The 62,653-nt window shown below is 35.0% G+C and overlaps 4 protein-coding genes and 2 long non-coding RNA genes across 6 annotated transcripts in view; 4 read left to right on the top strand and 2 right to left on the bottom strand.

Moving 5' to 3' along the window:
• The first annotated feature begins 6 nt into the window (after nucleotides 1-6).
• LOC113470189 lies at nucleotides 7-1,749 on the top strand. Its single transcript, XR_003393336.1, has 2 exons — nucleotides 7-1,153; nucleotides 1,374-1,749. It is a non-coding gene; the product is annotated as an uncharacterized LOC113470189 (long non-coding RNA).
• A 4,842-nt stretch (nucleotides 1,750-6,591) lies between these two features.
• LOC103515859 lies at nucleotides 6,592-12,079 on the top strand. The gene is made up of 4 exons (XM_017446839.2): nucleotides 6,592-6,645; nucleotides 7,016-8,198; nucleotides 10,613-11,053; nucleotides 11,200-12,079. Exons 1-4 carry the CDS (start codon nucleotides 6,592-6,594, stop codon nucleotides 11,814-11,816), a joined length of 2,295 nt encoding a protein of 764 aa, XP_017302328.1. The 3' UTR covers nucleotides 11,817-12,079.
• Nucleotides 12,080-13,671: 1,592 nt separating this feature from the next.
• LOC103515854 lies at nucleotides 13,672-15,293 on the top strand. Its single transcript, XR_541735.3, has 2 exons — nucleotides 13,672-14,756; nucleotides 14,906-15,293. It is a non-coding gene; the product is annotated as an uncharacterized LOC103515854 (long non-coding RNA).
• A 4,475-nt stretch (nucleotides 15,294-19,768) lies between these two features.
• Nucleotides 19,769-21,456, top strand: LOC113470191. The gene is made up of 3 exons (XM_026828435.1): nucleotides 19,769-19,930; nucleotides 20,388-21,169; nucleotides 21,440-21,456. The coding sequence occupies exons 2-3, from the start codon at nucleotides 20,518-20,520 to the stop codon at nucleotides 21,454-21,456; spliced, it is 669 nt and encodes a 222-aa protein (XP_026684236.1). The 5' UTR covers nucleotides 19,769-19,930; nucleotides 20,388-20,517.
• An 883-nt stretch (nucleotides 21,457-22,339) lies between these two features.
• On the bottom strand, nucleotides 22,340-28,375 carry LOC103515857 (5-aminolevulinate synthase, erythroid-specific, mitochondrial). Its single transcript, XM_026828434.1, has 8 exons — nucleotides 28,365-28,375; nucleotides 27,825-28,009; nucleotides 27,333-27,445; nucleotides 26,807-27,038; nucleotides 25,114-25,382; nucleotides 24,495-24,719; nucleotides 24,035-24,077; nucleotides 22,340-22,811 (listed from the first exon to the last, which is right to left on the bottom strand). Exons 1-8 carry the CDS (start codon nucleotides 28,373-28,375, stop codon nucleotides 22,717-22,719), a joined length of 1,173 nt encoding a protein of 390 aa, XP_026684235.1. The 3' UTR covers nucleotides 22,340-22,716.
• Nucleotides 28,376-51,207: 22,832 nt separating this feature from the next.
• Nucleotides 51,208-62,653, bottom strand: part of LOC113470190 (Krueppel-like factor 6) — a 15,473-nt gene continuing 4,027 nt past the window's right edge. Inside the window, exons 2-3 of the mRNA XM_026828433.1 lie at nucleotides 57,085-58,021; nucleotides 51,208-51,296 (exon numbers count right to left, since the gene is read on the bottom strand). Of these exons, the coding sequence (XP_026684234.1) occupies nucleotides 51,208-51,296; nucleotides 57,085-58,021 (1,026 nt within the window). The remainder of the gene's footprint in view (nucleotides 51,297-57,084; nucleotides 58,022-62,653) is intronic.

Raw genomic sequence — 62,653 nt, 5'->3', positions numbered from 1 at the left:
AACACATTTCTAGCTCTTGTTTGAAAACTGATTAATGTTTTCGTTTTGAGGCTCTCGTTTATCTTTTGTTTATCCTATCTTCAAAGAACACTTACTATGTATGCTTTTTCTTGCCAAATGAATCATCATCAACTTCAATTAACTCATGAAAATGTAGATGCTTATACTCGGCTCAAACGAATCACGAGAAACGAGTTGTACAAACGATTCTCTTTCGAAATATTATAGGCACGTACATATCTGCTTATGTTGCTATAGATTTAGCTTTGCAGCCGTCATCAAGAGAACTGATGCATTTATTGTGGTCGGTCAAAGTTTTATGAGTTCTCATTTCAAAGCAATTAAAAAATAAGGGGGGATACAGAAATTAATGCTGGGAAACGGTTAGAAAAAAAATCTTTGTAAAAACTTCTACCTCCCATGAGGAGTATGGGAGTATCATCTGTGTTGATGAGTTTCTTGTGAAACCTCTCTGTAGACTATCGTAATCTGTAATCAACCAATCACAGACTTGATACGGATATTTCATTTTCTTTTGTTCCATCCTGTCTTCACCCAAAGGGGTGTCCTCAAACTCAAAGTCAGTATCTTCAAAACAGGGAGCTCTTGAACTAGGGTCCGTATTTATGTATTAAAGAACCAAGAGATCAAATTTTATTATTTTACTGTTCGATACTTTCCTTGTTCCCGTTAACTTCAAATTCTCTCCTTCTTATTGATGCTCTCTAATCAAAGTCTACAAATATCACAAGAAGAGTTTTGATTTATTTGAAATAGTTGCAAAACGCGGTCGTGGTAAAATAGAGAATTATATTCGTGTCGTTTGCCCAAGGTTTACTACACAATTGCATTACCAGTAAATTGAAAAGTAATGTTAAAGCAGATGAAAAGATAATGCAATTTCAATTATTATTGATTCAGCAAGTCATCGGTTATTATGGGAGTTCTGTATTGAAATTTCCTCTATTGGCTAAAAATGAGGTGAGGTTCAATAATTTCCGTTTCAACATTTAGGGTGAACGTTGAAAGGTAAATTTGATTACTAGGTACTCTTTTTTCTTTCTACTTTGAATACTTTTATACATCCATTTACCTATAACAAAACTGAACATTACCTATACCTACCGTCTTGACCACTACACCGCCGAGGCAGGTTATTGGGAGTTCTGTATTGAAATTTCCTCTATTGGCTAAAAATGAGGTGAGGTTCAATAATTTCCGTTTCAACATTTAGGGTGAACGTTGAAAAGTAAATTTGATTACTAGGTACTCTTTTTTCTTTCTACTTTGAATACTTTTATACACCCATTTACCTATAACAAAACTGAACATTACCTATACCTACCGTCTTGACCACTACACCGCCGAGGCAGGTTATTAGGCCAACATTATTATATTTATAATATTATTACTGTATTATTTATGAATCACAAGATATAGATACATGATTGGTAACCTTACGTCTAGTATGTGTGCATAGAATGTTCTTGTTCAGATAAAAGAAAATAATAAATTTTACCGATACCCAGGTATCTAACATTTTCGAGACATTTATAACAAGCTACAATATTTACAAGAAAATGATATTCTTTAATTTAGTGCCAATTTATTCATTTTGATATTTATTGGGCTTGAAAAGAGAATTCGTGTTTTTTGAAATTTGATTCTGGAGTCGACTACAGTAGACGAGTATTTATCTATCTAGGGTCATCTACATCAGTTGTAACTAGTGGATAACCAATAACCAACCATAGATTTGCACACAACAGAATTGATTTCATAGGAAAGAACAGATATGTGAAGCTATGAAATGATATGCCAAACAATGCGTTGACCTATCAGTTGTAACTAGTGGATAACCAATAACCAACCATAGATTTGCACACAACAGAATTGATTTCATAGGAAAGAACAGATATGTGAAGGTATGAAATGATATGCCAAACAATGCGTTGACCCATAGGTTTTAGTACCCACTATCCATAATAAACCATTAAATTACAAGTCCACTGAAGATCTATCACGACAATACGAGAATTTGGCAAAGAATTCACCTGTCCAACGGTATTCAGACATAAAATTTTGCCAAGTATCAATCCATAAATAATATAAATGCGCCTATTTCATTTAGATAATATGTGTATACAAAAATCCTAGACTCCTATGTAACACGGAAGAATGTGATTAACAAACCAGAATATGAATTAAATGTGGACTGAGTCTGAGTATTGTGTTTTATGAAATTTCCCATGTAAGGTCAATTGTTCTCAGACGTGAAGATGCAATACTGACCTCAGTGTTGGAATAATTATGTTTTGAGTGAAGTAAGGTCACAGCAATTTTCTTAACATCTAAGGTAATTATAATTGTTTTTAAGGAACATCCTGAAATAACCAGTACCATTTTAATTCTTCCTGCAGTAACTTCATCGTTTGAGAGGGTTCTTATGGCTTTATCCTAAGTGTTTCGTGCTAAAGAACCTTTGGCGAATTTACTCTTCTTGGAAGATTAGTCGAATGTTTTCGACACACCAAGAATTGAACCCGGATTTGCCTCTAGTTTTCTTTCCTTTGCAAGACCTCACCTCACTGCCTCCACCATAATATTAAATTTCCTCTTCGATTTTTGCGATAGTTCTGGGGAAATGGTTCTATTTTTTCAACTGAAATTCTATTCGTCCAACATCAACCATTTTACCTTGACCCGAAGTTAACCTTTAGTTTTTATACATTAGCTCTAAGCATGTCAATCAAGTGCAATACAAAATTTCAAGCAATACAGAAATTCTTTTCACTCTTTGAGTTGAAGATTCCTCCTATTTAATTTCTAACCAGACATTTGTTTTGCAATTTAAAATACCTATTTCGTCAATCTATTTTTAACTCTTATCCTGTTCCCGAAGTGTTTGAACGCAAGATAACATGTAATACCAACGTACCTAAATTTTAGGTAATGTATAAAAATACCTAGTAGAGCTACATAAAGTTAAGATATATATAGCCTATCACGTCTGGAATTTAAATGATTTGTTTAGGCGCCGTTGCTTTATCATCATTCATTCTAGGTTTCGAAATACATACATGTACAAATATCTTAGTTGTAATAATTCATATAAGTACATATTATTACCTACTTGATTCTCATAAATAATAATAATATTAGGTAGGATTACTCGTACCTTTATGTATAGAAAGGAAAATGATAATATACTATTGAAACCTTGGAACTCCAAATTTACAATGCAAAGTATTAACATTTTACTGTTATTTTGTGATTACAAAACTGGAACTTTACCTTCTTTTTAGTAGGTTCCGGAAACCGAAGATCAAACATGAAAAAAATGAACAAATTTTGCGATTTCGTTGGAATTTTTATCCGAGATTCCTAGGAGTGTTTCACACTTGATTTGAACATTTGACCTAGGAGACTTACAATCTATTTTTGTGATAATTTATATTAAATAATGTTAAATAACTTTTGAGATGTATTTTCTTTTGAACAAAATAATATATAAGAACATACAATCTATCTAGACCTTGAAAACTAAGGGATTAGCGACCATTAAGTAAGTATTTAATTTGCTTTATACATTCCCAATATTGTTATCATCCCTTTATTTTTGACGTAGAGATAAAAGTCCTTTTATAATGTACTTTTCTATCGATAAGTATAGTTACTTGTATTGTTTCTACAGAATTATACACATACACCGTACATAATTATTATAATTAATAATTTATGTAAAAAAATATCTAATAGGTACACAGTAAAAAAAAGGAAACCTATTTTTTTCTATGTTTCTGTTATCTTACTTTTTCTCTCTGTCAGTTTATTAATTTCTTTTATATTTTCATTATTTACTTTTTCATTTTTTTCTATGTTTCTGTTATCTTACTTTTTCTCTCTGTCAGTTTATTAATTTCTTTTATATTTTCATTATTTACTTTTTCTTTTCAAAGAAGTAGAATATTATGTTAAATGGTACGTAGGTAAGTCGAGATTGTTCGAGCAATAATCTCGCTCCTGGATTATAATTTTTCGCATGTTGTTGAAGTTTTTTAATAGTCAATGTAATAAAACTGTAGAAATGCTTTTTTGCTGTCCATTAGACAATTTCAATGTGCCAATATACTATAGAACGGAATGAAACGAAAAATGTTTTGTCCTTTTTACTTTCCTTATTTCAAAGCCTGTGAAAGCCTCGATATAGGGTCCTTATTCCATGAAGGTACTGTACACTTTACAACTGCAATGAGAGAAGGGAAAAAGCGAAGTGCAAAGTAGATTTGTGGAGGACTATAAAGATTGTCTAAGGAAATTCATTGATCCTTTTAGTCTAGAATTGATTTATCTCTGCAACTATTTAATTTATTTAAATTATTCTCCCTCTCCCTCTGTATTTATTTAATTAAATGTAAATTGAGTATACCTACTCTGCCTTCGGGTATAACCGTATAACCTACCTATTTTTTATTTCCTGTTTCTTTCTTTATATGTATAGTATGTATACCTACCTTAGTAAGTAATTTTTTATCATACCGACCCTTTTATAGATCAAAAATATTAAGTGCAAAGTAGATTTGTGGAGGACTATAAAGATTGTCTAAGGAAATTCATTGATCCTTTTAGTCTAGAATTGATTTATCTCTGCAAATATTTAATTTATTTAAATTATTCTCCCTCTCCCTCCGTATTTATTTAATTAAATGTAAATTGAGTATACCTACTCTGCCTTCGGGTATAACCGTCTAACCTACCTATTTTTTATTTCCTGTTTCTTTCTTTATATGTATACCTACCTTAGTAAGTAACTTTTTATCATAGCGACCCTTTTATAGATCAAAAATATTTTCATGTGGTAGCCGTACCTAAAGGTTTCTATTTTGAAATGTCCAAATTATTTTTCAAATGATAGGAAAAAAAAAAAAAACATTTTTATCTGCTTATTGGGGGTGTTTGTTTTCATGTAATTATGTGTATCATAAAATATGTATTTCAAAAAATTATATTTTCCATATTAGGTACTTTGGAATACCTAGGTATTATAAATATTTTCAAATACATGAAAAAAACATTTTTATCTGCTTATTGGGGGTGTTTGTTTTCATGTAATTATGTGTATCATAAAATATGTATTTCAAAAAATTATATTTTTCATATTACTTTGGAATACCTAGGTATTATAAATATTTTCAAATACATGAGTAGGTATTTGAATTTGTTTTCAAATACTTTCTGAAGAATATGACATGGATCATGAATGTTTTGATTTGCCCTTACAACATTTCAGCCTAAGGTACCTACTCCCTGCTCTAGGGTAATATAACCGGGTAGCACAATCTAATCGTTTACCCCTATGGAAGTGCTAGTAGAAATCCAAACTTGATTATATACCGGATACAAAGGAATCCATCGTAAGAAGGCTTAACCATAAACCCATTTTATGATCATCCCAGGCAATAATCGTTTACCCCTATGGAAGTGCTAGTAGAAATCCAAACTTGATTATATACCGGATACAAAGGAATCCATCGTAAGAAGGCTTAACTATAAACCCATTTTATGATCATCCCAGGCAGAATTGCGGTTTCGTAGTAGATTTTGGAACCATTCGCAATATTGTCGTGAAGTGCTTTTGCAGCAGATAATTATTTAAATAGACGAAGATTTCGTTAAATAGGTAATTTCCAGTAGTGCCTCATGAACTCATTTGAAGAAGTATGAGATTCAAAATTTAATCTTATGGAACAGGGCCCAAGTGCATACAGTAAAAAATCCCACAAGCAAGAAATTTCCCCACTGGTCCCAAAAATTCCCTTATTCAAAAATTGAAAGTCACCCATCAAAAATGGAGGACTGTCGTTTCGATTAATCGGTTTGCGTGGCGCTAAAATTTGAAATTGAAATTTCATTATCAAGTTCATCATCATCATTGCTGACTGCTGGGAATCTAGGATTCTTGGATTTCTTGGCCCCTTATTCAAAAATTGAAAGTCACCCATCAAAAATGGAGGACTGTCGTTTCGATTAATCGGTTTGCGTGGCGCTAAAATTTGAAATTTCATTATCAAACACAAAACGCAATCACATTGCTGATTGCTGACTGCTGGAATTCTTGGATTTCTTGGCTCTTCTTCAAACTTCTAACTTCAAGGGAACTTTGATTTCTCAACTTCTAGTGTCCTCCTTTGACTAGAAAATGTAGAAATCAAAGGAAAGAAGGAAGCAGTCCCAGTTATTCATTACATTCACCCAGTTCCAGACTTCAACAATGTCAATACCTAATCATCTTCTGTGGTAAGTGAATTTGTATTTTCAGGCAAATTTTGTAGAAAAGTAGAACTTCCATGGCATAGAAATAAGTTAGACAATAGACCATTGGCTTCTTTTCATCACTCTATGCGCCATCACTGAAATGGTTAACCATGCAATGGAACAAGTGAAATAACATGAATAATGGACTAATGAAATGACAGTTAGTCAACTGCTCACATTGTTTACAGTGAGAATTGAAACTCCGTTCTTACATATGGCATATAGGTAATATCACTTGGTAGCTTGCTTATGTTGATCACTCACACTTTAGAAACCATGATGCGTAAGTCAGAAGCTTTTTCTGCCACACATGTTCCAGCAATCACAAGTGTGAGTGGCCAGCATTATACTTTGAATCGGCAGATTGAAACTCTACCAAATTATTATTATTTTCAACCTCATCTTGTGGTGAGATACAAGTTGTATAAGTAGGTATGCTTGCATGCGCAAGTGCTTATGAAACTTGTGTTTGATCTCTTTATTAGCTCTGTGTGTGTTTTTTTTTTTACTTTCTTTTTCCAAGTAGACAAGACAGTATTTTTTACTTATAGATGGGTTTATTTTCCATTTTTGGACCATTTTTGGATTTAAATCTCATTGGTATGTGCACAGGATTAGTTAATTTGCTGAATAATGATTTTCAACCCAGAAACATCCCATAATTAGGGTGTGTTTATGTACTGGGCTGAGATGAGCTCAGGATTTATTGGAAGAGGACGCTATTAGTAGTGACATGAACATCCCCTCTCTTGAAAATTTACAATATCTACTTGATACTCACTCGGACAATTTAGAAGAGAAATTTTATGGATACAAAGGAAAAGCTTTCAGATCAATGCAAGTATTCAAGGAAGACTTACTCATGGCATCCAAGTATCGTAATGTACGATGTATAGGCACATACAACTTTGCACCTGTAAATATGGATAACAACCATTCAACTTTCCCCTGTAGCATTGCATTCAACAAGAGTAACACTGACTTATCCGTCTCAGGAACCGACAATTGTATTAATTTATTCAAATACAATATCGATGTAGAATCAGATGTCCCGTCATTATTATCGAGACCCTACCTGGTGGCCAAACACAATGACCACGTGTCATGTACGAGCTGGAATCAATTCCATGAAAATATTTTAGCCTACTCTACTCTGGGAGGTGTAGTATTCGTCTGGGACTTGGAGCATTCTGTAAACAAATTTTTTACCTGGTTTCGGGAGAACAACATACCATGCCGAAGTGTAGCATTCAGTCCATTTGATCCAAACGTGTTTTGTTCAAGCTTTGATGATGGCACTATAAAATTTTGGGATCAAAGGTCGAAAAAAATGATAGGAGCCTACAAACTTGAAAGCAAAATAACTGAAGTCAATTTTAATCCATGGCTTCCCTATAACCTACTTTTTACGACTGAGAACGTTGTCATGCGCTGTGATTTGAGATACCCCCTAAACACACTAACATGCTTCAAAGGTCATACTAGCTCCGTCGAATCAGTCAAACTCGTCAGCAAATATGAGAATATATCTTCTGCTATTGGCAATGAAGTAATGTTATGGAACATCCACAGTAAGGGGAAGCCCTTATTGACATACAGAGTAGACGCCTGTGAAAACAACACTCACGCCGTTACAATCGCAACAAATGGTGACTTGGTTGCTATTGGCTCAGTGAATAACTACTTGAAAATTTTCCACAAGAAATTATCCAGACACTTATTTAGCTACACATTCTACGCTCCAAATGCTGCCGAAGATCATATTTCAGCTCTATGCTTTCACCCTCAAAGACAAGAGCTTGTTGCTGCCGACAATAGGGGAATCATCAAAATCATACGTTTGGAAGAAAAATCAATTTCGAAAGTAGAGAGACGTAGAAGAGGTAATGTAATAAATTATTCAACTTAAATACTAAGTACTTCTTCAACGTTTATAGGTACGATATTAATATATTAATAATATTTTGATCTTTTCTTGGTCCTCTAGCTTTTATTATCATTTTTCTCTAGGAGAAATATCTGCTAGCCATGGAAAATCACTAAGTACTTCTTCAACGTTTATAGGTACGATATTAATATATTAATAATATTTTGATCTTTTCTTGGTCCTCTAGCTTTTATTATCACTTTTCTCTAGGAGAAATATCTGCTAGCCATGGAAAATTGTTAAACTTTTAGGAGACAAAATTAAAATGCAAAAGAAACACATTGCACATTCTTGTTTCAGGAACTCCGAAAAACAACCGCAACAATGTTTGATTCACTGGCATGGTAAGAACAATGATTATATTTTTCACCGTTAAGATGCTGTCAATGGAACATTGGACCAGCCTAAATAATAGCTGTGAGTCGGTATTGTAGGCTTGAAGCTTTGGTTTTCCTTAATTTCTTGCATGTCCCCAATGTAGTGTTGTGCTGCCTGCTAAGAATGCCGTAGATATGAATATTTCGGACGTAAACATGAGTATTCCAGACATAAGTATCTAACATTTTCGAGACATTTATAACAAGCTACAATATTTACAAGAAAATGATATTCTTTAATTTAGTGCCAATTTATTCATTTTAATATTTGTATTGGGCTTGAAAACAGAATTCGTGTTTTTTGAAATTTGATTCTGGAGTCGACTACAGTAGACGAGTATTTATCTATCTAGGGTCATCCAAAAAGTAAAAAATGAATTCAGATTGTACAAGTTGCGGAAAAAAAATCAAAATTTCGAATTTCCCGCCAACTTTACACGCTCAAAGGCTGAGAATGGCCTAGCTCAGCCCAGTACATAAACACAGCCTCAAGTAACAAATTTTGTAAAAAGTTAACATGAAGAAAGCCTGTAATATTGGAGTTCTAGGTACCTACAAGTCATATTGTGTTGGATAGAATGAAGAGGAAGTGCCAGAAATTTGCTGGTAATCATTTGAAGTCACCAGGAGCTGAACTTATAAACTTGTTCAGAATTCATTAGGTAAATAATCTTGGACGGTTAAATGTTGGTAATCACTTTGTTGGTAAAACGATCATCCACAAGAGTAAGTAATGTTTCTGTTGTTTTTGTGTATAATAAAAGTGTAAACCTCGTCAGTTTGGATTTTGGAATGGCCTTCAAAATTCTGCTTTTCATCACCATTGAGACAGTTTATCAAAGAAAATCAGTCTCATTACACTCTTATTGGATGATTATGTTGGTAACTTTATTGTTGGTATCAGTAAGTTGGGAATCACTCAAGTCTTGAAAAGTAATTGTGTACATCATGTAGCAGAACGTAGAGTTTTGAAACCAATCTAATACTTCTATACGTTATGGATAACGTGTAGAATAACCATGATGTTTGCCAACCTCCGGAACGGAGACGGCACCTCAAGAAGAAAGAAGAAGAAGAAGAAGAAGAAGAAGAAGAAGAAGAAGAAGAAGAAGAAGAAGAAGAAGAAGAAGAAGGAGGAGGAGGAGGAGGAGGAGGAAAAAAAATCAAGCAATTGATCCAGAACATATACTACAGAAAGATTATTTACAAGGTAAGTAAGGTATTAAATACAGAATGGAGGGAAAAGTCTATAGTAGATTACTTTTTTTTTCATTTGCTTTAAGTAGTAACAAATTACTTAGAGTTACTTTGTATCTCTAAGTAATAAAAGTAATCATATTTATTATTCCCTGTCTCCTTTTTTCTCTTTTGCCATCAATCCACCGAAAGAGGATTTTCATCCTCTTGATTTGTGGAAGGAACCATGCTCGGATTCTGTTCGGGCATAGTCCTCTAGCATTCTCTCAGAGGCTAATATGAACCTGTACGCCCGAGAGAAGTTACTTAAATGACCTTGTACAACTGTGTGCATTTCCGCTTTCAGTTACTAAATTCTCCCTCAATGATAAGTACTTAGATATCTAATATTTTGTTTACATTGACGAAAGAAAAAAAAAATCGATAGATTGTCATCAAAACACGGAGAGGACCTGTGACCACGTTGCAATGATGATCTCATTTTCACTTGCCACAAACCTAGTTATTGGCTGTAACTCTTCATTTCGTTACTACAACTACTTATTATGTTGTTTATTTATGCAATATCATTGTTTGAAAAACTTATATGTGATATGCATGTATCTATTGAAAAGAATAATGTTTTGGTATTGATCTACTTTTTTTGTGAGTTTTCTAACATCGCATCGGTTAAGTATGTAACCAATATACAATGTATACAAGATTATAGTGTAGTACTTAAGTCTGACCATCTAATCATCTCTTCGTCAAGTAACAAATAATGATTTGATGCTCTTTGTTTTTTTGTGGGTTTCAGATTTTTACCGAGCACAGAACAAAAGCTTACACAACGTAAGTTTCCAAGATGAAAGAAATCAAAACGTAATGTTAGAAGCTCTCATGGTTACCAATTTCAGCATTGTCACTGTACCTGCTGTGGAGACAAAGAAGTTCACCTCCACCAAAGCTTTAGTTTTAGAAGATATTACCAGAGAGTCAGTGGTCCAGAAGGTGTTGCCTGTACAGAAAAACAAATATTTGGATAAGAACAAAGGTATCAAGACTGAAGACTTGTATGTAGCGGGTTTCAACATTCCTTGTGTAGACCTGTGCCCTAAACTAGGGGATGGACTGAAAATTCTAATTCTCATCACCTCAGCACTTGATCATAGTGAAGCGAGATCTGCCATCAGACAAACCTGGGGTCATTACAATCTCAGAAATGACGTGGCTATTGCTTTTGTTGTAGGTATAGGAAGTGACTCAGGGAACCAAATAGTATGAAAATTCTAATTCTCATCACCTCAGCACTTGATCATAGTGAAGCGAGATCTGCCATCAGACAAACCTGGGGTCATTACAATCTCAGGAATGACGTGGCTATTGCTTTTGTTGTAGGTATAGGAAGTGACTCAGGGAACCAAATAGTGAGTGAAGAATCCAATCTCTATGGGGATATCATCCAGGGGAACTTTGTCGACTCCTATGACAATTTAACTCTCAAGACTGTAGCCATGATGGAGTGGATCCATGACTATTGTCCTGACACTCACTTTATCTTAAAGACTGATGACGATATGTTTATTAATGTGCCCAAACTATTGACGTTTTTAGTAAAACATCAAAATTCTAAGATGACATTTTTTGGTAGACTTGCCAAGAAATGGCGACCTATTCGTAAGTCTAGTTCTAAATATTACGTCTCCCCTGTACAATATTCTCCCAATATGTTCCCTGACTTTACCACAGGTCCCGCCTATTTATTTACCAGTGATGTAGTCAGTGATGTTTATACAAAAGCTTTAGAAACAACTTATTTAAAATTAGAAGACGTGTTCACGACAGGTGTGGTAGCCCAGTCGTTGAAAATCAAAAGACAACACGTCAATGAATTCTTCAACAAGAGAATTCCTTTGAACGCCTGTACCATCAAGAAGGGAATTAGCATACATATGATCAAATATCACGAACAGTTCGAGCTGTGGAAAAAGTTACTGGATGGCAGGTCGAAATGTAAGTAGCCCTTGCATCATTATATCCCTGGATCTTAGTGAAGATTTGTGCATACCACAGGTGATAAAAACAAGATCTTCCACAGAAGACTGGACATCTCGTATTAGTATCTATGACACTAGGCGATAGAAGTGTTCCGGTGTGATCATAAGGCAAATGACTATCTCATATGAACTTTAAAATTGTCCTTCTTCAGAATTTGATGGAACTCCATGTACATTGTACCTACGTCACTTAGAATTTCCATAAGCTTTGTTTAAGGTTAACTGGCTTTGTTTGTAAATGTTTTCAATTTAAATGTTGTTAAAAACCACACAAATTTCGCTTGTAATTTTATTGCCTACGATTGTAAACATTTCAATATATTGGTTTTTAGATTAATGGGGCTGTTGGAAATAACTTTTATTTCAAAAGATGAACTCCAAGTAATGTATTTCAATCTCATGACACCATGAGCCACTTTGTGAAAGTTTGGTATTTTTAAAGGCTACACTTAAATCGCATCATGTCAAAGGGCCTCGATAATCTCTGCCGAACAATTTGTAAGTACATGAAAATTTAATAAAAATACAAGACAAACTCGAAACTTTTTCTAAAATCAGATTCACAGGTCAAGCAAGCTAAATAAATCTGTCCTTTATTTTCAGTAAACAGTACTTGGAATTAATTTTAAAGTTAGAGAGTTTGAAACGTTGATCTGTTCAACATTATATCTAACCTAACACAGAAGTTTAAAAGTAGGTATTCAACTTATTGATTTACTATTAAGTAGGTATTATATTAATAATTGATGCCTAAATAATTAGACATCAATTATTAATATAATACCTACTTAATAGTAAATCAATAAGTTGAATACCTACTTTTAAACTTCTGTGTTAGGTTAGATATAATGGGATATTGAAAAGTCCTAGATAGGTGTGACCTAAAACCTGTATTATCTAATACGCCGTATAGCACTATCGAAAAAGTTAGATAAGAAGTTCAATCATTTTATGTTAGGGAAAAAAATATGGGGGAATTTCGCTCGACTGCACACGTCAAAATGTTTTTTCCCTGTGAAAGCTTCTTTCTAAATAGTAGATGAAACTATGACATTTACAACCACAAGTTAACAGGGTGTACCTAAAACCTGTATTATCTAATACGCCGTATAGCACTATCGAAAAAGTTAGATAAGAAGTTCAATCATTTTATGTTAGGGAAAAAAAATATGGGGGAATTTCGCTCGACTGCACACGTCAAAATGTTTTTTCCCTGTGAAAGCTTTTTTCTAGTAGATGAAACTATGACATTCACAACCACAAGTTAACAGGGTGTTTTTTTTCTAATCATTCGAAGTTCTAACTGTACACGTAAAATGTCATCAGATAACATACTCGTATACGTATACCTACCCAGTTACTTATTTATTCAAGATGTCAAGTACATATCTCTTGTTTGCTAATAGAATTAACATAAACAACTTGTATTACGACATACTTACGCGAGAACTTACGAAAAATGGCATAGCCTTCCCCGCCTTCCATTGACATCTGTCAATTTTAATGTCAATAACCCACCTTGAGCTAAAAGTTAAGGCTGAATAAAAAAGGCAAATGGCAATCGTAAGTTCATGCTTATCAATATAATTATGCATGAAGTGTGTGTTACTAACAAGTTTATGTGGCCTAAACTCAGATAAAAGTGAACATAACTAGGACTGATCTAAGATTGGTATTGCACTTTCCAACTTTCATCTCAGCCACTGCAAGAATAGATGAAATACCACCTATTTATTTCTGATGAAAATCCAGAAACTTTAGAGCACATTGTGAGAAGAACAATATCCAAGAAGATAAAAAGAAGGTGAAGAGGTGAAAATTTAATAAAAATACAAGACAAACTCGAAACTTTTTCTAAAATCAGATTCACAGGTCAAGCAAGCTAAATAAATCTGTCCTTTATTTTCAGTAAACAGTACTTGGAATTAATTTTAAAGTTAGAGAGTTTGAAACGTTGAACAGATTTCGAACAAAAGACGTCACCAAATTGTGATAGGAACTGAATATACTTTTAAAAATGTGAAACAATGCTATGTACTTATTTGTTTGCCTATTGGCAATATTTTATGTGATTGGTTTGCTACTTAATGTTAGGTTGCTAGGATTTGTTCAGCAGAGATGTAAGAAGTCTCGCAAGGACTTATTGCCTGTTTCCCTTATCCGTGATAGCATTTATATTTTTCTTGTGTGGTTCACCATTTGCTCACTATTTTATTACTTCAGTGTGCTATTTAGATTGTTATATTTCACGTATTCCATGTGTTTTTTTCTACCCACTTATGAATATTATCGTTGAAAAAACTTTGGTAGATAAAAATTATCGAATCATATTGTTTGTCCATTTATATTTTTGTATACCCTTAGTGTTTGAAAGAGTAATTTAAACTTAGATATAATAATACTCGTACATAGTTTTTTCAAACATGTGTTCGCTTCAATGCAAATGAGCCATTTTCTTTATCCCTTCAACTTCATTAATTATCAACAATGTAGACGAAGATAATTTTTACTTTAATGTAATAGTAAAACTAGAGCAGTGCTATTCAAACTTTTTCTTTTCACCTCACCTTAGATTTTCTCGTGATACTCTCCTACGTAATTGCAACACACCGTTTGATGAGCTCTGGATGAACGTATATATCAGGCAATTAGTTATGAAAATAAAAGATGTGCTAATGCATCGAATGTTAAATTGGTGTGGCACTTGCCTTATAGCAGTAGTTTTAGTCAGAAGAGGCTAACGCATTAAGTCCCTCCAATCTCAAGTCATAACATGAAATGTTTGATTATTTTATGTTACGTAATTATTATTATATAAATTTTTGCCAGACATTGACGTATTGCCTTTTTTACCATAATAATTAGTACAGCTTGAAGTACCCTCATTAATGACAAAATGCAACGGTTCTTATATTAAGGGGACAAAAAAAAATGAAGTTTTGTTTTGATGAAAATGAACCCCTATATTGATAGTCGATCCTTCAATGCATTTTGACCTGTAATATTAGGTATCTAATATTATTGGAACCCCCTCTACTAATTTGGCTGCCTAGGTTCTTATAAAATATGAACTCAAACTGTAGAAGAATGCGTTATGAAAATATAAAGTTCTATTAATAGCCAGGAACTTTAATGTTTATGGGCTTTAACATAAACATAGCTCTGTCAGTTTGCTTGCTCATTCGCATTTATCCATTCTTTTTTTTACGTTGTTTTCTTGGATTGTTAAGCCTGGTGTACACTCTCGTCAAGAGTGAAAAGTCAAACCGAAAGTCTTGGCAAAAGATCCTAGTAGACTCTCACTCTACATAATTATCTTAAAATCCAATAGGTCATTCACTATGTACAGAAAACGTCTGAATCCTTTGACCACTTCTATCGAAGTGGTGGCGAGACCCTGCTATCTAAAGTACAGAAGCTTGAAGTCGGCGATAGTGGACACTAAACAGTCATCAGCTTCAGTGGACAGTTTTACCTAGGGGGATAGAAGCTAGTACATAATTATGAATAGTACCTAACCCTAAGACGTACAGTTTGTTAGTAAAGCATACACAAATTTTAATTGTGGGGTTACTATGGTTACTGAGTTATTAGAACGGTGGCGAGACCCTGCTATCTAAAGTACAGAAGCTTGAAGTCGGCGATAGTGGACACTAAACAGTCATCAGCTTCAGTGGACAGTTTTAGTCCCAAATTACCTATAGGTTCCTAGGGGGAGAGAAGTTAGTACATAATTATGAATAGTACCTAACCCTAAGACGTACAGTTTGTTAGTAAAGCATACACAAATTTTAATTGTGGGGTTACTGTGGTTACTGAGTTATTAGAACAGATAACTTTGTTTTTAAATCTAACATCCGATGCTTGTGTGCAGATAAAATTATTATAAGGACAAGTCTTTCTTTTATTTACATTTCGTTCTAGGGGAATTGCAATTATTTTCTTTTTACTGTTTGAAGGGAACATTTCGTCTCTGTAAAACTTTTAAATTTCAGTGTATTTACACTATGGTTGTACCTAGGTACAATCGCAAGATTTTAGCCAGGAACTTTAATGTTTATGGGCTTTAACATAAACATAGCTCTGTCAGTTTGCTTGCTCATTCGCATTTATCCATTCTTTTTTTTACGTTGTTTTCTTGGATTGTTAAGCCTGGTGTACACTCTCGTCAAGAGTGAAAAGTCAAACCGAAAGTCTTGGCAAAAGATCCTAGTAGACTCTCACTCTACATAATTATCTTAAAATCCAATAGGTCATTCACTATGTACAGAAAACGTCTGAATCCTTTGACCACTTCTATCGAAGTGGTGGCGAGACCCTGCTATCTAAAGTACAGAAGCTTGAAGTCGGCGATAGTGGACACTAAACAGTCATCAGCTTCAGTGGACAGTTTTAGTCCCAAATTACCTATAGGTTCCTAGGGGGAGAGAAGTTAGTACATAATTATGAATAGTACCTAACCCTAAGACGTACAGTTTGTTAGTAAAGCATACACAAATTTTAATTGTGGGGTTACTATGGTTACTGAGTTATTAGAACGGATAACTTTGTTTTTAAATCTAACATCCGATGCTTGTGTGCAGATAAAATTATTATAAGGACAAGTCTTTCTTTTATTTACATTTCGTTCTAGGGGAATTGCAATTATTTTCTTTTTACTGTTTGAAGGGAACATTTCGTCTCTGTAAAACTTTTAAATTTCAGTGTATTTACACTATGTTCTGGTTGTACCTAGGTACAATCGCAAGATTCATAATATATATTTCTATTTCCTATTAATTTTGATTTTTTCCTTTATTACTGAATAGGTACTAAAGCTTTCTAAATGTATGTTACAGATATGTCAACACCGTGTCCAACATAGGTAATCCCAGAGCTCTTCCAAGAATAATCAACTCTGGACCGGTCTGTAAACTTCATACATTTAATTGTGATAAAATTGATACAGCAAATCAAGAAATAACTGCAATGACAGACGTCTCAAGAGAAATTTTCTGTGAGAATTGTTCCAAAGTTGTTGCTAAACCATATTACACCTCTTGTGGGCATACATTCTGTTATGAATGTCTGTATGAATCTACTGCACTTAATTGTCTCAAGTGTGATGCTGCTTTCCCTGACATAAGTACTGATGTTATGTTCCCTGACATAAGTACTTCGGATTATTCCATACAAATTGATACTGTTGTTCATGAAGAGCAAGTGCCTAACAGGTTTGATCCAATTCCATTCAAGAGACCTATAAAATTCATCTGTGATAGTTGCTGGAAGCCTTTGCAGCAGGTACGATACACTTCGTCGTGTGGACACACATTCTGCTGCCAGTGTTACAGAGAACATAATAAATATGCATGTGCCAAGTGTAGTTTCGTTTTGCCAGTCTTGAGTTCGTCGGATTTTACTGTACAATTTGATGTTGATCTCAGCAAGGAGCAATATGAAATACTTCAGGTGCCTGGAAGTTCTCTAGGTGTAAAAAAAGCAATTGATCCTCTTGTCCGAACCAGATTGTTACAATGTGACCAGTGCCATAAACTTCAGCTCGAAAAGTCAAATTACATCTCCTGGTGCACACATGCACTTTGTTGGGAATGTGCTTTTAAAGATAATGGTTTTGCATGTCCCCAATGTAGTGTTGTGCTGCCTGCTAAGAATGCCGTAGATATGAATATTTCGGACGTAAACATGAGTATTCCAGACATGAGTACTTTAGACGTAAACATGAGTACTTCGGATATAAACATGAGTACTTCGGTTATAAACATGAGTACTGAAGATATAGATACTTCAATGTGGCATTCCTATAACATGAGTACTGAAGATATAGATACTTCAAAGATGGATTATTCTGCTATGAGTACTGAAGACATAAACACTTCAAATATTCCGAACATTATTACTTTTCCAGACCAAGTTTACACTCAAGTCAATATAGAAGAGTTTGAACAAATTCCTTCTTATGTTACCATTGAAGAAACTGACCCAAATCAAGAGTCGGCAACCTGTGTATTTTCCGTACTAAATGATGCCTCTAAACCTCTTGAGAGAGCTGATAGAGTATATTACTGTGACAAGTGCTGTATACTTCTGGAACAATTGTATTATACATTGGGATGTGGGCATACATTCTGCTTGTTTTGCATGTATCAGAATACTGAACGTGAATGTCCCAAGTGCGATTTTGTTTTGCCTGAAAGACATCTCTTAGGCTTTCCTCAAGAAAGTAGTACAGCAGAGCAAACTGACTTACACGAGGAGGATGATCCACTTAATATAATGAGACCAGATCAATTCATTTACTTAATTGAGAGTTCCCAAGAAATTGTCAGTTTGATTCCAACAGAGGATTCAGAAGAACCTCCTATTGCTATTCGTCATATGCAAAGGCAATTAGTAGATGCTGAGACTGGCATTGCGGAAAAGATATTTCTCTCTGAATATCTGAAACAACTGTTGAGTCGCAAGCTGGACCAAGAGCCTACTAATGACGAAGAGATCACTGTAGTAACTCTGGAGAAGAACTTTGTAGATTATACTATTAGAGAGGAAGATGAAAGACGTGAACAGCTGGCGGATTTATTAAAGGTCACAGCAATTTTCTTAACATCTAAGGTAATTATAATTGTTTTTAAGGAACATCCTGAAATAACCAGTACCATTTTAATTCTTCTCTGCAGTAACTTCATCGTTTGAGAGGGTTCTTATGGCTTTATCCTAAGTGTTCCGTGCTAAAGAACCCTTGGCGAATTTACTCTTCTGGGAAGATTAGTCGAATATTTTCGACACACCAAGAATTGAACCCGGATTTGCCTCTAGTTTTCTTTCCTTTGAAAGACCACACGACACACCAAGAATTGAACCCGGATTTGCCTCTAGTTTTCTTTCCTTTGAAAGACCTCACCTTTGAAAGACCTCACTGCCTCCACCATAATATTAAATTTCCTCTTCGATTTTTGCGATAGTTCTGGGGAAATGGTTCTATTTATTTCAACTGAAATTCTATTCGTCCAACATCAACCATTTTACCTTGACCCGAAGTTAACCTTTAGTTTTTATACATTAGCTCTAAGCATGTCAATCAAGTGCAATACAAAATAATTTCAAGCAATACAGAAATTCTTTTCACTCTTTGAGTTGAAGATTCCTCCTATTTAATATCTAACCAGACATTTGTTTCGCAATTTAAAATATTTCGTCAATCTATTTTTAACTCTTATCCTGTTCCCGAAGTGTTTGAACGCAAGATAACGTGTAATACCAACGTACCTAAATTTTAGGTAATGTATAAAAATACCTAGTAGAGCTACATAAAGTTAAGATATAGCCTATCACGTCTGGAATTTAAATGATTTGTTTAGGCGCCGTTGCTTTATCATCATTCATTCTAGGTTTCGAAATACATACATATACAAATATCTTAGTTGTAATAATTCATATAAGTACATATTATTACCTACTTGATTCTCATAAATAATAATAATAATAATATTAGGTAGGATTACTCGTACCTTTATGTATAGAAAGGAAAATGATAATATACTATTGAAACCTTAGAACTCCAAATTTACAATGCAAAGTATTGACATTTTACTGTTATAATTTGTGATTACAAAACTGGAACTTTACCTTCTTTTTAGTAGGTTCCGGAAACCGAAGATCAAACATGAAAAAAATGAACAAATTTCGCGATTTCGTTGGAATTTTTATCCGAGATTCCTAGGAGTGTTTCACACTTGACTTCAACATTTGACCTAGGAGACTTACAATCTATTTTTGTGATAATTTATATTAAATAATGTTAAATAACTTTTGAGATGTATTTTCTTTTGAACAAAATAATATATAAGAACATACAATCTATCTAAACCTTGAAAACTAAGGGATTAGCGACCATCTTATTGGATGATTATGTTGGTAACTTTATTGTTGGTATCAGTAAGTTGGGAATCACTCAAGTCTTGAAAAGTAATTGTGTACATCATATAGCAGAACGTAGAGTTTTGAAACCAAGAAGAAGGAGGAGGAAAAAAATCAAGCAATTGATCCAGAACATGTACTACAGAAAGATTATTTACAAGGTAAGTAAGGTATTAAATACAGAATGGAGGGAAAAGTCTATAGTAGATTACTTTTTTTTCATTTGCTTTAAGTAGTAACAAATTACTTAAAGTTACTTTGTATCTTTCTTCCATTTGATATTTTTCCAACAATTGAGTAGGTAGTACATTATTGAAAGTTGAAAATACAGCAAATTAAAATAGAAGTAATGTAGTTGAAGCTAGAAGTTACTATTCAAATATATATATGGGGCCAGTTGAAACTTGAAAATTGAAGTACCTACAATACCTACATAGACTGATTTCTTGGGAAGAAAAAATAAATAAATAAATAAAAAAACAATATTTGTACATGCAAACATAATTATGGATAAGTAATCATTACTATAGGTATAATATATATTTCTATTTCCTATTAATTTTGATTTTTTCCTTTATTACTGAATAGGTACTAAAGCTTTCTAAATGTATGTTACAGATATGTCAATACCGTGTCCAACATAGGTAATCCCAGAGCTCTTCCAAGAATAATCAACTCGGGACCGGTCTGTAAACTTCATACATTTAATTGTGATAAAATTGATACAGCAAATCAAGAAATAACTGCAATGACAGACGTCTCAAGAGAAATTTTCTGTGAGAATTGTTCCAAAGTTGTTGCTAAACCATATTACACCTCTTGTGGGCATACATTCTGTTATGAATGTCTGTATGAATCTACTGCACTTAATTGTCTCAAGTGTGATGCTGCTTTCCCTGACATAAGTACTGATGTTATGTTCCCTGACATAAGTACTTCGGATTATTCCATACAAATTGATACTGTTGTTCATGAAGAGCAAGTGCCTAACAGGTTTGATCCAATTCCATTCAAGAGACCTATAAAATTCATCTGTGATAGTTGCTGGAAGCCTTTGCAGCAGGTACGATACACTTCGTCGTGTGGACACACATTCTGCTGCCAGTGTTACAGAGAACATAATAAATATGCATGTGCCAAGTGTAGTTTCGTTTTGCCAGTCTTGAGTTCGTCGGATTTTACTGTACAATTTGATGTTGATCTCAGCAAGGAGCAATATGAAATACTTCAGGTGCCTGGAAGTTCTCTAGGTGTAAAAAAAGCAATTGATCCTCTTGTCCGAACCAGATTGTTACAATGTGACCAGTGCCATAAACTTCAGCTCGAAAAGTCAAATTACATCTCCTGGTGCACACATGCACTTTGTTGGGAATGTGCTTTTAAAGATAATGGTTTTGCATGTCCTTTTATTTTTTTTTTTTTTTTTTTTTTTTTCTGAAAGGTTTTATGTAAATGTTCATTTTTTGTTCTCCCCCAAAATATTACTTTTTTTTCAACCGTTTTTGTTATAAGACTGACGTTTATTTATAGCCATTGTGCGAGAATTAATCGTTTCGCTTTTTTTATTTATTCTTCAGATTTACCTATTAAAAAAAAGTAGTATCTATATTACTTTCTTTACACTTCCTGGGACTGGGTTAAATAGTACCCATTTCTTACTTGTGATAAAGGGTTGTCCTCCCTGTGACATTCCTTGTTCCTATTACTGCTATCCTTTTTATAACCATTGATCAAGTAGATTTTTTTTTACCACCACAAATCTGCCAACAAATTTAGTTACAAACAAAAGCCTTAACCCTGTTTTTGTTGTTATTTTTTTTTTTTTTTTTTTTTTTTTTTTTTTTTTTTTTTTTTTTTTTTTTTTTTTTTTTTTTTTTTTTTACCCAAAGTTTATGTTCCTTTGTTTGTTTGCTGCTTTAAAATTTCCAGCATTTTTTTTCTTTCTTAAAAAATGCTCGACAATCTTTTTTAGACCTCACGAAGGTTTTTACTTTCTGTACTTTATTATTTTGTTCATGTTTGTTTATCTTCTATCCTACATATTCTAATCTAATCAACAACTACCTATGTGATATTATTCTCTATTCCACTACCTCCTACAAATGTACTCCAACAAAGTTGGATTCAAAAGTTACTTTTTCTTATATTTATATTTTATTACATGCTCAAAGTCAATACATAATTAGACTTTGGATATATATTTTCCCTCCTAATTATCAAATAATATTAAATATGAAATCGAGAGTACAAAATTATACCTTCATCTAATCCTCTTTACAAACTTTTGACTGATTTCCATTTACTATTTATATTACAAGGAGTAGTACTTTTTATTACCCTTATTAATCTCATTTTTTTTTATATATATAGGAAAGACTTCTGTCATATTTTGTTACCTATTTGAAAATAAATTTTTGATGAACACATGAAGTTCTGTGTTTAATTTACTTTGGATAAGATCTCTCTTGTTACTTTTTCAGAATGAATTCTCAACAGTTTAAATATATACCTATCTAATAATAGTGTGATAGTAGTACCAAGATTATTAAAATAAAATAAAAACAAACTGGTTGGTTTTTTTTATAATTTTTTATTGAATAAATATAATAATATTGGTAACGATAACTGGAGGTGAAACGAAACATGAAAGAAATCTGAACAAGGGGGAACAATGAATAAGGAACGAACAATGATCGTTTTTTAACTTTTCAAAAGAGTCAATACTGTATAACGAAATTTAAATTTCATAAGTGTTTTTGAAACCCAATAAATAAAACCCTCATATCACAAGAAATCATAAATCTACAACCTTATTCCCAAATCGAAGAATAAATTGTTGAATATGCCAAAATTGATAAATTGACTTTGAACTTTATGATAGCGAGACGAAAGAAATAATTATTTAAATTGAAAAACCCACAACCATATTTTTTTTATTTTTTGAAATCTAAGAAGCTGGAGCTGCTAATTGAGGGCAGTTTGGAATCATACAGGGGTGGAATGATGGTGTCTTAGTACCCAGTTTAGAATGAACACGTTCTTTTGCATGTCCCCAATGTAGTGTTGTGCTGCCTGCTAAGAATGCCGTAGATATGAATATTTCGGACGTAAACATGAGTATTCCAGACATGAGTACTTTAGACGTAAACATGAGTACTTCGGATATAAACATGAGTACTTCGGTTATAAACATGAGTACTGAAGATATAGATACTTCAATGTGGCATTCCTATAACATGAGTACTGAAGATATAGATACTTCAAAGATGGATTATTCTGCTATGAGTACTGAAGACATAAACACTTCCAATATTCCGAACATTATTACTTTTCCAGACCAAGTTTACACTCAAGTCAATATAGAAGAGTTTGAACAAATTCCTTCTTATGTTACCATTGAAGAAACTGACCCAAATCAAGAGTCGGCAACCTGTGTATTTTCCGTACTAAATGATGCCTCTAAACCTCTTGAGAGAGCTGATAGAGTATATTACTGTGACAAGTGCTGTATACTTCTGGAACAATTGTATTATACATTGGGATGTGGGCATACATTCTGCTTGTTTTGCATGTATCAGAATACTGAACGTGAATGTCCCAAGTGCGATTTTGTTTTGCCTGAAAGACATCTCTTAGGCTTTCCTCAAGAAAGTAGTACAGCAGAGCAAACTGACTTACACGAGGAGGATGATCCACTTAATATAATGAGACCAGATCAATTCATTTACTTAATTGAGAGTTCCCAAGAAATTGTCAGTTTGATTCCAACAGAGGATTCAGAAGAACCTCCTATTGCTATTCGTCATATGCAAAGGCAATTAGTAGATGCTGAGACTGGCATTGCGGAAAAGATATTTCTCTCTGAATATCTGAAACAACTGTTGAGTCGCAAGCTGGACCAAGAGCCTACTAATGACGAAGAGATCACTGTAGTAACTCTGGAGAAGAACTTTGTAGATTATACTGTTAGAGAGGAAGATGAAAGACGTGAACAGCTGGCGGATTTATTGCAGAATTATAGGATTTTTCAAAATATCCAATTTGATCCATATACCCAATAATTACCTCTAAGTGCTGACAGTGGTCGCTATGATCTACACGTTCTTCGAAGTGCTTGAACAGAACAGGCTTTTTGCAGAAAGTACATTCCTGAAAGAAAGAACAGAAAATACATAATTAACAAGAAGTATTAAATTTAATTATAAATTTCTATATGTTAGCAGCATTGTAACTGTCATTGTAGTTAGCAGAATTAACACGTTCTTCGAAGTGCTTGAACAGAACAGGCTTTTTGCAGAAAGTACATTCCTGAAAGAAAGAACAGAAAATACATAATTAACAAGGAGTATTAAATTTAATTATAAATTTCTATATGTTAACAGCATTAACTGTCATTGTAGTTAGCAGAATTGTAGGATTTTTCAAAATATCCAATTTGATCCATATACCCAATAATTACCTCTAAGTGCTGACAGTGGTCGCTATGATCTATTTAAGATTCAGTAATTATGAAGCTCCATATCGACAGTAAGGGAGAAATGGCAACTTTGTCTACTTCACTTACTTGTTTAGTTACCATTCCTCCCTTAGAACTAAGGTTATTTGTAATTAAATTCCCTCATGTTTACAAGGCGATCATCGTTAGACGAAGAGGATTCAGCTCAAGGCTTGTTGAACTTGTGAAAGAATAAGATGAAATAAAATAATAAATAATAATATATTCACCTGTGCGCAAGTTAGACCAGACAGAGGTAGGTCCAGAGATTTCCAAACGGCCAACAGATCCGTCACAAATTTATCGATCATTTCTCGGGTATGGAATGGAGTGGGAGCCAGACGTATCTTCTCCTCCCCCACGGGGACAGTGGGGTAATTAATAGGCTGCACATAGTGGCCCTTCTCCTTGAGCAACATATCACAGATTTTCGTGTTCAATGCCGGGTTTCCAATCTAAAAGAAAAAAGTTTCGTTAATTATTTGAAGCTAGGTTCCTATACTTACGTACTCTTTCGAAAATTTATTTGGCCACGGAGGTTGTTAATATAGCAGAAATCAAAGATACTGATTTGATTGCCAGCCTAGTTAGCTTGGTCGGTAGCGCGTCTGCTTTGCAAGCGTTAGCTGGAGGATTCGATTCCCGCCCGGGGCGAACTTTATCCTCAACAGGTAAGGTCTGATCTTGGGAGAGCTGACTGGCTCTCTCCTATTTTGACCTCTTTCTCTCTTCGATTTCGGAACGATAAGATCTTAGTAGTTACTTTGTGGCCCTGACCCGACCTAAATCCATTCATCGATCGGCCCTTGGTAGGTAACTACACTCCTGTCAGGAAAAAAAGACTCTCACCTTGATAGGAATGATATGGGAGGGCGTATGTTCCACAGGGAATCCAATCTGGATCAGCTCGTTTCTCAGGTACGCCACAATATCCTGGTGTTTGGCGCGAAGTTCTACGCCCTCCTGAGAGCTCAGAATACGGATAGCTTCCCGGGCCCCAGCTAGAACGGTGGGCGGGAGAGAAGTGGTGAAAATGAACCCGGCAGCGTAGCTACGAATGGTGTCGATGAAGTTTTTTGTTCCCACGATGTAGCCTCCGATGTTCCCGAATGCTTTGCCTGTCGGAGGAATTAAATACATTTAGGAAAAAAGAACTAGTTATGAGGGTAACGCGCTTGCCTTGAAAGCGCGCTAAGTCGCGAGTTCGATTCTTGCACAGAGGGGACTGTATCTTAAAACAGAAAGAAAGCGAGCCGAAAACGAAACTTACGCTTTCTCCTATCCTGTCCTTTTCACTTCGATTTCGGGACGATAAGACCTCGAGAGTTACAGTTCCCTCTGTTAAAACCTCTAAAGTAAATAATAATAAAACTTCTGAGCACGTTCTGATAGCCACTTCGGGGTTCACTCAGTCTCGTGAGAATAAATGCAAGCAAATGAGCTGTCATGATATTATAATACAAATAAACAAACAAAACAAATAACAATTCAAAATTACAAAACAATAACTGAAAAATCAATATTGACAAAATCCTAAATCAGGGGCGGGAATCCCTGAGGCATTCTCTTCCATCCGATTCCTAGTTGTGAATTTTAACAATTAGTTGATAATTATGAATTCCAACAAAAATCGTCTAGTTAAAAGAGCGTCTGTTCAGTTACCTAAAGTTCCCGAGATGATGTCCATATTGTGCAGCTGTCCATCTCTCTCACCAATCCCGGCTCCATGTTCCCCATAGAGGCCAACAGCATGAACTTCGTCCACAAAGGTCAATGCCCCATGCTGGTGTGACACCTCACACAGCTCCTTAAGGGGACAAATAGCCCCGGTCATGGAGTGGACAGTTTCGAAGGCAACCAGCTTGGGGATTTTCACGTCCATATTTTCGAGCACCTGTGGAAAGGGGGTTTTACTAAGACCGGCCTTCGTGAAGAGGGTTTTCCTAAGGTGTCAGGTATACAAGACAGGCGGACCTATTTAGCCGTATCTGTCAGGTCTACCTCATAGTGTGTGTAGTCATCAGGTATCAGGTAGCCTCTCAGGTCTACTTGATATGATAGTGAGAGGCTGGCCTAACAAGTGCTGTCAAGCCAAAAGAGCGGAAACAAGGTTCAGAAGAAGGAAAATTGCGAAAGGAAAATAAAGCTTTTATAGAGCATTTCGCGGAGGGTGATTTCACATACCTGAGTCAAATGATTTACATCGTTATGACGGTAGATAATCTTGGGGGCACTGCTGTTACGGATGCCCTGGATCATGGAAGCGTGGATAGCCACTTCGGGGTTCACTCAGTCTCGTGAGAATAAATGCAAGCAAATGAGCTGTCATGATATTATAATACAAATAAACAAACAAACAAATAACAATTCAAAATTACAAAACAATAACTGAAAAATCAATATTGACAAAATCCTAAATCAGGGGCGGGAATGCCTAAGGCATTCTCTTCCATCCGATTCCTAGTTGTGAATTTTAACAATTAGTTGATAATTATGAATTCCAACAAAAATCGTCTAGTTAAAAGAGCGTCTGTTCAGTTACCTAAAGTTCCCGAGATGATGTCCATATTGTGCAGCTGTCCATCTCTCTCACCAATCCCGGCTCCATGTTCCCCATAGAGGCCAACAGCATGAACTTCGTCCACAAAGGTCAATGCCCCATGCTGGTGTGACACCTCACACAGCTCCTTAAGGGGACAAATAGCCCCGGTCATGGAGTGGACAGTTTCGAAGGCAACCAGCTTGGGGATTTTCACGTCCATATTTTCGAGCACCTGTGGAAAGAGGGTTTTACTAAGACCGGCCTTCGTGAAGAGGGTTTTCCTAAGGTGTCAGGTATACCAGACAGGCGGACCTATTTAGCCGTATCTGTCAGGTCTACCTGATAGTGTGTGTAGTCATCAGGTATCAGGTAGCCTCTCAGGTCTACCTGATATGATAGTGAGAGGCTGGCCTAACAAGTGCTGTCAAGCCAAAAGAGCGGAAACGAGCTTCAGAAGAGGGAAAATTGCGAAAGGAAAATAAAACTTTTATAGAGCATTTCGCGGAAGGTGATTTCACATACATACCTGAGTCAAATGATTTACATCGTTATGACGGTAGATAATCTTGGGGGCACTGCTGTTACGAATGCCCTGGATCATGGAAGCGTGATTTCCAGCATCAGAAATGTAATGAAGCCCTGAAAAGATCAAATGGAATTTAAAATGAGAAAGAAATTCATTTGGCCTTCTTCTGACTTCTTGTTTTATGTCGCTGCTGGTATTCGAACCGGATTACCCCCGTTCAGGAATCCAATATCTTAGCAACTGCAATACATACTGGGCTGATTTTGACAAGCGCTAGGCACTAGGCCGCGGGTTCGATTCCCACCCGGGGCAGATTTTATCCTGGACGGATAATGATCGTTCTCGGAACGGCTGGCTTTCTTTTATCCTATCTTGCTTCTCTCTTCGATCTCGGGGCGATAATACCTTAGCAGTTACAGTTCCTTCCACCCAAACTTTTTTTTTAGTAATAATACAATTTTCTTTGGTGGCTAAAAAGTGGTAGGTTCTTACCAGGAATCATTTTGCCCAGCGTAAACAGCGTAGAATCGTTGGCAACATAGCATGACGTAAACACAAGGCCCGCCTCTTTCTGATGAAGTTTGGCAACATCTTCTTCCAGCTTTTCGTGGAACAGAGAGTTCCCGGAAATATTACGGGTACCTCCGGCTCCAGTGCCAAACTTCTCCAGGGCCTCCCTGAAAAATAGTTGAATATGAGAATCTTTTGATATTGGGGTCGAGTGGATTAGAAGACAATATCACATGCTTTCAGGCACAATCCATTTGGCAAGGATCTAGGTTTACCTTGCCCTTGAAATCAATTTAATCAAGGCCAAACGTTTAATCATGTCTAGTGTAATTTGTAAGGAAGGGAATCACTGAGCAAGGTTAATACCCAAGGCATTTTCTGCCACCTTTGGGGACTTTGTACTGAACAGAACTAAGCCTACAAGTAACCCTGTTTGATTTATGTACCTGTTTGAAATTTAAACACATTATGGGCATTGGCATCTTGTTTTTTTCTACCTCAATAGGTAGGTATACCACCTACCTGGCTGACATAAAAACTAATATCTCAGGCTTTAAGTATAAAGTACGGGGGTATAATAACACTGAAGGACAAACTAATACAGAAAGTTAAGAGTAAAAGTGTACGAGTATTAGTTTTATACTTTACTTGGCAATGTTGATCAATATTTAACGAATAGGAATATCGAATAATCCTAATTGAGATCATGTCATGATAGAAACGTTTCTATGTCGAATTTATAACGAGATTGAGCACTGAGTTACATAGTATTCAACATCGTAGATACCTACAGAAAAGGCAGAGTGTTGATCAGGCGTTTGTACGAGGTCTGTGTCTTTCAAATTGACATCGTCTATTCTATTCTGCTGTTGGTCGTCTACAGGTTTACGTAGACTCTATAGGCACTCAAGTCTCTTTATCTGCTTTTTTACTTTCCATTTATTTTTATTATTATACATATTCTGACATACCTACCTAGAAAATGTTTATTTTGGGAAAAGAGCGAAATATATTTGGATCAGCTGACTATGCACTTTTATTTCAAGAGGCTGTGGTTTTGTACCGGGTTGAGATAGGCCATTCCGGTCCTTTCTTGGCGTGTGGAAAATGATGTGGTAACTTAACACAGCATTCATGAGCGTGTAAAGTTGGCGGGAAATTCGAAATTTTGATCAAGCAATAACTCTAGACTTGGAGGTATTTTCGGCCGGAGTGGGAATTTCATGAACAAGTTTTTTCCATTCATGAATAGGTATGATATATGTTAGGTCTGAAAGCACTTTACTGAAACTCTGGGATTTTTTTCTTTTCTTTTTTATGTTCCTAAATGATATTGCAGATGTAAATCATTACACGAAAACCAGTGGCCTAAGAAATTTATATTAGATATTACAAACAAGCGAATTACAAAGCAAACAAAAATAAATATAAAATAAATTTTAAACATGGCCGCCCGGACAGAGGGTTAGAAAAAATACCCAACACTCCCACGCTATCCTTGCTTAAGTTACCACTCCAATGCTAAACTGTAGAAACAATATCCTATCTCACCTCGTCCGAGCTCATCTCAATCCGGTACATAACCACAGCCAGAAGTCATGAACCTACTCTTATTTTATCAAGGTACTATTTTCTTTTCAGTGCGGTAGTAGACCAAGGCTTTTTTCTGGCCAGTTCCATATTATCTCTCAATTATTGTTTTGTGTACGGTTAATCTAATTAAAAGAAGAGGTTAACAAGGTTATTAGAGAATTAAAAAAATGAAAGTAAAATATAGAGGTATATTTTCTTTTCAGAAAACTGGCCACTGGGAAATTGACCCCTGCTTCAGTTTCTATTGAAGCAATGGACAGTTTCCCGAAACGAAAATACACCTTTACTAAAGGCAAAATCATTAGGGTGAGAATTCACCATTCCAATTAAAGGAAAAGTGAGAATTCACCGTACCAAATTAATGCCTATCTACTAATCAGGAGAAAAAAAAAGGATCTCCACAGAAGCAACACTGAAGCACAAGATCCAATACTCTTAGGTTAGGTAAATGAATAATGGGAAATTTCGAGATATAGCAAAAATACGAAATCCGGGTGAGAATTCACCATTCCAATTAAAGGAAAAGTGAGAATTCACCGTACCAAATTAATGCCTATCTACTAATCAGGAGAAAAAAAAAAGGATCTCCACAGAAGCAACACTGAAGCACAAGATCCAATACGCTTAGGTAGGTAAATGAATAATAGGAAATTTCGAGATATAGCAAAAATACGAAATCTAAAGGTTCCAACAATATTGTTACCTATGACAAGCTAATGAAAGTCAAAGTCTATCGTACTTACGAACTTCGAGATGGAAAGAGCAAGTACTTACCAGAACAGTAAGTAGTAGCTACACTGGAGTAATAAACATGAAGAACACTAGGTTTATGAACCGATAAGTAAATCAATACTTCTACGTCAACTGATAGGAACGGAAAACATGGAGAAAATATAAACGTCACCTGAGATAAATGAATCAGATAACAGAGATTATTTATTTGCACCTTAAATGTCATAGAATTATTTATTATTACTGAACATGGCAAGAGAACTCAGGTTACTCGGATAGAATGTGCGGATTCAGATTTTGCACCTTAAATGTCATAGAATTATTTATTATTACTGAACATGGCAAGAGAACTCAGGTTACTCGGATAGAATGTGCGGATTCAGACCATATCCAACTCAACAGCTACATGCCTACTCAACAGCTACATGTCCAGGATAGATGGAGTAACGTCAAACTCATGCCCGAAGTGCAACACCGGGCCCCACGACGTGAAACACCTATTCCAGTGTCCAGCAGCACCAACAAACCTGGACGTCACCACACTTTGGACGGACCCAACGGAGGCGGCACGCTTCCTTGATCTGAGGACGGCAGAGGAAGTCGATGAACGATGCTAACACAACAACAACAACCATATCCAATGGTCCTTTATTTTCTCAAATTCCTAGATAAAATATGAGTAGAACTTAGACTTTACATGTGAATCGGTATGAACATGGACTCGTGATGGCAAGTGTGTTCATACTTCAAATTCCTAGATAAAATATGAGTAGAACTTAGACTTTACATGTGAATCGGTATGAACATGGACTCGTGATGGCAAGTGTGTTCATAACGAAGTCTTAGTCCCCTACGTCATAGGTCTACTAGCTAATATCCAATTATTATACAAAGATTGAGAGTGTCTTTCAAAGTAGAAGGACAACAAGTTTCAATGAATAAATAGGTCCACAATATGAATGGAAGTAAGCCTTGAAATGGTTTCATGAGAGGTTTGATTGATGATAAGGCTGCGAAATGCAATTATTAAGGACTTAATGTGAGAAAGAGCTTTAGGCTATAGAGCACAAGTCACAAGATTTTACTTTGACAATAGCTAATAATCAATATTTAGAAATAAAATAAATTCATGGGATGAATATTTATTTGCTTGACAAAAGACCTGAAAAAGAACCTACCCAAAAATTTATGCGCATAGCGACCGGTGCCAGCATGGTAGGTAAACATTGGATTTTAGGATTATTGAGATATTGGGAAAATCCTACAATGCTGCAGTGAGCACCAAAGTTGTGACATAATAGCACAAAGAAACTGCATTAACATGTTAATTTCATACATGTTAAATCAGAGGATTATTGAGATATTGGGAAAATCCTACAATGCTGCAGTGAGCACCAAAGTTGTGACATAATAGCACAAAGAAACTGCATTTACATGTTAATTTCATACATGTTAAATCACAGTTGGATTAGACATCTTTTAAATATAAAAACCGTCTAGAGTAGAAAAATTTCTGGTCCGCAAGCTTTTCGGTGCGGTCATTGGCAGCAATTCATTTAAAACCACACTCGACGGTGCCTACTTGTTCCGATGTATTTTTTAAGCCGCGGCCCTTAAAGTGTGGCACTCAAATGTGGCCCGCAGAAAAAATAAGTTGAATACGGCTGGTCTAGAGCCAGACAACAAGCACTCCACCTTGTATAATGTACCCTTATGTACAATATGTACGCCTATTAAAAAATAAGTTGAATACGGCTGGTCTAGAGCCAGACAACAAGCACTCCACCTTGTATAATGTACCCTTATGTACAATATGTACGCCTACACTGCACATTGTGTACATACACGGTAATGTACTTCTCCACAAATCTGACATAAGTACTTTTCCTATTACCAATAAACAATAATTTCAATAAGCACTTCCCGTAAACAATATTGAATTTATTACTTTCTATTATTTTTCCTAGAAGTAGAGCTAATTTAGAGTATCAGATAACTCACGGTGTATATTGGACTGAAAGAAAATATTGCTAATTCTATGATACCTCAAGCTATCCAAGCCAAAGTCGTGAAATGATTTTTTTTTTCTCTCTCTCCATTTACACGTGCAGAGGTAGTACCAACCACCGAGTGCCTGTATCGGATATATCGAGTATCCGATGTATCGTAATCAAAAACATCGATGTTGACATCGATGTTTTTGTTCCGATGTAAATTTGGCACATGGGTTGTAAGTTGTAAAGTCCCATTCCTCATATACCTCCTGTAGGTGACACTCCAGTCAAAATATACTCACTTGTGGGCGTGGCGATTAAATGAGAGTATTCCACTCTTCACAGCTCATCTTCAAGCATGTTAATGTACCTCTGCTTCGAGTATGTTTGCCGTTCATGTCACAGTAAGTACACTGGCTACCACATAATCGCCTCGAGGTATGGAATTTTATCCTCATTTATTTGAGAATTTGACAACGTAATAATGGAGCTCTAAGGGTTAGGTGGTAGAGAACGCCTAAGGCGCTAACCTCGCCTAGTGGTTGCCTTCCACTCAAGAGTCTATTATTATTATTATTTGACTTGAAAAAAAAGGTCTATATCAGTGCATAGCTGCTAAGGTTTTACCCTCCGTTTGGTGACAAGCTACCTGCCCACACACATGAATATCATCCAAGTTGAGTGGGACCAGGAAAAGCCCTGTGATTGTCTGCTTGGACCTGTCCGAATACCAACCATCTGCAATAAAATATTGATTCTCAATTAGCAGTGAAGCATCAATTCCAAATATCTGATAGGCCAACATTGACTTCAGCTGGTCTGACTTGAGAGTGAGATTTTTTTTTTTTTAATCAAAACGGAGTCTAAGAAAAAGACACTTTACAAGTTTACACCCGCCAAGCTTTATCCCTAAGTAATGTACGCACAGTTCGAAATCTACAATAATTCTCAGCTAAGCCGGTTGGAGATAAAAAACTTTACAAACTTAAATAAGGACTAAAAGGAGATATTAAACCAACTCTAAGTAGTCTAAGTGGAAAGCTCGAGTTTGAAAAAATCCCCCAAAAACACTTCTCCTTGAGCAACATATCACAGATTTTCGTGTTCAATGCCGGGTTTCCAATCTAAAAGAAAAAAGTTTCGTTAATTATTTGAAGCCAGGTTCCTATACTTACGTACTCTTTCGAAAATTAATTTGGCCACGGAGGTTGTTAATATAGCAGAAATCAAAGATACTGATTTGATTGCCAGCCTAGTTAGCTTGGTTGGTAGCGCGTCTGCTTTGCAAGCGTTAGCTCGAGGATTCGATTCCCGCCCGGGGCGAACTTTATCCTCAACAGATAAGGTTATGGTCTGATCTTGGAAGAGCTGACTGGCTTTCTCCTATTTTGACCTCTTTCTCTCTTCGATTTCGGAACGATAAGACCTTAGTAGTTACTTTGTGGCCCTTACCCGACCTAAATCCATTCATCAATCGGCCCTTGGTAGGTAACTACACTCCTGTCAGGAAAAAAGTTTTATTATTATACATATTCTGACATACCTACCTAGAAAATGTTTATTTTGGGAAAAGAGCGAAATATATTTGGATCAGCTGACTATGTACTTTTATTTCAAGAGGCTGTGGTTTTGTATTCGAAATTTTGATTTTTTTTTCCGCAACTTGTGAAATCTGAATTCATTTTTTACTTTTTATCTCGAGTTTGCACGTTTATATTATACTTTTCATTTATATTAGATATTACAAACAAGGGAATTACAAAGCAAACAAAAATAAAATAAATTTTAAACATGGCTGCCCGGACAGAGGGTTAGAAAAATACCCAACACTCCCACGCTATCCTTGCTTAAGTTACCACTCCAATGCTAAACTGTAGAAACAATATCCTATCTCACCTCGTCCGAGCTCATCTCAACCCGGTACATAACCACAGCCAGAAGTCATGAACCTACTCTTATCTCATCAAGGTATTATTTTATTTTCAATGCGGTAGTAGACCAAGGCTTTTTTCTGGCCAGTTCCATATTATCTCTCAATTATTGTTTTGTGTACGGTTATGCACCATTTTGTCTAATTAAAAGAAGAGGTTAACAAGGTTATCAGAGAATTAAAAAAATGAAAGTAAAATATAGAGGTATATTTTCTTTTCAGAAAACTGGCCACTGGAAAATTGACCCCTGCTTCAGTTTCTATTGAAGCAATGGACAGTTTCCCGAAACGAAAATACACCTTTACTAAAGGCAAAATCATTAGGGTGAGAATTCACCATTCCAATTAAAGGAAAAGTGAGAATTCACCGTACCAAATTAATGCCTATCTACTAATCAGGAGAAAAAAAAAGGATCTCCACAGAAGCAACACTGAAGCACAAGATCCAATACTCTTAGGTTAGGTAAATGAATAATGGGAAATTTCGAGATATAGCAAAAATACGAAATCCAAAGGTTCCAACAATATTGTTACCTATGACAAGCTAATGAAAGTCAAAGTCTATCGTACTTACGAACTTCGAGATGGAAAGAGCAAGTACTTACCAGAACAGTAAGTAGTAGCTACACTGGAGTAATAAACATGAAGAACACTAGGTTTATGAACCGATAAGTAAATCAATACTTCTACGTCAACTGATAGGAACGGAAAACATGGAGAAAATATAAACGTCACCTGAGATAAATGAATCAGATAACAGAGATTATTTATTTGCACCTTAAATGTCATAGAATTATTTATTATTACTGAACATGGCAAGAGAACTCAGGTTACTCGGATAGAATGTGCGGATTCAGATCATATCCAATGGGTCCTTTATTTCTCAAAATTCTAGATAAAATATGAGTCACAGAACTTAGGACTCTTTACATGTGAATCGGTATGAACATGGACTCGTGATGCAAGGTGTGTTTCACTAACGAAGTCTTAGTCCCCTACGTTCATAGGTCTACTAGCTAATATCCAATTATTTATACAAAGATTGAGAGAGTGTCTTTCAAAGTAGAAGGACAGACAAGTTTCAATGAATAAATACGGTCGCACAATATGAATTGGAGTACCTTGAAATGGTTTTCATGAGGGTAGTTTGATTGATTATAAGGCCTGCGAAATGCAATATATGAGGGACTAATGTGAGAAAAGAGCTTTAAGCTATAGAGCACAAGTCACAAGATTTTACTATTGACAATAGCTAATAATCAGATATTTAGAAATAAAATAAATTCATGGATGAATATTTATTTGCTTGACAAAAGACTGAAAAAGAACCTACCCAAAAATTTCCAAAGAAATAAAATCATCATTTATAGGTAAAAGAGGAAAAATATTAAATCAAAATAATGAGTTGTTATAAACAAAAGGTAAAGTACTCATGCCTGAAGCAAAACTGCATTTTATTCAAACTAATAGGTACCTATAATAAATCAGAGCTCACAGTAAAAATTGTGCTGGTCTTGGCATAGATAGAGCAGTTGTGACATAACCATATGGATTTTTAAAATCATAGCATGAAATGCTTACAGCCCCGCACATTCATTAACAACAAACAATAAGTAAATTACATAAGAAGTTGGTAAGTAGAAGGTGAATAAGGTACATAAATCTGAAAATTATCAAAGAAATAAAATTGAAAGATAGAATACCAAATTGAGTAGGTACCTAAATGGTAGGTAAGTACTTTATCAATAATTTCAACTTGATAAATTTGACCAAAAGGATTGTATTTAAGAACAGTTAAGTTGGGTAGATCTGCTTACTTTAAAAAAGTAATAATCAGAAAAACTGGCCAGTTTCAGGAAGATCTATTTTGTGATTAATGTTAGGTACCTATTACACTTCCTTGTCAGTTAAAATATTTTGGTTAGATTCCTAGTAAGTTAAAAAAAAAAAAAAAAAAACTTATAGAGTATGTTATGCAACTCATCACACACATAGAATGAGAATCTGTAGCCATCCAACCCACCATGTAGGTAAGTCAATTTGTCAAGTTTTAGCAAAATGAAGTTATTGGTATTTTTGAGATCCTTAATATTATCTCCCGGACATGTTGGTATTGATAAATATGAAAAAAAAAAAAAAATAAAAAAATGAACAGGGTGCAATAATACTGTAGGACTAAGATCAACACTGGATACATTAAATAAATAGTTTTTACTCTCCTGAAAAATTGCCAAAATTGACTTGTGGTAGTGAATTTTAGATGACACTGTATAACTCTAATTTAAAGAAAGGAAAAAGTCAACAAGACTTACCTGGGGTTAATAGTTTATTAAACAAATAATGCACTTAGAAATATAAAAAATAAAACCAAGAACGATATGGTAACATGAAAGAAGAATCTTCTACTGATGACATAGAATTAATTTGGACTTATTTGCCTCCCTGGTCAGTGGTAGTGGTTGTAAATTATGTAAAGAAGAGCCTTGAAGATTTAACTTTCCAATATTCATAAGAACATCTCTAGGTGAATAAGAACTCTCAGGTAGTTTAATGGAATAAATCTATTTTATAGACATAGAATCATGCTGGTTCTGTTTCACTTGCTTTAAAATAGCTTGAAATCTGTTTTTTACATGGTTTTTTACTTAGCCGATTGACTTGAAACTTGATCTACTTATGGATGGCATTACAATATCCTATTTTTTATGTAATAAAAGCATGCATTTTACAATTTTACCTCATAAACCAATAACTTTCAATAGTACCAATGTGCTATTGTAAGTTTTTGAATTTGATTTCTTGGTCGGTTACACATTTTTAAGATTCCCCTTCCACTGATAAGGAGATAAGGCACTACAAAAGAGATGTCCACAATCATGGACATTGGTCATCTATCCATACAAAGAATTTTTTTGCTTGGTAATGAGGAGGATAAGGAGATAATGAACTTCATTCAAAGGGTGAACAAGAAAATCAATAGATTTCTAAACAAATTACATAAGAATGTTTTTCTTACTTACTTGTGCGGAATGGCTTGAAAGTTGAAGATGTTTGACCTTCCTTGGATGTTAAATTTGTCTATTTCCTATGACCTACAGGAGAAGGTAGGTATGTAGGTAATAAAATCCACTTATCGAACTTATCAGTAAATCAGCACCTCACTGAGTTCACTGACCAAAAGGAAGTTGTCTCTAGTAGTAGGAAACGAGAACTGTTAAAAATTTGAAGTGAATGAACATGGCCATGATGAGTTCACTGACCAAAAGGAAGTTGTCTCTAGTAGTAGGAAACGAGAACTGTTAAAAATTTGAAGTGAATGAACATGGCCATGACTTCTTCATTTTTCGATTTTTGAGAATCGATATCACGAATCCGATTTTTTATAACCCACTTTTATCATGGTTATTACTAACATGACTACTACTACTGTATGGTTATTATTCTTACTACTATTATCACTACATGATGATTATTATTATTAAAATTGTTTGTTTATTTTTTCGACCATCCCTCCAAAATCCGATTTCTTTGATGGGTGACTTCCAAGCCCCGTTCACACGATGCAAAATTACACACTGGGGCTCTGGCCATAACGTGTCCACACCACACGTTATGCTCTGGCTTTGAATAAATTTTGTGTGCACGCCTGAAAACTGTTAGTGAGTATGCAATGTGCGTAGCATTATTCAAAATTTGCTACTAAAGTTTGTAGATTGATTTACCATCATTATTCAGAGTTCAGACCAATGGCGAATCAAGAACTAGCTGAATACCCTTCGTTAGGGATATAGCTATTTTAGGGGATGTTGTTATTTTGTAACTTTTGTTAGATTGATTTTTTATGTCATTACAAGTTTTACCTATACCGGAAACAAAACCCAGATCTAAGAATCCGATTTCTTTGATGGGTGACTTCCAAGCCCCGTTCACACGATGCAAAATTACACACTGGGGCTCTGGCCATAACGTGTCCACACGTTATGCTCTGGCTTTGAACAAATTGTATGCACGCCTGAAAACTATTAGTGAGTATGCAATGTGCGTAGCATTATTCAAAATTTGCTATTAAAGTTTGTAGATTGATTTACCATCATTATTCAGAGTTCAGACCAATGGCGAATCAAGAACTAGCTGAATACCCTTCGTTAGGGATATAGCTATTTTAGGGGATGTTGTTATTTTGTAACTTTTGTTAGATTGATTTTTTATGTCATTACAAGTTTTACCTATACCGGAAACAAAACCCAGATCTAAGTTATGATTAGGGAAAAATCGGCAATCGGCTTTCTATTTTTAAGACCCTGAAAGCTTTTCATTAAGTTTATAAAGGAGGTTGGTATTCAGTTTTCCATTTAGAATTATTTAGACGAGACCTTGTTTAGACTGCTTGGGTGAAGAGACTTTTCAGTCCTATTCGTGCAGGATAGATAAGCTACATAGGTTGTAGGTAATAAAATTATATTCTTTGCTTTTAGTTTGCCATCTACTCTGCAGGTAACTACCTAGCACCGATTCAAGACTTTTATGAATCCAACCTCACAAAGTGTTATCACATTATATATTATTGTTATCACTATTTTATGTTTTAAAAGATCACCTATTCGTGCAGGATAGATAAGCTACATAGGTTGTAGGTAATAAAATTATATTCTTTGCTTTTAGTTTGCCATCTACTCTGCAGGTAGTGCAGGTACCTAGCACCGATTCAGAACTTTTATGAATCCAACCTCACAAAGTGTTATCACATTATATATTATTGTTATCACTATTTTATGTTTTAAAAGATCGAATTTAAAAATTGTGATCTATTGAATAAAGATTTTCCATATTTTATGTATTCAGCCTCGTGGACGACTGGGTGTCAAGTACATTATAGGCAGTAGGTACCTCTAAATATTATACCTATTCACGAGGTCCTAGAATCCTAGATTGATTCCCGGACAATTTTAAAGAGTTTTTCAACTCTGCAGTTCAAAATGTCAACATTTTTACATTTAAATTTCTCTGTGCTCATGAAAAGGAAAGTTTAAAACGTGATGGTCTGTTTTCAGGCTGTTTTTGAATAAGAAAAACTTTCCTTTTGTAAAAAGCTCGTAGCATGACCCCTTGCTTGAATTTCCTACACAGTAGGTATCTTTCCCGGACAATTTTAAAGAGTTTTTCAACTCTGCAGTTCAAAATGTCAACATTTTTACATTTAAATTTCTCTGTGCTCATGAAAAGGGAAGTTTAAAACGTGATGGTCTGTTTTCAGGCTGTTTTTGAACAAGAAAAACTTTCCCTTTGTAAAAAGCTCGTAGCATGACCCCTTGCTTGAATTTCCTACACAGTAGGTATCCAAGCAACCTTGGTAGGCTGTGTTACTTACCTTAGAATTTAATTTTGGAAAAGTGCTATGGACGCAAAGGGGAAAGACAGACGAAGGAAATAAATAAATGAAAAAAAAGGTGGAGTTTAGCTTTACGCTATCGGATAGAGGGAAATTTTTCATTGGTTGGAAAAATGTATGGGGGTGAACTTTGGATTTCACAAGCTCTGTTTGTAGTTTGAACGCATCTTAACACCTTCATGACCGAATATACCATGGGGTCCTGAAATTTCTTTAGCCCACGGGAATCTTAGCCCTAAAGACCTAAAGATACCTAATGTTGTAGCCTGTTGAACAGTTAAAGGAAAGCAACCATGGTTCCATTCTTGATCAAAGGGAATACCATTTAGATCCTTTTTGGTTCTGAAAAAACTGAGTAGGCCCTGATGTGCGAATAGCAAATCTGTCTTAGATTTTCCTGAATTACTGGCTCCCAACAAAATATTGATTCTCAATTAGCAGTGAAGCATCAATTCCAAATATCTGATAGGCCAACATTGACTTCAGCTGGTCTGACTTGAGAGTGGAGAGTGAGATTTTTTTTTAAGTGTTACTTACCTTAGAATTTAATTTTGGAAAAGTGCTATGGACGCAAAGGGGAAAGACAGACGAAGGAAATAAATAAATGAAAAAAAGGTGGAGTTTAGCTTTACGCTATCGGATAGAGGGAAATTTTTCATTGGTTGGAAAAATGTATGGGGGTGAACTTTGGATTTCACAAGCTCTGTTTGTAGTTTGAACGCATCTTAACACCTTCATGACCGAATATACCATGGGGTCCTGAAATTTCTTTAGCCCACGGGAATCTTAGCCCTAAAGACCTAAAGATAATGTTGAAGCCTGTTGAACAGTTAAGGAAAGCAACCATGGTTCCATTCTTGATCAAAGGGAATACCATTTAGATCCTTTTTGGTTCTGAAAAAACTGAGTAGGCCCTGATGTGCGAATAGCAAATCTGTCTTAGATTTTCCTGAATTACTGGCTCCCAACAAAATATTGATTCTCAATTAGCAGTGAAGCATCAATTCCAAATATCTGATAGGCCAACATTGACTTCAGCTGGTCTGACTTGAGAGTGAGATTTTTTTTTTTTTAATCAAAACGGAGTCTAAGAAAAAGACACTTTACAAGTTTACACCCGCCAAGCTTTATCCCTAAGTAATGTACGCACAGTTCGAAATCTACAATAATTCTCAGCTAAGCCGGTTGGAGATACATCTTAACACCTTCATGACCGAATATACCATGGGGTCCTGAAATTTCTTTAGCCCACGGGAATCTTAGCCCTAAAGACCTAAAGATAATGTTGAAGCCTGTTGAACAGTTAAGGAAAGCAACCATGGTTCCATTCTTGATCAAAGGGAATACCATTTAGATCCTTTTGGTTCTGAACAATAAGGACTAAAAGGAGATATTAAACCAACTCTAAGTAGTCTAAGTGGAAAGCTCGAGTTTGAAAAAATCCCCCAAAAACAAGTTTTATGTTTTTTTTTGGGTTTATGGTTCTCTGGACAAAATTTGCACCACCATTTTCTATAGGTCGACTAGGTTTGGATAAGTCCTTCTATGGGGACAGAGTGACAGACAGACGACACCGAAGCGAATACAATAGTCCGTCCCTTATACCTTTTTATTACTATTGTAATAATAAAGGAAGGACGGGCTAAAAAGGGACAACGGGTTAAAAGTAAATTAACCAAGATAATAATTTTAGAGAAGGAGAAAAAAGAAAGAACAAAAAGATAAAAGATACTAGGTGAGTCAGGAGCAATCAGACCATACCTACGTTACCATGCTATATCGCTCTATTATGCTATAATTCATTCCAACGAGGATATCACAAGATATGAGTTCTACCTAATCTTAATTATTATGTTAGGGACTTATTCAACCGTGTAAATAAATATATTTTTACAAAAAAAAAGTTGGTAATTTTGTACCGGATTTTTTAAACAAATATTTACATTCTTAAAAGTTTGCCAGTGGAACTTGTGTCGATTTAAAAATAAAGTATGTTAAAAACTAATTATTGTTTAAAACATCAATAAACGATTTTCAAAAAAAAAAAAAATAATAAAATAAAGTACCAAAAACTGTTACGTGAATTTTTTTATTATTTGATCTGTTTACATTTATTGCCAATGAAAATCAATATCTTCTATTTCATTTTCTTTTAAATCAGTGTTTTTCTTTTTCTTTTCTTTTTATGATCCGTACTAATTTATTGCAATTATAACCGAAGTAATTATTGATTTAATAAATTCATCATGTTGTTATGATATGCATATTGATGTGTGATATACATTATACATACCTTTTGATCTTATCACATTTTTAAAATAATTCATTAGAGGTAGGTCAGTTCTTGACAACAAATTGTGATGCATTATTGATCTCAAAAATAGTTTTCTCATTTCAATTAGTTTTTAAAAAGATTGTTATCAATAGATCTTTTCCAGTTTCCGGTCTTAATTTTGTACTTTACATAGAGAGAGTAAATAAGGAATCATAGATAATTTTTTCTTCGATATTAAAAAGGAAAAAAGATTATTTGAAAGTAGTGTGAAAGCAACTCGTTCTTGGATTATTGGAAACGTTCAGTGAAGGAGGAAGACCAAAGTTCCATGCATTTTGAAAACAAATCAGCTTTTTAAACTTGATCTAAATTTGCCGCTATTGAGAGATTGTATTGAGGTATGTATTACTTTCAAGTTGTTCAATCCTTCTAGGTAAATATTTATGAAATCTTAAGAATTGGGATTGTTTTTTAGACTTAACTTTCAAAATATTATATACCTACTAATAACCCAGCAAAATACAACTGTTGTTTTGTCACATCCACCAGCATCTTAACACCTTCATGACCGAATATACCATGGGGTCCTGAAATTTCTTTAGCCCACGGGAATCTTAGCCCTAAAGACCTAAAGATACCTAATGTTGTAGCCTGTTGAACAGTTAAAGGAAAGCAACCATGGTTCCATTCTTGATCAAAGGGAATACCATTTAGATCCTTTTTGGTTCTGAAATCCTTATGACGCTAAGTTCAACTTGATAACTCAAGTTTTTATCTCCCTTTTACTAGAGCAAAGCTCCAGATCTAAGGAAGCATAATTAGGTATAGCTCAGAACTCATAACTTTTTATTCACAGTCTATTATACCTTATTCTACGTAGGTTAGAGTTAAAAATAAACGAGCGAAAAAGAGCGAATTTTTTTTTTTCGTTGTTGTGTTTGTACAGTTCGTTATTGTTTACTATGGCGCTGGCCTGATAGGTAGTAGCAGTAGGTATGAGTTTTTCCTAACCTCACATTGAAGGATAATATCCAATAAATCAAGATCAATAAACCACCCTTATTCTTTACTGAATACGGATATCCATGATTCCATCTGTTGGTGATTTGTACAGTCCTAACTTTTAGAAGTTTATTATTAAGTAGAGTTTCTCAAACAAATGGCAATAAAATATCATGCCTCGAGTGGAATTCGAACCTTGTGGTCACCACACTGATTCAGAACAGTATATTCTATCCCGAGGGATTTACTGGGAAACTCAATATCCATAAACAGAGAACCAAAAATCAATTGAAAGATCTTTGGAAAATTAGCCATTTTATCGGGAACGGCACAGAAAACTGACCTTCTTTCTTAGACCTCCTAAATTGCGTTTAAAATTAAAGGCCAGAAAAACTTGCTTGGAATGAAAAATACCTAAAGGCTATAGGTAATAATGCAATAGTGCCTGTACACTTTACATAATATTTTATTTACTATGCAGTTTAGGACACTATAATGTTGCTGAATAATAATCCACCTCATCTGCTTGATGTACCTATGGCTTAAAATTCAATATTAAATGGCAATGAACATTTGTTTACACCTAGAAAATGTATGATTGCCAATAATGTCAAATTAAAAAGTTCAGCTGTGCCTAAGCAAGTTGATAAATTCACATCGTCATTCAGGTATTACCAACTAAAAGAATAAATTAATAATGTATAGAAATTTCCTGACTGGTATCGGCTGATGGGCATTTCGCAGTTGCAGCGAGATCCTTACCTTCCTTAATGCTGGGGTTTACCAAGTTGGGTTTTTTTCATGATTGTCATTAATCGGGGATAGAAATATACTTAACTGTCAGATCAATCCAGGATTAAGTGACAAATGCCAACCTTATTGTACAACGCGTTGTCAGCAGAATCAAAGCCCGGAGGATTCAAATTGCCCAGGTGTTGATTTACCAATATGTGAAAACTCTATTAATTATGTCTTTTATTTTAAATCAAGTTTTTTTTCATGATTGTCATTAATCGGGGATAGAAATATACTTAACTGTCAGATCAATCCAGGATTAAGTGACAAATGCCAACCTTATCGTACAACGCGTTGTCAGCAGAATCAAAGCTCGGAGGATTCCAATTGCCCAGGTGTTGATTTACCAATATGTGAAAACTCAATTAATTAAGCCTTTTATTTTAAATCAACTTCATCACCTGTAAGGGCACGCACTTTTTCCTGCTAAGGCTAACAGCGGTTAAAGTTACTTTACCATCTTAGAAAACCAGCTCCTCAATTATTGAGCTATTTTATGGGAATAATTATGTGAATATATGAAAGATTATTCTGTGTATTAATTCTATTGAATATTTATATTCAATCTTAAATTCAAAATCACCTGAGTAATTTTTTTCTGCCATTGTCCGTAGGTTTTTCATAAATGTGTGTTGTACTTTGTGCATGTATAGCATGGAGCTCCTCAATTATTGAGCTATTTTATGGGAATAATTATGTGAATATATGAAAGATTATTCTGTGTATTAATTCTATTGAATATTTATGTTCAATCTTAAAATTCAAAATCACCTGAGTAATTTTTTCCTACCATTGTCCGTAGGTTTTTCATAAATGTGTGTTGTACTTTGTGCATGTATAGCATGACTTTCAATGCTATTAGTTTATTATTTCCTTTATCTATACATTAATCTACTAATTAGTTAATGACTAGTAAGTACATACATCTGACTTGTAAGTATTTCATTACAAGCCCATGCTTCACGTGGCTGTACATTTTTGGTAAGTACAAGTATGGCTTAATATACTGAGAGAAACCCAAAGTTGTCCTAACAAAAAATAAGCCACTTGGCGGAAAATATTAAAAGGGATGTAAAACCCAAGAACAACCTTTTTTTTACGATGTAAAATCCCTCACACCGGAAACTAGTAACTTCACGAATCATTAATACTCCAATTTACCAGCGGATGCTTTGACACACCTTTCTGTACAGAGGCCATAACCAGGGTGCATCTACTATGACATTTTACTACATCGACTCTGTGATTTTAATATCGTTGTACAGGAGGATATCTATGCCACACTGGTCTCTTTTATATTGTGATTGCCCAGATTTCAAAATCAACATGATTCATATTATAGGTATTGTGAAAGACTTGTCAAGTTAGGGGACCAAAAAGAATCATAATTTTGACCTACATTTCGTCACAAAAGCATGAATGGAAAATTAATTTTTAAATATTAAAAGATTATGTATGTACTTTGATGTGTTAAATTAACTCGTCAATTTTAGGATTACAATTAGGTACTTGAACGCTTATCCCTAAGGATTCATAGCTCTTTGGTATCTGGGGGATAAACCTCTGATATCCTAGTCACCAGACTAAGAAAACATACCTACGTAGACATTATAACTGGTACAATTTGCAATTTGCAAGTTGTGGAGTTCCTTTTTTTCCTCTTCTACTTTTCTTCTTTCTAGTTGGCATTCTAATTCAAAAACTATTTACATTACAAAACGAGTTTCACTATAATCAAATGATATTAAATTACAAGTATTATGACACATCGTATTGGCGTGGGTTCCGTACCTATTTACATTACAAAACGAGTTTCACTATAATCAAATGATATTAAATTACAAGTATTATGACACATCGTATTGGCGTGGGTTCCGTACGATTGCTTCACCCTTCACCTTAGTGTTGATTTTCCGCGGTTCATTAAGCCGGGAATTGTCGAGGCCTCGGAAAAAAATCTTCCTCATCTTCCCCCTCACACGTGAATATGTGAGTAAATAGGGGTGAACTTTGCAGTTTAATGTTCTATTATTCTAATGAAATAATTTATAGGTGTGGGAAGTAAAAAGAACTCTGGCTCTAGTGCCAATTTCTGCACTAACTCCGTATTTTATGTCTGATTTCACATTTCCTATTGTTGTTTTGGTTTTTAAAAAATAGGCCTCTAAGCCAAAGTGAGGGCTCCACGGTTACTCAACTTTTGATAATAATGAATCAGCTGATGAGTAAATATCAAAAAACCCTTTATTAGATTTTCTTTTCAATGCGATCACGTGAACTTTGCAGTTTAATGTTCTATTATTCTAATGAAATAATTTATAGGTGTGGGAAGTAAAAAGAACTCTGGCTCTAGTGCCAATTCCTGCACTAACCCCGTATTTTCTTTATGTCTGATTTCACATTTCCTATTGTTGTTTTGGTTTTTAAAAATAAGCCTCTACGCCAAAGTGATGGCTCCACGGTTACTTAACTTTTGATAATAATGAATCAGCTGATGAGTAAATATCAAAAAACCCTCTATTAGATTTTCTTTTCAATGCGATCATAGGTTCAACATTATCCTACATACTCGTAATGCTGGGTTTAAGAGATTTTCCACATGGTTCATTGTCCTCAAAAGTGTTCAAAGAGTTCCTACAATTCAACATTATCCTACATACTCGTAATGCTGGGTTTAAGAGATTTTCCACATGGTTCATTGTCCTCAAAAGTGTTCAAAGAGTTCCTATTTGGAATGTTATGATTTGCTACAGACTCCATGATGCCTACCTGTTTCATTTAAATACTGAGATTAATTTAAATTATAGCTAATTTTAATTTCGGTATGGCGTAATGCTATACAAACACATTATGGTGATGTTTCATTTAAATACTGAGATTAATTTAAATTATAGCTAATTTTAATTTCGGTATGGCGTAATGCTATACAAACACATTATGGTGAAAATCCGCCCCGGGCGGGAATCGAACCCGCGGCCTAGCGCTTACAAGGCAGACGCACTACCAACTAAGCTAACTAGGCTGGCTCCTGATTCTTGTAATTTGGAGTATCTACACCTTCTACTATATTACCTACCAGGTAGTTAAGTTTACAAATCGAAGCGAAATAGCGAATAAAGCTGACCATGCTATCTATGATTCTTGATGAATCCCTAATCCCTAATGTGCCGCGTCCATTTTTTATTGGGGCTATTACACGTAACCCTACATTATCAGAATAAAATCTAAATACCCCATTTAACTACCACGTTCAGTTTAAATCATGGAAAATTTCCCAATATTTACTCACTTTCATCACCAGGTGATTTTTTTTTTAGAAGGGTACCTATGTGGGTATGTATATAAAATAGGTAACTATGTATTTAAAAAATATAAGCTTCCCTTCAAAAGTTGTGTATAGGAAGGAAGAGCCATCACGATAATGATGATTCTTTTACTAATTAAAAATGACTAAGAGTCCATTAACAAAATGAATCGACCTCCTGCTGACTTCCGTTGACCTATTCGATAACAACATTTACCGGAGGTGAAAAACGAGAGTCTCCCCTCCCCTTATCCTTTCCCCCTCCCTAACCTATACTCTCCCCTCCACAACTCCACACCTCTAAATAATATTCTCCAGGTTTTTTTTTTCTTTTTTTTTTTCCTTCTTTTTCTCGTCTACCTGGAGTGTGGAACGTTTTCTATGGAAAGGAAGTTGCTTGTATTTGGAGCTCACCAATTGTTCGGTATGGGTAAAGGCCGCTGGGTTTGGTACTTGGAAAAAATAAAGTTTTGGATATTAGGAATGAAAAGTCGGAACTTACTGATTCTGGTGGTTGGAATGGATATTGTTGGTGGAATTTGGTGCAGACACAGGTTTTCTAATGAGGATCAGAAAAGCGTTCATTTCAGGTATTCATTTCAGGTATACCTACCCTTGAGGTCACTCAACTATTTGATTTTTTCAACAACTACATCAAACTACAAATCATACCAACATAATTGCCTGTATAATTTTTATGATAAGTAGTACAATTAACCAGAAAAATCCCAGTTATTTTCTGTAAGACTGGAGTGTGGAACGTTTTCTATGGAAAGGAAGTTGCTTGTATTTGGAGCTCACCAATTGTTCGGTATGGGTAAAGGCCGCTGGGTTTTGGTACTTGGAAAAAAGAAAGTTTTGGATATTAGGAACGAAAAGTCGGAACTTACTGATTCTGGTGGTTGGAATGGATATTGTTGGTGGAATTTGGTGCAAACACAGGTTTTCTAATGAGGATCAGAAAAGCGTTCATTTCAGGTATACCTACCCTTGAGGTCACTCAACTATGTGATTTTTTGAACAACTACATCAAACTACAAATCATAACAACATAATTGCCTATATAATTTTTATGATAAGTAGTACAATTAACCAGAAAAATCCCAGTTATTTTCTGTAAGATTCATTGGTTATTCCCAAGACCACAATCGGAGTTTACTTGGTTTAAATTTAACTCTTGATTAAGCAATCTCACTGGTTGATCTCAAACTATTTAGCCAATTAGATCGTTTCCAAGAGTTATTATTATATAATTCTTAAACCAAGAGTTAAACTTAAACCAAGTTTAAACTCAGATTGTGATCCTGACAATTACGATCCCATACTCTTTTTTTCCCCCCCTAATATACTCTTTTTTTGAGAGGATCCTTTCGACATGTCTGCGTAAATTTTATACCTCATGCATTGTTTCAATATTAAACCCCCTGGAAAAGTGAACTCGTCACCTCTCAATCATTGTCAGAAAATGTTTCGTCAGGAAATGATGCTTTTTTACTCTCAGTTCCGATCGAAACTAAAAGTTTGTAAGCGACTGCTAAAGCTAAAATAGAGAATGGGCATTTGACAGCCAGTTTTTTTCCCCCCTCAGTGATGAAACAACAGTTGCTTTCTAAACTTGTGGACCTCATAGGAGACAGCAATCTGCCCATTTAAGACTGAGATTAATATTCCTAATTTTACGAATCGACGCGACTCGCGTCGATACTTCGGTTGTGATTTTAGCACATCCACCATTAGTGCTACAGTAGTGGATGTGACAGAATTCCAAGGTACATAATTATTCCCAAGCTTTTTTACTCTCAGTTCCGATCGAAACTAAAAGTTTGTAAGCGACTGCTAAAGCTAAAATAGAGAATGGGCATTTGACAGCCAGTTTTTCCCCCCTCAGTGATGAAACAACAGTTGCTTTCTAAACTTGTGGACCTCATAGGAGACAGCAATCTGCCCATTTGAGACTGAGATTAATATTCCTAATTTTACGAATCAACGCGACGTCGCGTCGATACTTCGGTTGTGATTTTAGCACATCCACCATTAGTGCTACAGTACCTAGTGGATGTGACAGAATTCCAAGGTACATAATTATTCCCAAGCATAACCTATTATTATCAACCCTATGAATAAAATACTAAAGATCAACTTGGTAATATAAGAACACATGTTTTTAATTTTATTGAAATTTGAAAAAGAAAATGAAAATTGCACTACAAAGTAAGGATACGTAAAATTATAATGGTAGAGTACTTGGCATAATTAAGTACTCATAAGTTTACAAGGATTTATGAATAATTACAAAGTATGGTAGGTATAAAATAAAATGATAATTATTTGGTCTGTTAAAAGTACAAACATGAGTTGGTAGTTATGCAGAATGGCTCAAATTTGATAAAGAATTAGAAAGTTATTAAAATTTATGCAAAAGCTTTTCAGTCCTGTTCAGTTATTCACGCAGTTCCTAACTAGAAAGATAGAAATCAGCAATTTTAAGAGTAAAACCAAGAAAATTAAGAACTTATTTTGAACTTTAAAACTTTTATACGTTGATCATTCGAAAGACAGATTTTCTTGATTCCCATTAGGAGAAATGGGAGGCGAAAAATAGCAGTAGGTTCGCAAATCGGTTATTAAAAGCCATATTTAATTCACAGGAAAATGTACTAATCGCCCGCGGTTTTATATCTGAACATACAAGAAGTGTTAAAAGCTATAATTACTCTTACCTACACATGTTTTTTTTATCCATGTGTGAGATTGAGATATTAACAGGAGCAATTTCATTCGAAGGACCTTGAGTCTGCAGATCTTAAGATTCCTGTGGGGTTGTTTGTCCACGACACGAAATTACAGAGGTATCTAAAGTTTAGCTATCAGTGGAAAATCTATAGATTCCATAGGAGGGAAATAGAAAATTGATTAACCTTTACGATTAGAATATTGTAATCTGTAACATAAGTTGATCTAATAGGGTAACTTTGCAGAAAAGATCTGCAAAAGATAAAAGGTACCTGAATGGGACACGCTCCAGTAATGGTATAGGAAGGGGTTCCATATCCCTTTTTGATAGGCTCATGTCAACAAGAGGAAAAAAGAAACAAATCTCTGCAAATAACAAAAAAAAATGATACTAGGTACTATTATTTTATTCAGTATGGACCATTGCATAGTACTGTACCTCTAACCTAAAGTTCGTAAATATGTACCTAGGTACATAAAACTTTTTTTGTCCGGTGCATAGTGCATGTATTGGAGTGTGTAAATAGGTACTCTACTTGACAAGAGGTTGTATGCACTGGTTTTCTATAAACATTATAAAACATTGTGAACTAGGTAGGTCACAAAATTTTGCAACTTTGGCCTGGGGCTATCAAGTATCATTTCGTAGGCTCTTGTAAATGGTTTATATTGATAATGTAACTTGAACCAGTTCCTAGCAGACAGATTTACAGGGTTCTTTGTTCTTCCTGGTTATTGTTTATCACTATCAACTCTCAAGTCATTATGAAATTCTTCTGCCTTCCCTCATTCATACGTCTTCAAGATCTTTTTTTCGAACTTTTGTTGGAATCTGTAAATGTTTTTACGAGATACTCTCAAAGACAAACTGTAAAAATGAAACGCCAAGAATGAGGTGTTAGATGCTCTTTGATTTGACTAAAACTTTTATAGGGTAAGTGTACCATTTATTCGCCCACTTAAAAAATGTACCATTTATTGGCCCACCTGCCCACATTTATTTCTAATTTTTGTTTTTATGACTACAATTTTTGAATAGCACTGGTTCGATAGCAGTCTTTAAGCCCTTTCTTTTGATTTTGAAAATGGTGAGTAGTGAGGAAAAGTAAGAAAATATCATGTTCTATGCCTACCTGAACATAGTGTTAATACCTGTAATTTCTTTGTACTACCTATGCCTTATGTTACAAGTGGCACTCTGGGAAATGCAAAGAGGTATCTAATTTACGCATTCTTGTCTCATGTCCTTAAGTTAATAACTATCAATACCTTCCTCTTTGTAATGCCGCCACTGATCGCTACTCACATTGATAAAAAGCTCGATTGTTATATCAAGGTTGCTGTGATAACTTCTATGAGAAAAAGAAGTTTTCAAAGAATTTACCTAGAATTGTGTGAGAATTACTTTATGTTTAAATTTATAAACCCGAAACCTCTGGATCCAAAGTCAACAAAGAAGGCTGGATCTTTAAACATCTTGTTTTCCAAAGGCACTTTCAAAAGCCCATTTCCTAAGGATACTTTCAACACCTCAATGTCCTAATGGGTTTTTTCAACACTCCATTTCCTGAAAAAGAAATCTGAAGAAAAATGAAATCCTTCTAGAATTCCAATGGCGTTAGACTGTGTCAATCAGGCCAATTTCTTTTGTTTCCGTGACATTGGAATTCCACTGGCGACTAACGTAGAAGTTTTCAAAGAATTTACCTAGAATTGTGTGAGAATTACTTTATGTTTAAATTTATAAACCCGAAACCTCTGGATCCAAAGTCAATGTTGTTGACCAACAATTGGATAACAAAGAAGGCTGGATCTTTAAACACGAAGTCTGTGACATCCTGAACAGAAACTCCATCCATCACTTCTCTTCTTTGCTCTCTTTTCATTCTACCCAAAAACAAAATACACCTTTTGGGCAACACATAATTCCCCAATATAAGGTTTTGAAAGTAGTTCTTCCTATAAACATGTAAATAAACTAGAATTTTAATATTACCTAGGCGCAAAAAAAATATGTCGTTCGCCAAAAATTAACATACGAGTCAATAGAGCATTGGTTATTCATGATTTATTTCAGCCACTCGGGTTATTTCGTTAACCTGTACTTAATAGCCAAAGATCTACTTGTAGCTGTACATTTTGGTCTTTCAAATAAAGTCATTATTCCTATACAGAACATAAGTTATATTTTATACTGGGAGCAGCAACCTCCGTGGCGGAGTAGACTTGCAACGGCGTATATCCGGGGTTCAATCCCGGCAGGGTCGAAGATTTTTCGGCCCTTTGATTTCGGGTTGCACTCAAGACTGTCAGTGAGTAGTGCACTAGCGCCTGGTAAAATTAATAATTGATATACTAATTATTTAGTCCTTTCTTACTCACTTCCGGATCAGAATGGCCAATCATACACGGAACAAATTAAATACTGTAAACTAATCAACTAATATGTAGGTATGTATACTTAGGATGATTAAATCATTACTCTTCTATTCTAAGTTTTAGCTCCCACTCAGATCTGAACGAGAGCATATTGAGGAAAAGATGTAGAGAGCCCAGAAAAGGTCTAAGTAGATGAAAACTCGTATTGCCAGATCAAACCTGTTATCCAGGCCAAAGAATGATTTACTGATTATACATTGTGTTCAAAACTAATTATCATGTGTATTATTCATAACCATATTGCCTTTGAAGAAAAATGAGATTCTTTGGAAATATAGGGTTGTCTGAAAATCGGTGAGCAAGTGATCCAATAGTTTCTCTTGGACTGGCCGCTTTGAGCAAAGACTCTATGGACCTATTTGTTTTATTTTTATTTAAAGAGGATTGGTATAGAGTTTCTCTTGGACTGGCCGCTTTGAGCAAAGACTCTATGGACCTATTTGTTTTATTTTTATTTAAAGAGGATTGGTATAGGTAGATATAAAAGTTTTAGTCAAATCAAAGAGCATCTAACACCTCATTCTTGGCGTTTCATTTTTACAGTTTGTCTTTGAGAGCATACAACGACTAACGTATTCTTGGCTCTACAAAGACCAAATACCTTCCATGAAAAAATTAAATAAAACAGTAGCAAAGTGAATGGTAAAAGGTTTGGAAAATATCAAGAACTACGGGTAACGCAAAGACAGTCATTTGACTTTCTGAAATTTTAATCCTTGTTCGAAATTTCTTGCAAGAAAAATCCAGTCTCTCGCACTCGTAAAGTTTTCAAATTCAACAGAAAAATAGGGAATTATTATGATACAGTTTTTTTTTTACTGTCAAGGTCGTTTAAAACTATTGAAGTATCGAACAAGAAATGTATTAAATTTAAATAAGTGTTCAGGTTTCTGGTCGCTTCAATCGACTACACCAACTTCAACTTTTATTTATACGAGGCAGAGATCTGTCTCTTCTCGTGATTTCCAAGTCTCGAAAAAAGGTAAAATGAGATGCATGTACCAAATAAATAATCTCGATATTTTATAACACCTGTAAAAGTAGGTTGTAAGAAGTATCCACAATTTTCCTAAACATCCGAGTACCTACAATACAATACAGGAAAATCAAAGAAAATTCTGAAAGATAACTTTCTGAAAATGAAAATTATTTATCAACCAGTGCTTTCATATTCAAACGTATGGTAAAAGGGCAAATCTTACTCTGAGCTCAAATTTCCAATGGAAATCCCCTTGAGAAAACATTACCTAGAAGTTATACTGCATTCGTGGATGGGATAGTAAAGAAAGAGACATGGTAGGAAGTTGATCACTATAGAACGCAAGATACTTATATGATTACTATAATATTAATTGAAACTTTATTTTAAAAAGCAAGTGACCTTGGCTAGAGTGATAGGAATTTGAAAATTTTTCTTTCTTTCAATATCGAACCAGACAAACGGCACAAAAAACGCGAAAGACAGGCCAAGATCACGTCCCAAAACTTGTGCACAAATAAGGTGTATTCCAAATCAGATCAAGAATTTGAAATAGGTTCGAGTTCCAACATTCAGGATTTTGTTATATAATTCACTTTTGAATAACATGAGATTAATTTGAAAATTTTTCTTTCTTTCAATATCGAACCAGACAAACGGCACAAAAAACGCGAAAGACAGGCCAAGATCACGTCCCAAAACTGGTGCACAAATAAGGTGTATTCCAAATCAGATATAATTCACTTTTTGTTATATAATTCACTTTTGAATAACATGAGTCTGCAGATTACCTGCTGTTTACCTGGAATCATTTCCACCAAAGTTTTCTTTGGTGTTTCTTATAAAAGTTTTCTAGATGCATTTGGTTTGCATTTTGGGGACAGAATTCATTTTTACTGTGTATTTTTGAACAACAAAATACTTCTAGTCTCAAAGGCTATAACCTGTAGGAAGATTCAACTTGTCTTCGATCAAAATCCGCCCCGGGCGGGAATCGAACCCGCGGCCTAGCGCTTACAAGGCAGACGCACTACCAACTAAGCTAACTAGGCTGGCTTTGGAAAGATCATTCCCTGGATTCGGTCTGCCGGAATTGTTATAAGATCAAGCCTGAAAGGCTCTATCAAATTCCACAAATTACTAGACATTCAAAGGAGAAAACACGGAGGTATAAAAAAAAGCTTACTAACTCGCGTAAAATTTATGAAACTTGACTTGGCACACTGCCGATGCCGTGAGGTTAGATGAGTTACAACCCTATCGGTTTAGCTTTGCAGTACATAAGACAAATCTGTACTAGGCCATAATACCTACGTTACTACTCTCATGCTTACTCAAGATAATTCCAACAATCTAGAGTACCTATTTCAAACATTCTCATAATTTATGTGGAATAATTACGTAGGTATTCGTGTAGGTATCTTGTCTAAATACCTCTAAATGTCTAAAAAATACTCATGCTTACTCAAGATAATTCCAACAATCTAGAGTACCTATTTCAAACATTCTCATAATTTATGTGGAATAATTACGTAGGTATTCATAGGTATCTTGTCTAAATACCTCTAAATGTCTAAAAAATGTCACTGAACTCACCTCCCTAAAGACTAAAGGCTTCACTGTGGAGGAGTTTTTGGATGCTTCTGTGGCCAAGTGGTCAAGCAATAACTCTAGACTTGGAGGTATTTTCGGCCGGAGTGGGAATTTCATGAACAAGTTTTTTCCATTCATGAATAGGTATGATAAAGGTTAGGTCTGAAAGCACTTTACTGAAACTCTGGGATTTTTTTCTTTTTTTTATGTTCCTAAATGATATTGCAGATGTAAATCATTACACGAAAACCAGTAGCCTAAGAAATTCCATAGATTTCAAACATAAAATATATTATTTGGCTTAAACGATGTTAAAGTCACTAATCGGGGTTAAAACCACCTTGCCGTTTGGCTGGAATTTAAACCAGCCAATTGTCCTTATGACGCTAAGTTCAACTTGATAACTCAAGTTTTTATCTCCCTTTTACTAGAGCAAAGCTCCAGATCTAAGGAAGCATAATTATAGCTCAGAACTCATAACTTTTTATTCACAGTCTATTATACCTTATCTACGTAGGTTAGAGTTAAAAATAAACGAGCAAAAAAGAGCGAATTCTTTTTTCGTTGTTGTGTTTGTACAGTTCGTTATTGTTTACTATGGCGCTGGCCTGATAGGTAGTAGCAGTAGGTATGAGTTTTTCCTAACCTCACATTGAAGGATAATATCCAATAAATCAAAATCAATAAACCACCCTTATTCTTTACTGAATACGGATAACCATGATTCCATCTCTTGGTGATTTGTACAGTCCTAACTTTTAGAACTTATTATTAAGTAGAGTTTCTCAAACAAATGGCAATAAAATATCATGCCTCGAGTGGAATTCGAACCCGCGCCCTTGTCGTCACCACACTGATTCAGAACAGTATATTCTATCCCGAGGGATTTACTGGGAAACTCAATATCCATAAACAGAGAACCAGAAATCAATTGAAAGATCTTTGGAAAATTAGCCTTTTTTCGGGAACGGCACAGAAAACTGACCTTCTTTCTTAGGCCTCCTAAATTGCGTTTAAAATAAGAGGCCAGAAAAACTTGCTTGGAATGAAAAATACCTAAAGGCTATAGGTAATAATGCAATAATGCCTGTACACTGTACATAATATTTTATTTACTATGCAGTTTAGGACACTATAAAGTGGAAGGTTATCCAAACGAGAAATCTCCAGCTCCATTTCCGACAAATCACAGCACTCAGTGATCGGAACAACCTGACACTTGGAGAAAGAGGCGTGGGTGTCAAAATTATACAGTCCTTAACTACTCTGAGAGATTTAGACAAAATAATCATTGTAATCGTGAACAGGCATGGGCCAATATCTGTACCGATTTGTTGCCACTTTCCATCCCTTTGTAGAGTCTTCAAAAAGGGAATTCAGTAATTAAATCAGTAGGAGATGTCTAACTATATTCCAAAACACATTTAAGGTACGCATTTTAGACACAGCACACAAGGCAATTTATGGTAAAATGAATGAACTAAATTATTTGCAATTCATGATTTATAGATACCTAGGATCACAGCACTCAGTGATCGGAACAACCTGACACTTGGAGAAAGAGGCGTGGGTGTCAAAATTATACAGTCCTTAACTACTCTGAGAGGTTTAGACAAATCATTGTAATCGTGAACAGGCATGGGCCAATGAAACTTATTCTTGGGCCAGAATCAGTTTTTTATCCAGCAATCTTCTTATCACTGTAAAACTCATTTATCCGATAGCCAGACGTTTTGATCCTCTTTTTCGTGAAATCCGATTTCCAATATCCAGACATCTTGATGGAGCAAACTATGGCATTATTTTACAAGGAAGTGTATTTACTTCCTATTTGTGTAAATTGAAGATTGCCTCCTCCAAACAGAGGCGAAAAATAGCAGTAGGTTCGCAAATCGGTTATTAAAAGCCATATTTAATTCACAGGAAAATGTACTAATCGCCCGCGGTTTTACATCTGAACATACAAGAAGTGTTAAAAGCTATAATTACTCTTACCTACACATGTCTTGGTTATTTTGTTCTGCTGTGGCTACTTGGCACTATTTTGAGACTAACACCTATTTCTATAGAAAACGAAAAGTTTTATACAACTATACCCATTAAGCGAAAATTTGAAGGATTCCCTGAAACGGCTACTGTAATAGGAATTCCTACTAGTTTTGTACTGTATACAGGATGGACTTGAAATCAGAACCTTGGTTATTTTGTTCTGCTGTGGCTACTTGGCACTATTTTGAGACTAACACCTATTTCTATAGAAAACGAAAAGTTTTATACAACTACAACTATTAAGTCCATATAACCTAAATTTAATATTTTTTTATACCTACATCAGTTTCTGTGCCACAAAGCACCTACCTGCTTGTAGAATTAAATGACAAGTTGATCTAGTAAAATTGTAGGTAGATACCACAGTTGCCCAGGTTTTAAAAGGCTGACTGGTATCGGCTGATGGGCATTTCGCAGTTGCAGCGAGATCCTTACCTTCCTTAATGCTGGGGTTTACCAAGTTGGGTTTACACTGGAAAGGTCTGTCGCCAGTGTGCTTTCTAAAGTGCCGTGTAAGCTCATCAGATCGAGCAAACTTCCAGCCACAGCCTTTCCACTTACATTGGTATGGCTTTTCACCCGTGTGAGTCCTAAGGTGTGCTTTCAAATGGGATGATTTTGTGTAAGTTTTTCCACATCCGGGGTGGAAACAAGCGTGACTTGTAAGTTTCTTTCGTGATCCTGATCGTCTTTCACGTGTTTTCGTCTTACTCGGAGTATTTATATTGACTCTTGTATTGTTGTTGTTATTATTATTATTGACTGGTGGAACTTCAGTTCTGTTTAGTAGCAGTGGATCTGTCAACATTGGAGACATGGGCGGAGTTATCACTTTGTTCTGGTAGTTTTCAGTCGCTTCTTTACACACAACTTCATCAGCAATAATCATTTTAGTAAAACTACCATTTATTCGATTCGTGGGACTTGCTGGTGGGGACATATCGTTGATTATATTTTCATTATTTGGTACAAACGTCATGAGGGCATTATATGCGAGAGGAGAGATTTGAACACAGGACTCATCTACATTCAGATTGTTGTTATTTTCACTAGGGTACAATTGGTTTTGACTATCAAACATAACATTACTACATACGTAGAAGTTGTCATCTTCTAACTTCTTCATATTGCTGAACGAGTGTTGCTCAGCAGCGTAGTTGATCAACATATCCAGATCGACAAACTCTTCATTTTGGTTCAGCTGAGGTTCTTCTACATATTTGGCTGTTGGGAATCCATATTCTTCTTTGACTATTTGTGAGGAGGAAGAAAGCATGACTGTGGGTCCTAGGGTAGGATTACATATACTGACTGGTGATACTTGACAAGGCGCTGGAGGACCCAGGAGGAAACTTTCAAATTCCTGCCACATCTGTAAGCATGCAAATCACACAAACAAACACAGTTAAAATCTATAAAATCAAATCACTATCCAAGATATGTAATATTGTATATCAATGGACAGAGTCACCTACTTACATAATTAAAACATTTACTGTTGACTTATAGGTATCTATAAATCATGAATTGCAAATAATTTAGTTCATTTTACCATAAATTGCCTTGTGTGCTGTGTCTAAAATGCGTACCTTAAATGTGTTTTGGAATATGGTTAGACATCTCCTACTGATTTAATTACTGAATTCCCTTTTTGAAGACTCTACAAAGGGATGGAAAGTGGCAACAAATCGGTACAGATTCGTGTTAGGAATGAAGAACTACTGAGAATGCAATTCCTCCCTCCTCAGTTGAACATGGCTTGGAAACGCAAGACAGTGGAAACAGGTTTAATAGATGTGACATAATGGTAACAAAATTGTGTTGCTTGTCTTTGCTATACTAAAGAGAAGTTAAATTGAAGTTCACTGCTTGCTCTACTTTTACTATTATTATTGGTTTTGTAACGCCAAGAATAAAAAGAACCACTGTTACTGGTTGTCACATGGTTGTCATGTTTGTGTTTTGAGCTGAACTGCTAACCTATTCATATAAAATAGTTCTCACATACCTATTTCTGCAGAATTGCAGATAATGCTAAATCTCAATTGATGCCTAGATATTTCTTTGATTAATAATATAAATCTGTTTTTCTCTCTACATGAATTTCTAAATCTATTTAATTTAAATTTCAGCTACTCAATGGAATCGTAGCTAACATCACTCAGATCCTAAGCTGAGATTATTCCATCTCTTTATTCCAAAATAAAATTACGTTTGAAAAAATTAATTGCTAATTAGAAAAAAAAAACCAACAAACACAACTTTATTATAAATTCAAAAAATAATAAAAAGAAAACTAAGATCCTAAGCTGAGATTATTCCATCTCTTTATTCCAAAATAAAATTACGTTTGAAAAAATTAATTGCTAATTAGAAAAAAAAACAACAAACACAACTTTATTTTATTATAAATTCAAAAAATAATAAAAAAAGAACCGAATACAGATACCTATCTACTTGAATGTCGAATTTTAGGACTTATTCCGGGTAGCAGGTACATGGGTACAACAGATTTAAATTGTCAACTCAACTTTTTCAGTGTATTCTGAGAAGTTTCAAGGTCTTTGTAAATTTGAGGTGAACATTACAGGAACAATTCACTTGTCTTTATTTTCAAATGATGATTCCTGAATGTTCCCAACATCAAATGACGTTTTCTAAAGTTTCTTATGCACCAATCAAACTGGCTAGATCTTATCGATCATAACTATAGGTAGATGGCAAGTGCAATAAAATGGAAAGTGAAACATTTTTCTTACGTATGTAAGTTCAACTTGAGAGAACAAAGATTGGAAGAGAGAAAAAAGAAGAAAAAAAAAATGAATTCCTGGTACAAGGTCGCCATGTAAATCCCAAGTACGACTAGAGAGGGTGGAATATCATTAAGTCTTTCGCTTCTCCTCGTCCATTTTATGAGAGAAAGATTCTCCTGGTCTAATTCTGTCAGTATTTCGTGGTTATAATAAATCTACATAGGTAGAAAAGATCCTAAATTCCTAATCAAGTCCAGAAGACCTTTGTGGAAAAGGATATCTGAAGATAAGGGAAGCTTCCAGATTTGCAATCTGCAAAATTGGAGAAACACCAATGTTGAAATTACCGTTTCATGAAGGTAATTTTGTCGTGGTCGATGGTTCCCTAAAAGGCCTTAGAACTAGGGGAGACTCTACCCCTCTGCTTTCGGACACTGACGGCAAATTTCCATCTTGATTCAACGTGCTGCCTTTGGTACCTAGCAAGCAAAGGCAAAATTCAGGCCTCAGCAGCTTTATATACATTTTTTTTGAAGGCCTTAGAACTAGGGGAGACTCTACCCCTCTGCTTTCGGACACTGACGGCAAATTTCCATCTTGATTCAACGTGCTGCCTTTGGTGCCTAGCAAGCAAAGGCAAATTTCAGGCCTCAGCAGCTTTATATACATTTTTTTGGGGGGCAAGTATAAAGTATATGTATGAACATTCCTGAGTACAGAAGGTAATGTGTGATTATTTCCGAGTTCTGAGATTCTTCTCATGAGTAGGGGAGTTAAAGGATCTTACGTATGACAGAAAAATGTAACATATTACTTTCAATTAAATCAAACTTGATCTTGATTCGAGACAGTCGCAGTCCAGCTAGAGATCACAGTGTTACATAGGGGAAATGAAATTCAAACATACCTAATGCAGAAAATGTGTACCTAAGCGTTGATGTAAAAAAGACACAGTGTTACATAGGGGAAATGAAATTCAAACATACCTAATGCAGAAAATGTGTACCTAAGCGTTGATGTAAAAAAGAAAAAAAAAATGCCTCAGGGATTGTTGCAAGTTTTACATTTTTTATTATGATGCTTAATTATTGCTTGCCTTACCTATAAAATCTTACGATGTTGATCACTTGATATTATCATTTAGTACTCGCGCTCTTAATTATCCTGATAATACTATGGTAACAAGTCATTTAGCCTATAAATAAGTAGATTTTGTAGCGAAAATAGGAAAATTTGAAGGATTCCCTGAAACGGCTACTGTAATAGGAATTCCTACTAGTTTTGTACTGTATACAGGATGGACTTGAAATCAGAAGTCTGTGACATCCTGAACAGAAACTCCATCCATCACTTCTCTTCTTTGCTCTCTTTTCATTCTACCCAAAAACAAAATACACCTTGTGGGCAACACATAATTCCCCAAAATGAGGTTTTGAAAGTAGTTCTTCCTAAAAACATGTAAATAAACTATAATTTTATTATTACCTAGGCGCAAAAAAAAAAAAAAAATATGTCGTTCGCCAAAAATTAACATAATACGAGTCAATACTAGAGCATTGGTTATTCACCTGTACTTAATAGCCAAAGATCTACTTGTAGCTGTACATTTAGGTCTTTCAAATAAAGTCATTATTCCTATACAGAACATAAGTTATATTTTATACTGGGAGCAGCAACCTCCGTGGCGGAGTAGACTTGCAACGGCGTATATCCGGGGTTCAATCCCGGCAGGGTCGAAGATTTTTCGGCCCTTTGATTTCGGGTTGCACTCAAGACTGTCAGTGAGTAGTGCACTAGCGCCTGGTAAAATTAATAATTGATATACTAATTATTTAGTCCTTTCTTACTCACTTCCGGATCAGAATGGCCAATCATACACGGAACAAATTAAATACTGTAAACTAATCAACTAATATGTAGGTATGTATACTTAGGATGATTAAATCATTACTCTTCTATTCTAAGTTTTAGCTCCCACTCAGATCTGAACGAGAGCATATTGAGGAAAAGATGTAGAGAGCCCAGAAAAGGTCTAAGTAGATGAAAACTCGTATTGCCAGATCAAACCTGTTATCCAGGCCAAAGAATGATTTACTGATTATACATTGTGTTCAAAACTAATTATCATGTGTATTATTCATAACCATATTGCCTTTGAAGAAAAATGAGATTCTTTGGAAATATAGGGTTGTCTGAAAATCGGTGAGCAAGTGATCCAATAGTTTCTCTTGGACTGGCCGCTTTGAGCAAAGACTCTATGGACCTATTTGTTTTATTTTTATTTAAAGAGGATTGGTATAGGTAGATATAAAAGTTTTAGTCAAATCAAAGAGCATCTAACACCTCATTCTTGGCGTTTCATTTTTACAGTTTGTCTTTGAGAGCATACAAAGTATCTCGTAAAAACATTTACAGATTCCAACAAAAGTTCGAAAAAAAGATCTTGAAGACGTATGAATGAGGGAAGGCAGAAGAATTTCATAATGACTTGAGAGTTGATAGTGATAAACAATAACCAGGAAGAACAAAGAACCCTGTAAATCTGTCTGCTAGGAACTGGTTCAAGTTACATTATCAATATAAACCATTTACAAGAGCCTACGAAATGATACTTGATAGCCCCAGGCCAAAGTTGCAAAATTTTGTGACCTACCTAGTTCACAATGTTTTATAATGTTTATAGAAAACCAGTGCATACAACCTCTTGTCAAGTAGAGTACCTATTTACACACTCCAATACATGCACTATGCACCGGACAAAAAAAGTTTTATGTACCTAGGTACATATTTACGAACTTTAGGTTAGAGGTACAGTACTATGCAATGGTCCATACTGAATAAAATAATAGTACCTAGTATCATTTTTTTTTGTTATTTGCAGAGATTTGTTTCTTTTTTCCTCTTGTTGACATGAGCCTATCAAAAAGGGATATGGAACCCCTTCCTATACCATTACTGGAGCGTGTCCCATTCAGGTACCTTTTATCTTTTGCAGATCTTTTCTGCAAAGTTACCCTATTAGATCAACTTATGTTACAGATTACAATATTCTAATCGTAAAGGTTAATCAATTTTCTATTTCCCTCCTATGGAATCTATAGATTTTCCACTGATAGCTAAACTTTAGATACCTCTGTAATTTCGTGTCGTGGACAAACAACCCCACAGGAATCTTAAGATCTGCAGACTCAAGGTCCTTCGAATGAAATTGCTCCTGTTAATATCTCAATCTCACACATGGATAAAAAAAA

The sequence above is a fragment of the Diaphorina citri genome, unplaced genomic scaffold (genome assembly GCF_000475195.1).
Source record: "Diaphorina citri unplaced genomic scaffold, Diaci psyllid genome assembly version 1.1 scaffold1431, whole genome shotgun sequence".
Taxonomy (NCBI): Eukaryota; Metazoa; Arthropoda; class Insecta; order Hemiptera; family Psyllidae; genus Diaphorina; species Diaphorina citri.
Note: the sequence above shows the minus strand (reverse complement) of the source record. Positions and strands in the feature narration are given on the sequence as shown.

Bases quoted from the DNA above. Each gene is read 5' to 3' on its own strand.
- LOC113470191 (XM_026828435.1), top strand. From the start codon at position 20,518: ATGACAGACGTCTCAAGAGAAATTTTCTGTGAGAATTGTTCCAAAGTT.
- LOC103515857 (XM_026828434.1), bottom strand. The intron at 27,446-27,824 runs GTAAGAACCTAC...TGATCTTTTCAG, and splicing joins GCTGGGCAAAATGATTCCTG to GGCTTCATTACATTTCTGAT. The intron at 25,383-26,806 runs GTAACTGAACAG...TTCCTCCGACAG, and splicing joins CATCATCTCGGGAACTTTAG to GCAAAGCATTCGGGAACATC.
- LOC103515859 (XM_017446839.2), top strand. From the start codon at position 6,592: ATGATGCGTAAGTCAGAAGCTTTTTCTGCCACACATGTTCCAGCAATC. The intron at 6,646-7,015 runs GTGAGTGGCCAG...AGATGAGCTCAG, and splicing joins ATGTTCCAGCAATCACAAGT to GATTTATTGGAAGAGGACGC. The intron at 8,199-10,612 runs GTAATGTAATAA...TGTGGGTTTCAG, and splicing joins AGTAGAGAGACGTAGAAGAG to ATTTTTACCGAGCACAGAAC.